The 72,089-nt window shown below is 36.2% G+C and overlaps 1 protein-coding gene and 1 long non-coding RNA gene across 3 annotated transcripts; one reads left to right on the top strand and one right to left on the bottom strand.

Annotated features, from left to right (window-relative positions):
* Positions 1–6,189: 6,189 nt before the first annotated feature.
* On the bottom strand, positions 6,190–7,246 carry LOC138339278 (uncharacterized). Its single transcript, XM_069290866.1, has 5 exons — positions 7,127–7,246; positions 6,897–7,019; positions 6,737–6,809; positions 6,609–6,687; positions 6,190–6,523 (listed from the first exon to the last, which is right to left on the bottom strand). Exons 1-5 carry the CDS (start codon positions 7,244–7,246, stop codon positions 6,190–6,192), a joined length of 729 nt encoding a protein of 242 aa, XP_069146967.1.
* Positions 7,247–67,893: 60,647 nt separating this feature from the next.
* LOC109118928 (uncharacterized) lies at positions 67,894–71,147 on the top strand. 2 transcript variants are annotated; one of them, XR_002026104.3, is made up of 5 exons: positions 67,894–68,125; positions 69,670–69,813; positions 69,894–70,087; positions 70,748–70,878; positions 70,992–71,147. It is a non-coding gene; the product is annotated as an uncharacterized lncRNA (long non-coding RNA). The 2 variants fall into 2 exon arrangements; XR_002026103.3 differs by lacking the exons at positions 70,748–70,878; positions 70,992–71,147 and having other exon boundaries at positions 67,899–68,125; positions 69,894–70,258.
* Positions 71,148–72,089: the final 942 nt, after the last annotated feature.

The raw sequence follows: 72,089 nt of genomic DNA, 5'->3' as shown, positions 1-72,089 counted from the left end.
TGGGTACTGAGAACAACTCTCTGAACTTCACAACGACATGGAAGGACGGACCGTTGTGGGTATGACGGACCGTCACAGACCCTTTAGTGAAATCTAGTCTCTGAACTTTATGACAGAAGTAGCAGGAGGAACCGTCGCAGGCACGACGGGCCGTCACAGTCTGTGTGACCCTGACTGGGTCGGATATCTGTTAAATGTTTTAAGGGGCGTTTTGGACTATTCCTGCTTATAATTATAATGTTAGTGTTGTAATGTTAATAATTCAATTGCTTGGGGGTTAAAGGAGATAACCTTGAATTAATTAGTGGGTTATTTTTGTCATCTTTTATACTTAATTATATGACAATTAGGGTAAAAGAAAAGGGGTTTGAATAAGAAAAATAGAAAGAACAGAGAGTGGGAGAAACGATCGATCAAGAAAAGGAACGAAGAGGAAAGCAAAGATTTTGAGGATTAGCTTGCTTGATTACAATTCTTCGGTGGAAGTAGGTTATGGTTTATGCTATTCCATAGTAAACTCTTAATAGCGAATGATAACTCTTAATAGCGAATGATATATATTGGGTAGTATTGTAAACCCTTCTATATGCTTAATTGTGTGCTTGCATGATGTGATTATATAATTGTGATAAAATAAGCATGATTGGGCTATTGAATCCTAAAACTTGAAACCTATCTGTTAATGATGATGCCTTGGTATAAAAGAGGGCTTGATGAACTAAAAGAATGAGGTTAGTGGATCGGGTGTCACGTTCTGGCACAAGGATAGCAATAGAGGATTGGGTGTCACGTTTCGGCACCAGGATAGTATTAATGGATAGGGTGTCACGTTCCGACACCAGGATAGTATGATGAGGATCGGAGTGTCATGTTCCGACACCAGGATAGTATGATGAGGATCGGAGTGTCACGTTCCGACACCAGGATAGTATGATGAGGATCCGAGTGTCACGTTCTTACACCCGGATAGTATTAATGGATCGGGTATCACGTTCCGACACCAGGATAGTATGATGAGGTTCAGAGTGACATGTTCCGACACCAGGATAGTATGATGAGGATCGGAGTGTCACGTTCCGACACCAGGATAGTAAAGAGAATGAATCTTGAAATATGTTAATATACTCAATTTAATGAAACTATTTTTCAAATGAGTATATATGGAGGCGTGAGTCCTCAGGGGTGTACTTGGTGTTATTTATCAATGATTCTTGTACTTGTTGTTGCTACCTGTTGAGTATTGCAGTTGATTTTATGATATTATCTGATATATACTGTTTTCTATTTTGAGTTGGCCGATGATATCTACTCAGTACTTGTGTTTGTACTGACCCCTACTTGTATGTTTCTTTCTTTGTTATTTGTGGAGTGTAGCAAATGTACCGTCGTCTTCAACTAAACTGCAACTCTAGCCAGTCTTCATCACACCAGATTTCAGGGTGAGCTAATGTTTCTAGCTTGGACTAGATCTTCTTCTTCATGTCTTGATGCCTTGAAGTTCCGGCATGGACTAGCTTTTTAATTATTTTAGCTTCTTAGATACTCTTAGATTTAGAATTTGAGGATAGATGTTCTTGTGGTGATGACTTCCAGATTTTGGGGATTGTAATTGATGAGTTTTTAGAAGTTATTAATCTATTTTGTTAATGAGTTTTAAGTCTTCCGCATTATATTCTGTTATTATTTGAAATTTGGGGTTTTAGATTGATTGGTTCGCTAACATAGTAGGATAAGTGTGGGTGCCACTCGCGGCTCGATATGGGTCATGACAAAGGACATTGCTAATGTAAAAGCTACTAAGCGTATGCTCACCTGTATGATTTGTATGAAAGATCTACCAGTTCGTAATGTGATATTTGCAATTAAAATTCTCAAAACTCGTAACGGTCTAGCATTGTCTCAAATTCATTATATTCAATACTGTCATGACCGGAGTCTACACCCTAGTATAAACCGGCATCATTCACCTCTCAAAATTGCGCACAAGCCTACATTCCTCATCGTTTCGTCATCTTGATAATTTTTAGAAGAAAATTTGAAATTTTTGTTTACTTAGACTTCATTGTGATAATTTTTGAACTCGCATACCACAATCTACATAAAGTCATGAGTGTTCACAACAACAATCTATTATCAAGATAATAAAATGAAAGACATAATCAATATTTGTATAAAATATAGAGTTTCCACAATGGCACAAATACAATATCTGAAAATAACTCCGAAAGAAACATTACCGGAACATACTCCACTAGCTAATGTCTACGTCTAATGCTAGAATAAAATAGTAAGCATCCTTTAAAGCATGAGGTCCTACAAAATATGCATGAAAGCTCCACGTTCAGATAACTTCAGCATCGATTCATAAGTTTTACCATGCAGCTGCACCTGCACCTAAAATTAAAGAGTTGTATGGGATTTGTAAACAATTGTTCTCAGTATGGGTATATGCAATCACACACCAAGGACATGCATGTATAAGAAGAGCTCTCTCCTAACGATATGAATTATGGAAAGTCAAGTCAATAGACTTGATAAAATCGGATTAGGAAAGTCATGCTATGAGAGTAACATGCATCATCATATATATCCTTTTACAAACAACATATAACATATTGCACATATCATATCACATAGTCCATATGGTTCCTTCATTGTCCATGACACGTTGGAATCATGGACTTGAAATTAGGACTTTCCAAAATGAGGGCTCATCATATGGGACCTCAACTAGGGAGCCTTCTTTAGCAATCATAGAGTCTGCTTCATTTATTCATACGTACTACATTTTCATTCGTTCGTAAGCTAGTGTAAACACTAGCCATACTTAGGATGTAGTTTAAGATTTTCATCAAGTTCGTTAAGCAATGACAAAAAATAACCTAGTGTTATTACTTAAGTCTAGCTCACCTCTTTATCATCCTATCCTAAAACCTTTGGTATCGTTCATTTCATTATGTGCATTATCTTAGATTTGCCTCATTCTTTCTTTGTGAACATTAACTTTAACTGATATAGATCATGTGATCATCATGAAATCTAGTGTTTAACCCCATACAGAAAAGAGGTAGAATCACCAGCCAAAGTGAACAAAAACATGCTAGCGTATATAGGAAGTCGAACCCTACTAGAACCCTATATTGGTAGTATAGGTTCAAAGACTAGGAGTTAGAAGGAGACCCATACCTATATGGACGGACAGTCTCATTTCATTAGAATTACACGAATCTCTGCCTTCGCCAAAGAAGGAATGGAAACTCATAGCTAGCCTATCGGTGATCAATATAAAATTCCATTAGATTCACCTCATACATCATAGGTCATTAGATGATTTATCATCTCATCATTAGTATTAAGTATGCATTAACTTTTAATACTTTCATTAAAGTGTTCATAGAGATTGATCTCTTCATTAACATTACACTGTCATAGGCGAGTACGTTTTTGTAACATTTACTTAGGCCCATTTGAGATGGGTCTCATGTTTCAAAATTTCCTCTTATCATGTTCTCACCACATCCATTAGTCTTAGCACATTATCCCTTTATAATTAATCACCCCTTTTGTTTTACGTGAGTTTTCATTTTATCATATGCCAATGTAATTGGCTTTTTAATGTTTTTCTCACTCGTGATTAACTCTTTTGGGGTCTAATCATTTAGGTTCACTTTATAAAGTATGCTGGACTTATGAGTCCACATACACAAACCATGAGAATATATTCAAAATTTATTTAAGTGATTCAAAATGCTCAAGATTATGTGTTACAAGACTTATGCATCTTGTTACAAGACTTATCCATCTTGTAAGTATGCCAAAGCCACAATTTGATTCTTATAGGCAACTTTCATCAAATATTTAATCATGTAAGACTCATATGATAATTCAGAATTTGGACAAGGGAACAAAGTTTCGAATCCCTTGAACTACATTTAGTCATTCCGAAATTTTAACTATTATGTAACTCCGCTCTGGGATCCTGGTTTGATCACCATTGCTCACATTAATAAGTTTTTATTCTTTTAACTTATCATTTCGGCAGTTGCTGAGGGGCGTGGGATCGATTCCCCATGACCCCATATTCTTCCCTTAATAAATTTTCCCCTCCTTAGTTTCTCCTTTTTCCTACTGTTACAAGGTTGTGGGATTGATCCCCCACAACCACTTTTTTTATACTTTCTCTTCTCCTTCGCCACCTACCTAGAGGACGTGGGTTTGAATCTCACTCCTCTCTTTAATTTAATTTCATTTTAAGTATAAGAGTCCGGCCAAGGGCACACAGATTCGAATCCCGTGCGCCTCTCTTCTTTTTAATTACATGCTTGGGGGATCCTCCATGTCGTGGGACTGAAACCCCACGCAACATAATTTTTTATCCTTTTTCTTCCGAGTGTCGTTGGAACCCCAGCCTAAGTTTGAGATCCACTTAACACACCCCTTTTAATTAATTTATTAAGGTATGTGTTAGTGAGGTCTTGAGTTCGATCCCTGGAGACCTCACCTTTTTTTTTTTTATGTTTAGATGCCAAAAATTTCCAACAATAATAAGTAACAGATTTCCAGATTCTAGAACTTTGTTACGCATTTTTTTGCAGTAGTTTAAAGTCATTTGAGCACCTCTTTTTATACGTTTGTCGGGATTCTTAGTACAAGTTAGAGGTATGATTTGGTCATTTGTTCTAACTAGAATTGGTTGCATTTCAACCACGTGAACATCACAATTTTAAGAACATCAAATTGCACATAAAAAACGAGTTATGTTTATGATATTAACATGCTCAAACAGAGACTCTAAGTCATGGTCACAATCTTGCACACATACATACATGTCTACATTCATATTTCCGAAAGACACAAAACATAAACACATTATCATGAACATATACTTGAAACGAAATCATGACCACAAAAACAGTATCCTTAGATTTTACAAGCAAGCATACCCAACCTAAGATCATAAGGGATCTAGAGACAGGGATATGCAACGGGGAACACCCCTATTTTTTGAGTAGAATATTCTGAGCCTTAACGTTATCGTGGGAAAGGTACAAAGAGGGAAGAAAATACATACCTAAAGTTTTTCAAAAGTGATTCAACGGGCTTCCTACCTAAGACAACGCCTCACAACCTAAACCACATGTAAAATCCGTTCAGAAATTGATTTTTACCTTTTGTTTTTAAGCTTGTTTGAGTGTTCATGTTCTGGATGAACTTTATGTTTTTTTTACTTTTTGGTTCGATTCGTTCTCTTGTTTACAGAGAGTTGAGCGTGAGCATGTGAGAGAGATGGTGAGAAACATGTGGGTGTGTTAGCTTAGGACTAAGAGATTAGGGAGAGACTTAGTCAAATTAGGATTACTTATTTTTTATTAATAAATACAAATCTGATTTTTCCTTTTTCTTAAATCAGAAATAAAATATTAATTAATTAAGTCAATTCACAAAATAAAATAATCATATTAAATCATTGCTCCCACCTAGGTTCGAACACGGGTGGAGCAAGATTTCACTAAAAGGGCCAATTTAGGGCTTTTATACCCAAATTGGCCCTCCAACATATTAATTAATTAATTAATTAAATATTTACGGTAATAAAATACTACCCTTAGCCTGGAAAAGTACCATTTTCCCCTAGCACCTCAAAACATAAGATTACCCCTTTTTATGTCCGATTAAGACTCATCCGGGTAGATCTTCATATTCGAGTGCCCTACATGGATTGGCCCAACCTTTTATAGCTCAACTAACTCACCAAATTTGTTGGCTTGGCTTGCAAAAGTTTAGAGGTCTCGTTCTACGCGCATCAATCTGTGTGAACCCGGTCTAATTGTAGACATTCTAGACACATTAAGCATTACTTAGCATAGCCATTTTTAGGGTTGTTAAATTATCCCCCCCCCCCTTAGGAACATTCGTCCCTGAATGACACTTCTTGTATTCTAGAAAGACACCACTCATATCATAACATTGGTATTATATAGAGTTAAGCAATAACAACCAGGAATGAAGGAGTTAACAAAACTTAGACTTAAGAGTAGAAATAACCTCAAGAGCTGAAGAGATGAATGTAGCGGGATCTCATTCGGCCTCGGTCTCCCACATATCACCCTCAACAAGATGGTTCCTCCATGATACCTTTATTGTGGCAATCTCCTTATTTCTTAGCTGCTTTACATGTTGGTCTATGATCTAAAAAAGAACCTCCTCATAGGACAAGTCTTCGTCAACTCCTAAACCTTTAACATGCTGAATCGATATCGGATCACCAAGGCACTTCTTTAACATAGAGACATGAAAGAATAGATGAACAGAAGATAGATCCACCGGCAACGCCATCTCATAGGCCACCTCACTTACACACTGTAGAATCTCATATGGCCCAAAATACCTTTGACTTAACTTCCCCTTCCTGCCAAACCTTATCACCCCATTCATAGGTGATATCTTCAAATAGACCTGGTCACAAATATTAAACTCTATGGGACGTTTTTTGTTGTCTGTATAAGAATTTGCCGGCTGTAAGCTGTAGACAACATGTACCTAATCACCATGACCTTCTCTAAGGCCTCATGAATGATCTCTAGACCCAAAATGAATTACTCTCCAACCTCAAACCACCCAAATGGAGACCTACACCTTCTACCATACAGTGCTTAAAACGGTGCCATTCTAATGCTGGAGTGATAACTGTTATTATATAAGAACTCTATCAAAGGTAGATGGTCATCCCAACTACCTCTGAAGTCAATCACACATGCTCTCAACATGTCCTCCAACGTTTGAATGGTGCACTTTGCCTGCCCATCTGCCTGAGGATGAAAGGCAGTACTAAGCTTTACATGCATGCCTAAGTTCTTATTGAAGCATCTTCAGAAATGTGAAGTGAACTGAGCTACTATATCTGAAATGATAGACAAAGGAATGCCATTCCATCTCACAATCAAATCAATGTAGAGTCTCGCATAGTCCTTGGATTTGTCAGTAGACTTCACAGGGATAAAGTCGAAAGATTTGTCATCCTATCCACAATAACCCATATGGATTCATTCTGTCTCCTAGTCTTCGGAAGACCAACCATGAAGTCAATAATAATGGCCTCACACTTCATAGTTAGAACATTGATCACCTGAGTAAAACCACCAGGCTTAAGATGTTTTGCCTTAACTTGTTGAAAATTAGGACACTTGGACACATATTCAACAATGTTCTTCTTCATGCTATCCCAGTCTGGCGAGTCGGTGTACATCTTTCACAAAGTCCTTCTTATCATCCTCAAAGTGGTCTATACTCCCCATCCTCATCCTTCCCAAAACACAGGCTACAACTTTAGCCTTACCTGAATTTTAGTGGACATTCATGTCATTGTCTTTCAACAACTCCAACCATCTCCTCCAACGTAGGTTCAACTCCCTCTGCGTGAACATGTATTGGAGACTTTTGTGGTCTATGAAGACATCCACATGCACTCCATACAAGTATTGCCTCTAATGTTTCAGTGCAATCACCACAGCTTCCAGCTCCAGGTCATGAGTGCGATAATTCTTATAATGAACCTTAAGTGTCTGGACGCATAAGCTATCACGTTGCCACCCTTCATAAGAACACAACACAAACCAACCCTAGATGTATCACAATAAATAGTGTAATTTTCACCACACTTAGGCAATGTAAGCACCAGAGCTGAAGTGTGTCTGTCTTGAGCTCGTGGAAACTCTTCTCGCAAGTCTCCTCCTTTCAAACTTGACTTTCTTCTTCGTCAAAGAAATGAGTTGCGCTGTAATGGAAGAAAAGGCCTCCACGAACCTGCATGAGTAACCAGCCAATCCCACGAGTGCACGGATATCGGTGGGACTAAGAGGTTTTGGCCAGTTCTTAACAATCTCAGTCTTCATGGGGTCTGTTTTCACACCTTTGTCATACACACCATGACCCAGGATGGTCACTAATCTAAGCAAAAATTCACACTTGCTGAAATAGTCATACAACTGATGTTGTCTAAGTACCTCCAAGGCTAGTCTCAAATGTTGTTCATGCTCTTCCTTGTCTTAGAGTAGATGAGAATGTCATAAATGAATACTGTGACAAAAGAGTCAAGGTATTGACAGAAGACCCAGTTAATGAGATCCATAAATATAGCTGGTGCATTAGTTAGACAAAATGACATGACCAGGAACTAATAATGGCCATAATGGGTACGAAAGGTTGTCTATCGGATATCTTCATCCTTAACCCTAAGCTGATGGTATCCTTAATGAAGATCAATCTTCGAGAAGAAACTAGACCCTTAAAGCTGATCGAACTAGTCATCTATTCTAGGAAGTGGATATTTATTCTTGCTAGTGACTTTGTTGAGCTACCGATAATCGATACACATTCTAAGGTTCCATCTTTCTTTTTCACAAACAACACAGGAGTTCCCCAAGAGGATACGCTCGACTGAATGAAACCCTTATCAGTGAGATCTTTTAACTGCAACTTCAACTCTTTTAGTTTAGTCGGAGCCATTATTTTGGGAGGAATCAAAATTTATTAAGTGTTGGGTTCTAAGTCGATACCAAACTCAATCTCTTAAGCGAGAGGAACTCCAGGCAAATAATCAGGAAACACATCGGGGAAGTTATTAACTTTAAGCACTAAGTATATGGAAGGAATGTCATGATCTAGATCGTTGACACTCACAAGATGACATTGTAAGCCCTTGGACATTATTTTATTGGCTTTAAGGTTTGTAATCAAGGGATTAAGATGACTCAAATTATACCCCTTCCAAACCTGCTCTACTTCATTAGGGAAAAAAATCTCACAGCCCTACTACGGCAATCCACACAATCATAGCAACTATGAAGCCAGTCCATGCAAAGAACAATGTCGAAAACGTTCATAGGTAACTCAACCAACACTGCACACATAGTCCTACCACATACACCTATTGGGAAATCCTTGTACACTCTCTCAGCTCTTACATTTTATCCTAAAAAAGCACTAACCACTATAGGATCATGTAAAACATTAGGTAATATCATAAAAGTGAGAACAATTAAAAGAGTTACAAAGGGAAGCGTAGACCCTAGATCAAGTAAGGCATAAATAGAAGTGGAGAATACTTGAAGCATACGTGTGACCGCATTAGAAGACTTCTACTTTTCCTCCCTTCACTTTAAGGCGTAGAATCTGTTCCTCTTAGGAAGCTCAGCTGCTGCTGCACCCTGTGGATTAGGCCTAGGTTGATCATTACCTCTACCGTGAACGATATTCTGTGGGCAGTCTTTGACCATGTGCTCGCTCTTTCCTCAATGAAGCATGCATTAGTGAATTGTCTGCACTCTCCACTGTGAGTACAACCACACTTGCCACACGCCCTTCTGAAATGCTGCACGTTACCTCCATTGACCTTCTTAGGCTTAGGTCTGCCACCACTAGGTGCTGAACTCATTTGAGAGTTAGAGTTCCCAGAACTCTGATGCCACTTTTTAAATCTAGGCTGCTCAAAGACGCCAAAGTTGTTCCTGCCACCACCATTACTAGGAACTACCTAATAAGAAAGTTTAGGCCTCCTAAAATCACGGACCCCCCTCTTCCTCTTGTTGTCCTATACCTGCTAGACATGTACCATCAACCTGGATAGTTCATGCTATAGTGGAGTATGGTTTCCTGAGACTCCTCCTCCAGATCTGTAACAACCCTAAAAATTGATATGCTAAGTATTTCCTAATGTGTATGAATGCCAAAAATTTGAAAGGGTTCACATGGACTGATGCATATAGAACCAAACCTATGAACCCTTACAACAGCCAAGCCAACTAACTTGGGGAGTTATTTGACATAGGAAATTTTGGGTCCAACCATGTAGGGCTTCCGAAAGATTTACCCGAATGAGTCTTTACCTGACATAAAAAGGGGAAATCTTATTTTTGGAGGGTCAAGGCGTAAAATAGTCTTTTACAAGATAAGGGTTGTACTGTAATTACCCGAAATATATAATTATTTATTTTATTAATAAGGTAGAGCGGTATTTAGGGGAGAGAGGGCCGAAAATCGGCTCTTAAAGTGAAGTCCAGCGCTACCTGGATTTGAACCTAGGTGTAAGCAATGAATTAAATTTATTCTATTTAATTTGGTAAATTAATGTAATTTATTAATATTTATTATTTATTATCTGATTTAAAATAAAAGGGAAATAAAAATCTTTATCATTTAATAAAAACCTTATTTGACTAAGTCCTAAACTAGACTCCTAAGCCTAATAAAACTTGCACTCTCTCACATCTATATCACTTGCACGTCCAATCTCTCTTCTCCAAGAAAATTTACCAAGATTCTTCACACTAGAAGAACTTACACAAAAATATAAGAAAAACAAACGTTAATCAATCACGTAGGCTAAGAGAAGGTTTTTCGTTGAGTGGGATGTTGAACTTTCGGTGTTGGACATGGGTTTGGAGAAGTTTTTTGTCAGCAAGTGAGGTTTGAACGTCAAATAGGTATGGGTTTTCTTCTCTCTTGGTACCTTTCCCAAGAGACTCCTCAGGCTCAGTATATTCAATCTAAAACAAGGGTTGTTCCCCATTGCATGACCCTGTCACTAGCTCCCAATGATTCGTAGGTTGGGAATGTTTGCTAGTATATATTAAGTGTGGGTTGAATTTATGTGATGAATATGTTCATGTATGTGTGTTTGCAATTGTATGAATGACAACCTATGTGTTCCGAAACTATGTGCATGTGTATGTGAAAATGTGACCGTGAATAGGTGTTCCCGGGTCAAGCGCAAAAATTGTAATGTTATGGGTGTGATCTTACGTGCATAAACTTATGTAAATCATGATGTTCATATGAAGTGTAATGTGTCTTAATTGAGTGAGAAACTCCTGGCTAACCGAATTCATGAAAATGCACCTAAAACTTTTTGTGAACTATGAAATTCCCTAATAACTAATGTGTAACTTGATAAAAAGATGCTGAAGAAAAACTACAAAATTTCCAGTTTCAAATGATGAGTTTTGGTCTAGTTAAGAGGGTTCAAAATGTTGTAAAAAATAAATTAAAACAAGTGAGGTAGTGGAGGATTGAACCTGTGACCTCATCATGTTAAAAACCATGAAAATAAAGAAGTAAAATGGAATGTGATGAAGGGGATTCAAACCATGGTTTTGGACTGGAAAATGATGTATGTAAAAAAGAAATGATAGGAGTGGGATTTGAACCCACTACCTCATGGTCAAGCTTAAGGAAAACTGAAAATAAAATAAAAGGTGAGACGTGTGGGAAATGAACCCATGAAATCTAGGCAGAACTAAGGAAAATTAACGAGAAAAAATTAAAATGGGGTTATGGGGGTTCAAACCCACACCCCCTCGGCAAAAGGAGAAAAATTAAAAGATTTAAAAACTAAAAGTAAATGAGGTTTTGGGGGTTCGATCCCACATCCTCTCAGTCCCATTGAGCGAAAAATGAAGAGAAAAATTAAAAGAAATTAAAATAAAATGAAGGCATTGGGGCTTGATCTTGGGTCACAAGCCGTGTGGACCAAAATAAAATATATGAAAAATGTAAGTGTTGTCTAAGGTATTAGAAATCGGGTTCCCTTGTCCAAATTCTATAATAATACATAAGTCATACGTGAATTAAATATTCAAGAATAATTCTACCTACTTAGATCGACATAGGGATCTTAGTATACATACATTATACATAAGTCTTGTAGACATGAATCACTTAAACGAACTATGAACAAAACCACATGGCTTGTATGCATAGACACATAAATGTAGCATACTTTTAAAAAATAAGTGAACCTAAGATGTATGTATTGAAATGATGTAAACCTAGAAGGGTTAAGTAAGAGTTATAAAACACACTAAATGGACAAGTTCATTGGCACGTGATGAAATGAACAACGAAATAATTAAATTAACAATGAAATGATGAAATGAATAATTATATGATGAAACCCTAGAAGGGTTAAGTAAGAGTGTGAAACACACTAAATGGCCAAGTGCATTGGCATATGATGAAATGAACATTCACGTAAAAAGGTGTGAGTAATTATGAAGAGAAAATGTACTAATGTTAATGAATGTGGTGACAACATGATATGAGGCTAATGTAAAAGATCAGAGAAATCTCAAATTACCCTAAGTAAATGTTACCAATACATATTCACCTATGAGAGTTTAAAGTTAATGAAGACTCCAGTCTCTATGAACACTTTAATGAATGTATTGAGATTAACACACTTCATACTAAATATGAGATGAGAAATTATCTATTGAGCTATGATGTCCTCATACTAGAACCGAGCTTCCATGATGTATGAGTGAATGTAATGGAACTTTATACTGATCATCGATAGACTAGCTATGAGCAGTCATGCCTTCTTTCGAGAAGGGCGGAGGTTCACGTAACTCTCATGAGATGAGAGTGTCCAGCATGATGATTATGGGTCTCCTTATATCTCGTAGTCTTTGAACCTACACTTCCAATATAGGGATCTGGCGGGGTTCAATTCCCATGTACGCTATCATGTTGGGTCACTTTGGCGGGTGATTCCTCCTCATTTTTGTGTGGCAGAGACACTGGATTTCATGATGCTCACATGATTTATGTCAGCTAAATATAAAGTTCCTGTTGGATGACTAAGGCAAGCCTCAAATGATGCACATAACAAAATGAATGTTACCAAAGGTTTTAGGATAGGATGATCAAGAGGTCAGCTAGACTCAAGTAATAACACTAGGTCATTCTTGATTATTGCACACCGAACCCGATAAAAGTCTTATGCTACATCCTCGGCATAGCTGGTGTTTACACTAGACTATGAAAGAAATGAAATGAAGTACGTATGAATTAATGAAGGAGACTCAGTTTTTGCTAAAGAAGGCTCCTTAGATGAGTTTCCATATGTTGAGCCTCGATTTTGGAAAGTCTTAATGTCAAGTCAATGATTCCAAGGTTTCATGGCATATTAATGAATGATATAAAAGATGTTATGTTTTATATGCAATATGTTATGTGCTATGTGTAAGATGTTATATTATGTGTGGAATATGATATGTATGATTATCCATGCTACTCTCATGGCATAACTTTTCTAATCCAAATTCGCAAAGCTCACTAACTTTCCTTATCCCATTTTGGCAAGTCTACTAACTTGACGTTCCATAATAATGTTGTTAGGAAAGACCTGTTCTTACTCATCCATGTCCTTGGTGTGTGTTTGCACATACCCATACTTAGTAAAAGTGTTTACTAATCTCATACAATTCTACAATATTAGGTTCAGGCACAGGTGGACGCTAGAGCTTACAGGTTGACGTTGTAGATATCTGGACGTGGAGATTTCATCTGGACTTGGTATGACATCATGCTTTCGAGGATATTTATCATTATTATCTAGCTTAAATGTAGGCTATAGCTAGTGGATCACGTTCCACTAGTGTTTCTTTCCACTTTTGTTCATACTTTGTATTTGCACCGTTTTGGCAAAATACACTCAACAAAATTATAAACTGATTCTTTAATTTGATTATCTCTATATTAGATTGTTTATTTGTGAATGCCTACGATTTAAAGTTTAAGATGTTTAGCATTACATAAGAAAACAAAAAGTTCAAATTTTCTTCTATATTAACTGATACGCTCAAACTTACTTCTCAAATAAGAAGTAAAGCAGTCGTGTCAAGTAAATAACCCAACTAGTGAGGTTGGGATCGTTCCCACGAGAAAAATAGTCTAGACTTAACTTCAACCTGTTATTACTATTGTTTGGTCAATGACTTCCTTGGAAATTAAAAAACAATAAAAGGGGGGTTTCTAATTCTAAATGAATGAAAATAACTAAAACAATTGAAAGAGACACTTAACATCTTTGAATGTTGGATTATATTCAATTAATCAAAGTACCTAGGGTTTACGTGTTCCCCACAGGTTCATCACTTTATAATTCTAACTATAAAAATTCATTCCTAGTATCTTGCATGCAAAGTAATAAATTATGTATTTCTAAACCTTGGTGCGGCATCTAGAAAATCTCACTCTGCACCTAGGTCCGGCTACGTGTGTTGCTTTCCTAAACCTTATCTTTACCTCATATTAAGCATCGTATTCTATATTTGACTAAGTTATTACCTCGTATCAATCAATACTAGCCTATTAGATAGTATACAATAAATGTATGTTAATAATTCTTTTCCTACTATCTACCTCCTTGGTCCGGCAAGTAGCATTAAGGCGAGTTCTAACGTTGGCCATCCGTTTAAAAGACTTCTAAGCAAAATAATTATTAATACATGCAAGACACTATTCTAGAATTGTTATTTTAGTTAGGTTTTATCTCATTATTTGTCTATGGTTCCCACAACCCTAGTTATGGAGCTTAGTTACCCATAGTCATAATCACAATATTCAAATATATTAAATAAGAATTGATGTACTTATTTCAATGAGAAAGAGTAAAATCCAAAAGTTTGCATGATTAATCACCACGAAGCACCAACAATCAATGATAATCAAAAGTCTAAAATTATCAAGAATCTAACACTAATACACAAAGTCTAATAGTATGATGTCTAACAGTCCAGAGTCTAACCGTCCAAGAGTCTAACCTCAAAAACGAGGTTTTTCGAACTATTTATAAAAAATAAAAACCTAAGTAAAAAAGGACTCTATTTGCTAAAAATCTGGCAAAATGCGGCTGGGTCGACGGACCTCGCGACGGATCGTCATGGTCATGACGGACAGTCATTGACTCCGTCGTCCCATACTTGTGCAATTTCTTCAGCTGCTCTTCTTCATTACCCTCGACGACAAGTATGACGGACCTTCATAGGCACAACGGTCTGTCGAGGGCCTTCGTTACAAAACACTTCAACTCTTGAAATATGGGTACAGGGATCACTTCTCTAAACTTTATCACGAACCTACAGGACGGACCGTCATAGACATGATGGACCGTCACAAGCTACATAACCCCACACTTGGTCAGACTTCCCCTTCTTCCTTCAGCAGCTACACTAGGGTAACACCTACCGTCACAAGGACGACGGACCGTCATAAGCTCCGTTGGTGATCTCTTCTGCATTTTTTCGCTCAAAATCTCCGCATTCAGCTTTGGACAGATTTCCTGCAAAATAAAAAGAAACTTATATAAAAATTAGCACAAAAAGACTTTTGGACACACTAAACATAAGGAAAAAGTATTAATAATACCGTGAAACCACGGTATATCAACACCCTTAACTTAAATTCGTTGTTTGTCCTCAAGCGACGCACTATGACTCAATACAACATCTTTGTACAATAGTATCCATGTTTCATCCTTTGCAATCATTTGGCTATCAATCCCTATTAATATCAACAAATGTATGCATGCTATCACTATTAGGCTTGAACTATGTGGGATCAGAATATGACACAGACTCACCATGCACTAACACCTATCCTCTTCAATTTCTCACGGAGGTTCTAACAATTCCGGTATTGCAACTAGTGTCCTCACTTCAAACAAAATCCTCATTTTCACACAATGATTTCTATTTGAGTATAACGATTACTTTTGAACACTCGCTCTCAGAACAAAGTCACACTCATTCATACCTATTGCCATAAGCTTTCCCTTATTTTCACTACCTTAAGTTCGCTATACAACCCTTAGGATCACGATAGGACTTTCTTGGCTTTTAACATAGGCTCAGGGTCAGGTAGGGTTTATTTAGGTATACATTAGTGAATTTTTTCCCTCCTTGACATATCGGCTAAACCTTCCACTTTCTATCATTTTATCTTTTTGCCCTGTTTGTCATGTTCTTTCACCTTGCTATTTTCTCTTCTTTCTTCATTTGTGTAAGTGACTCTCTTCTTTTCTTGCTTGTATTTCTGATATATTTTTCTTTTTCTTTACATTTCTTTCAACTAATTATTGAGTCACTTTACTTTTGTTCTTTCTCTCTCTTTGTTCATTCAACCCCACTTTCCAGAGCATTTCTCATAATAGCCACCCTCAACTCATGGCTTTGCCATGAGTCAAGGTACACAACACCCAAAGTTGGGTCAGGGCCATACGAAGGTTGTTTACTGCATTAGCCACCCTCAACTTATGCTTTTGGCATAAGCTGAGGTGCACATGTCCAAGGAGGGACTAGGGCCAACACATTGTTCCCAGAAAAGATCAGTTGGGGTGAAAAAGAAAGGTCTATTTTTAAGCTCAGATCATTTGGATCAAAGAAGGATAAATTTCATTTGGTTTTCTTCTATTTAGTCTAAAGATGGGCTATGTTGATTAAGGTCTTATGATCCTTAACTAATTGTCTATTACAACTTACTTTTAGCAGGACTAACCAGGCAAGTTCTATCTCAGTACCAATAGTGGACTTATTAGAATTTTCCTCACACTCACTTGACATCTCATCACTATACCAGATTATCAGACACGTAGTTCGAATTTGAGACTTAGGGTAATGCAATGGTGTAACTCTATGTCATGATTAGAGCCACACAATTATCAGTTACTATGCCTAGTCATGCATCATTTTCCAGTTTATCAGGATATCATTTTAGCCATGGTGCTCAAGAATTAAACTATGTACAAAAGATATAGACATGAAGGTTCAATAGAAAAAGTAAACAGTCTTTTGGGGTAAAAGAAAACACAGGCAAGAAAATCCCAAAAGAGGATAGTGAATTGGGCTACTTAGACTTCACCCTAACATTCACTTTCCATTTACCCCACCCCCAACAAAAAAGCATGCAATTGTCCCCAATGCATAAAAATTAAATACTGGAGTGGTAGGTGAAGTAAACCTGTGGCGCAAAGCGTCGTCGATCAGCAAGCTTGGAGGTCCGGTTCCCCGGAACCCACGTCCTCTACAATCTGGACACCCTTAGTAGTGTCCTCAGCAACAACCGCACTATCAGTATTGCCTCGTGCTATCTCCACAGTACGGGAGCTAGATGCCCAACTGCTAACTCTGATGCTCGCATCTGGTGTGCCTCCTCCTTAGCACGTGAGGCTCTACTCGCAGCCTGTATCTCTCGGCGCTCCTTCTTCCATGCTCGCGCCTCGTCCTTTGCTCGACCCCTACGCCTCTTGTCATTCTCTCGAGGGGGAGGTGGTGGAATCTCTAAGGTGGCGAATAGGGAACATAATACTGTGCCCTCAGCAGGCTCGACAGAAGGGGCCTCAGACTCCGGCACCCTAGCCTCTAAGATCGTGTCGATTTCTGCACGAAGACTATCAACTGCAGCCTGAAGAGTCGACACATCCACCGGAGGGGCAGGTCGGGCTAGCACCCTCAACATGAAGGCGTCCAAACGCTGGTTAGCCTCAGCGATCTTCCGCTCTGTATACTGTACCATTTTCCTCTCTAGGCGCTCTTCGGCTCAGTAATCGACTTCTGCTTCAACGGCTGGATATGATGCAGAAGTGTAGCATTTGTGCCTCCAATTTTTGGACCCTAGAAAGCGGGACAAGTTCCGGTAGAGGGCATGTGCGAGAGGAGCTCGGGGTAGTGCTACTACTAGAGATAGACTCGACCGGGGTAGTGTCAGTTGACGCCGCCTGGGTAGCCCTACGGGCCTGGGCTACCATATCAGTAAGATCATCAGCAAGTGAGGAAAGCTCTGGATGGGGCCCTCTGCGTGGAGCCAACTCATTGGCCTTGTCTCTGATGAGGCCGACGTCAACAATGCCCTGCGGGGTCTTGAGCTGATGTACGTGCCATATAAGCACACCTGCGGACCTGCAGAGAGCCAAGATCATGCACGAGAAAGGGTAAGTAGTAGTAACCTTGAATGCCCTCTCGTGCATGACTGCCTGTAGAAGCCACGCGAAGTCCACCTCGAACCCGGCTATCATCGCCGCCATCAACACTGCTCAATCCCATGTAACGATATTATCAGCAGCTGTGGGGAAAGGCAGTGATGGACAAGCAGCCACAAGAACTCCGCCGTGAAAGTGAGGTTTGACTTCTTGATGGATTCCTTTGGCTCAATTACCCAGTCGGCACCCTCTCCATCTACTGACAGGTGCAAGGCCATATGGCTCGCACAGGAACTAGACATCTTTAACTATCTGCCAGTGCTAGTAAAACTCTTCAGTGAGGGGGTCCGACTAGCATCAACACCCTCGCCGTATAGAATCTGGCGGATGGCGAGTAGTGAAATGTCAACCTATAAGCCATGTACTCGGACCTACTCTAGTAGGGCCTGTTTAGCGGGGGCGGTCCACCTATCTATCTGCGATCGAAGAGTCGCTACGTAGGCTGCGTAGAACTCTCAGACCATTTCTTCACTGTAACGTCCCAACGGACGTGCTGTCCACTCCAAGAGATGCTTGGTGAAGAGATTGTGGATCTCACACATCGTCGGGAGGCTCCCTGTAAGGACCTGCCGTCCAAGGTGAGTGTTCGAGTGATCACTCCTTTATCAGTGAGGAATTTGGCGTCGGAGTAGACTTGAAATTGCCCGTCGACACACCACCGGTTGGGCTGGTCAGTGGCTGCGGTGGGGACCTGAGCTGGTGAGCATGATGTAGATTATGAGCTATCAGCCTCATCAGACAAGGCCGATGCTGCAGTAGTGGCGGGTGCGGGAACCTTAGCAGAGCCGGAGTCTTCCTCGGACCATGATACTCCTAAGGAGCCAGACGCTCCTTCTTCATTCGTGGCTGACCCAGAGGGTGTTCCGGTCAGTGTGCGCTCCATATCAGACAAGAAGGCAGTGACTACGCCGGACGCCACCTTTTTGGGTGCGGCTCTGGGAGCACATGTGGCACGGGAAGGGGTAGAAGTGGCTGGGGGCACATACTCAGGGTCACACTCATCATCAGAGCAGATGACCATGCGGGCAGACGGGGCGACAGACTTAGATCACCCGCGCGCGTAAATTCGGTCTTGCTTGGGTGCCATAGTAGATAGTACCTGTAAAGGTTCAATATTAGTACGAGTAGTGGCAAAAAAGACACGCAAAACCATACCAAACAAATTATTGAAAATAATATGTCGTTTCTATAGAAACAGTGGCACACGACGGGCCTGGTGACGTCTCATCGTAGCTATGACGGACCGTCATCGTGTCCGCCATGTATTACTTAGACTATGTATCTATGGAGAACCCTGAAGGAGAGTATCTGACTATTATGACGGTATGTGCAGGATGGACCGTCACAGGTATGACGGTCTGTCGTAGGACACTTGGAAAAAAATATGGAGACCCATAGGAGAGGGGTCTCTGACCGTCATGACGGTCATGCAGGACAGACCGTCGTGGGTATGACGGTTCGTCACATGTGTCCGTTGAAGGGCAGTTAGAAAAATGTGAGAGACCCTTAGAAACAGGGTCTGTGAAAACCCGAACGGTTGTGCAGAACGGACCGTCGTGAAGACGACGGTCCGTCACATGTGTCTATTGGGGGACACATGGAAAAAATGGACAGTGGGGAGTTAGGGCTTTTGGAATGGACCCTATGACGGTCCGTCGTGGGTACGAATATCCGTCATCGGGGTCTCGTTCTGTAGATCATTGACAAAACTAGGGGTACCCCATGCATCCCCGATGAACCCACATCAAACATGTGGTGTTTTGGACCTACATTTGTCTAACCCAACTACCTAGAATACAAGAAATTCAAAAGCACCTATGTCTAGGGTTGTAAACATGGCAATTTCGAACATTTTTAATCAAGGTTAGACAGAATCATATAAAAGAAACAACATATGACTAAGAACTAAGCTAATACTAACTAATAAACAAAAATGCAAGATAAATGAGTAGAAATTAGAGACACATACCTTAGAATGTGAAAAAAACAAATGCACAAGTACTCAGTTCTCAGGCAGACACCCACAGCAGCAACTCCGACTAGTAGATGAACACTTTTAAGGCTTTGGAGAATGGTGGGGGGGACAATAATCGGTTGATAGAGGGAGAGATTGTGAAAGTTTAAAAGAGAGGGTAATGGGGAGAATAACGATGGAATGGGTGTGAAATGAGGGGTTGGGGAGTTTAAATGGTGAAAGTTTATAATAAACTCCAACCGGGTTGGGTCGGGTATGTCTCATTAATCACGTGACGGTTCCTCGATGAGGTTCGTCGCAGCTGTGACGACCCATTGTTGGTTCCATCGTGTGTGCCCTAAATTGCCTGATAATTTAAAAACCCATTAGTAGAAAAATGATACCATTACTAAAAAGACTAGAAGTATTGGGTTGCCTCCCAACAAGCGCCTGATTTAATGTCGCGGCACGACTGGGGACACTTGATTAATCGGCCTTCATCAAGATGGTTTTCCTCTATTGCTTTATTCCCCGATTCTTTATGCAAAAAATAGAGTTTTATTCCTTCTCTATTCATCTTAAACCGCACTCCCTCCTTGGCATTTAACTCAACTGCTCCATGAGGGAATACTTGGGTAATCAAGTAAGGGCCAGTCCATTTGGACTTGAGCTTGCCCGTAAGACAAGGCACCCCAAAGTTGACTAAAAGCACCAAATCCCTAACCATAAACTCTTGTTTTGCAATTTTTTGTTCATTCTCCCTCTTCATCTTTTCTTTGTGGGATATCGCAGATATCGATTAGATCTCACCACTCTGCCTCATGGTCCTACAAATGTTGAAGGCCGCTTCTTCATTATTCAACCGAAATATCATTTGTCCCTTCTCCATATCAACTAAGGCTCTACCTGTAGCAAGGAATGTCCTCCCAAGAATAATAGGAACTTCAAAATCGACCTCACAATCAAGAATAACAAAATCAGCCGAAAAGATTAATAACTCAACTTTCACTAGCACATCATGAAGTATCCCTATATGCCGTTTCACTATCTGATCAGCAATCAATAGCCGCATCGCAGTGGGTTTTGGATCCCCCAAACCCAACTTCTTGTAAATCTAGAGGGGCATGAGATTTATGCTTGCCCCCAGATCACATAATGCTTTCGCAAAATGTAATGACCCAATTGTACAAGAAATAGTGAACGCACCAGGATCTTCTTTCTTTTGTACGAGGGATCTTGTAGAAATAACACTGCAATGCTGCAGTCTATCATCATCCTGGAAAGTGACCGACCTTTTCTTGGTGACCAGATCTTTAATAAATTTGGCATAACCGGGCATTTCTTCTAGAGCTTCTACCAAAGGGACATTGATAGAAAGCTGCTTCAACATTGTTATGAAACACCGATATTTACCATCCTCGGTCTTTTTCACTAATCTTTGAGGGAAGGGTGGGTGTGCTCTAGGCATGGGAATTACCTTGATAGGTACTTCTGCATCTTTTCCATTACTTTCTTCTACTTCACCACTACCCTTTACCACATTGTCATCATCCTTTCTCACATTTTCCTCAGTAGACGACATAGGTGGGTCAATGGTTTGTTTACCACCCCGAGTAGTGATTGCCATACAGTGTGCATCATTCTTTGGATTTTGGACAGTGTTGCTAGGAAGAGTGTCCGGTTGTCATGTGTTCACTATTGCAGATAATTGGGCCATTTGCAACTCGATGTACTTAATCGAAATTTTATATGTATCAACTTTTTTCCAATACTAGCTAAATCACACCTCAACTCTTTAATGTGCTCATCAGTAGCATCGAACATCCTCATCATTTTGTGCAACATATCCTCAACTTGCGCCATACTATCTCCACTATCCCTAGGAGTAACTTCACAATTTTGAGGAGGGACATAGGGCCCATTCTTATCGTTTCTATTAGCATAGTTAACCCTGTTAAAGTTGGTGTCGCGGTTATAGTTTCCATATCGGACATAATGACTCTCACGGTTGTAGTTACCGTAGTTCTGACCTTAGATCCCTTGACCTTGGCGCCAGTTATCCTGATTTAAGCCTTTGGCGCTTGGTCGAAAACCCCCCATCTGCTCATTAACTGCATAACTGTCCTCCGCATAATAGCATTCATCATTAGGAGGTGGTTGTTTAGCCATGTAGTTGACTGCATTTATCTTTACTGCACCCCCAGTGACATGTTTGAGTACAAACCCAAGCTCAGTTCTCATCTGAGCCATTTCTTCACGAATCTCATCTATGGCTGGATTGTGAGTGGACTGCACTACAAAGGTATTTCTCCCTGTATCAGACTTCCTAGGACTCCAAGCTTTGTTATTCCGGGAGATTTTCTCTAATTTTTCAGCGATCTCAGCATAAGTACACTCCCCCATAAAATCCACCTTCTATGGTGTCCAACACCGCTTTATTGGTATCATCCTTTCCTTGATAGAAGTATTCCTTCAGTGATTCATCATCTATAGGGTTATTTGGAACACTTATCAATAATGAGTTTAATCTATCACAAGAACTACTAAATGACTCTCCTGGTAGTGCCACAAAGTTATTCACTCGGTCTTTGTGGTTTAGTTTCTTGGAGATAGGATAGTAGCATGCTAAGAAGACATCCCTTAGTTGGTTCCAAGTGAAGATTGAGTTGTATGGGAGCTCAGTGAACAACATAGCAGCATCTCCTGTTAGTGAGAGAGGAAACACTCTGATACCTATTACATTTAAATTCAAATCAGGTCTCACTACACAACTTTTACACACTACCCTTACCTTAGCTATATGGGCATATGGATCCTCATAAGGTAGCCTTGAAAACAAACCTATGGCAGTGAGCATTTGCTTCAGGCTACTAGTGACCACAAAAGTGTGGCCTGTGGGTAGAGGAGGCAAAACCAGTGGCCGATCGGAGTCTGCTATGTTATCATAGCCTCTTTAGTATGCTTGGGGCCGTGGTATGGGATTTTGTCCCCTCTGCTGTTCACCCGGAGCATCGGGTGACATCTAACCATGAACATCAACCGGAGCTGGGACGTTCTGGTTCGGATCATCATCTTTTAATCTCAAGTTTCAATTCATATTGCGCAGTGTTTGCTCTAACTCGTGATCGTAGGAAAACAAGGGTTCTCTTCCTCTTCGTGTATTTGGCATAAAAGGAGGATAGTTCTAAAAAAATCAAAAACAATAAAACAAAGTAAAATCAAGAAAATATCAACTAAGCAATAGTAATAAGTTCAAGTTAATCTAAAAGCTACAATCCCCGGCAGCGGCGCCAAAATTTGACAAGCTCAAACTTACTTCTCAAATAAGAAGTAAAACGGTCGTGTCAAGTAAATAACCCAACTAGAGAGTAGGGATCGTTCCCACGAGAAAAATAGTCTAGACTTAACTTCAACCTGTTGTTACTATTGTTTGGTCAATGACTTCCTTGGAAAGTAAAAAACAATAAAAAAGGGAGTTTCCAATTCTAAATGAATGAAAATAACTAACACAATTCAAACAGACACTTAACAGCTTTGAATGTTGGATTTTAATCAATTAATCAAAGTAACTAGGGTTTACGTGTTCCCCACAAGTTCATAACTTGATAATTCTAACAATAACAATTCTTTCCTAGTATCTTGCATGCAAAGTGATAAGTTATGTATTTCTAAATCCTTGGTCCGGCATCTAGAAAATCTCACTCCGCACCTTGGTCCGGCTACGTGTGTTGCTTTCCTAACCCTTATCTTTACCTCATATTAAGCATCATATTCGATATTTGACTAAGTTATTACCTCGTACCAATCAATACTAGCCTTTTAGATAGTATACACTAAATCTATGTTAATAATTCTCTTCCTATTATCTACCTCCTTTGTCCAGCAAGTAGCATTAAGGCGAGTTCTAAAGTTGGTCATCCGTTAAAAAGACTTCTAAGCGAAAGAATTATTAATTCATGCAAGACACTATTCTAGAATTGTTATTTTTGTTAGGTTTTATCTCATTATTTGCCTATGGTTCCCACAACCCTAGTTATTGAGTTTAGTTACCCATAGTCATAATCACAATATTCAAATATATTAAATAAGAATTCATGTACTTACTTCAATGAGAATGAGTAAAATCCAAAAGTGTGCTTGATTAATCACCACGAATCACCAACAATCAATGATAATCAAAAGTCTAACATTATCAAGAATCTCACACTAATACAGAAAGTCTAATAGTATGATCTCTAACAATATAGAGTCTAACCGTCTAAGAGTCTAACCTCAAAAATGAGGTTTTTCGAACTATTTATAAAAAATAAAAACCTAAGTAAAAAGGGCTCTATTCGCTAGAAATCTGCCAAAACGCGGCTGGGTCGTTGGACCTCGCGACGGATCGTCATAGTCACAACGCACCGTCATGGACTCCTTCGTCCCACACTTGTGCAATTTCTTCAGCTGCACTTCTTCATTACCCTCGACGTCAAGTATGACGGACCGTCAAAGGCACAATGGTCCATCTAGGGCCTTCGTTTCAAAACACTTCAACTCTTGAAATATGGGTACTGAGATCACTTCTCTGAACTTAATGACGAACCTGCAGGACGGACCGTCACAAGCTACGTAACCCCACACTTGGTTAGACTTCCCTAACTTCCTTCAGCAGCTACACTACGCTGCCACCTACGGACCGTCACAAGCACGACGGACCGTCACAAGCTCTGTAGGTGGTCTCTTCTGCATATTTTCGCTCAAAATCTCCGCATTCAGCTTTGGACAGATTTCTTGAAAAATAAAAAGAAACTTGTATAAAAATTAGCACAAAAAGGCTTTTGGACACACTAAACTTAAGGAAAAACTATTAATAATACCGTGAAACCACTGTATATCATTAACTTACATGAACTAAGAATGACGTATGTACGCTTGTCTGCGACCTCTAAGATGTCTACGACACCGGTCTCATCTGGGGTCTAGATTATGGTCATGAAAAAGTTAGTATTATAATGTTAGGTTAAAATTCAGAGGATAATAATTTTACATAAAAAACATTAAGTAGTTTCCAAGTCATGGTAGTGAACTGCTCCACTATCCTGATTTAGAGACTACATGATGCGTACGAAAATTCCCTTTTTCTGATCTTATTGTGCCTTCACTAATGTCTAATTTATTTGTGTTAAGAGCGTATCTAACATCAACTCTTGAGATTCAGAAAGATGAATATGAGGAGAAACGCAGGCGGAGAGATTGGAGGAGCAGCTGCTGGAGTATATCAAGCTACTCCCCAGGCTCCAGCTGCTGGAATGTAGATGCTTGTTAACCCAGCTGGGTTGACAGATGGAGAAGTAAGGATAGACCTGGTACATATGGCCCAAGCCATCACCTTACAAGCTTAGACAATCACAGCCCAAGCAGAGCGACAATGTGTTCCATGAATAAACCCACCTTCCAGCACCGTGGCTAGTAGGTTAAGGGACTTCACGAGAATGAATCATCTTGTTTGCACTGGATCTAATATTCCTTAGAATATCGAGGAAGAGTGTAGGGTAGATATTATTCACTCCATCATGGACTTCCCGGGTTTACGGTACATGTCAAACAAATGGGAAAAAAGCACGAAGAGGAATCACACTAGGGAAGGGAACAAGACAAGGAAAGCTGAGGAGAATTTTTCAAGAAAGAGTAGAAATAAACAGAGACAAGACAAGGTTTATAAAGGTACTCTACAACCTAGGGGAGTCAAGTTCATTCAAGGGTCACTATGATATGGATTCTGAGCCCATAGTTAAGAGAAACAGTGAATTAGATACACCTCATGAGAGGCCACCTTGTAGGAAGTGTGGCAAACTTCATGGAGAAGAGTGTATGAGGGGATCTAACGCTTGTTACATTTGTAGCAAACTGAGTGACATGATAAAGAATTGTCCGTACATAGAGGTCGAGAAAAAGGAAAGGAGAAAGTTCAGCCGAATGGTCCAAATGAAGAAGCTCCAACGAGGCAATGATTCATCGCACTCAAGTCTAGCTTTGTAGGGGAGGACACCACTTGTGAAGTCTCGGGTGCGTATCCTAAATTAGTTTTCATGTGTATGGTTTTATGCACTAGTATGAAGTTAATATGTTGGAGTCATCATGTTGGTTGCTGAATTATGTGACTTATGTGTTTATTTATGTTGTATGCTTTGTTGAGACTAGTTTAGGAAGAAGTTCCTTAGTCTATTAATGGGAAGGTGCTAGTAGGTTTCAAGGATGTGCACCAACCTACTAATATGTAAATCAGATATTCGCGAATAAAAAGCATTGAATAGCTTAGGTATAAATTTTGTCCATAAGTGTAATGCTACCATAGACTATTAAACAAGGGTAGTGAGGTTTCAGTTGCCAAATGAGATAGGGTATAAATGGGCAGGGCGTGGACTAAACCAACAAAGGCATATAAAATTGAACCTTAAAGCTAATAAAATTATGTCCAAGGGGTTATTGTGTAATCTTTTGAGTGTTAATGATTTAAATCATGGCGTTCCTTCCATAGACTCAGTTCCTGTACTGAATGAGTTTCAAGATGTATTTCTTGATTATTTGTTTGGAGTTCCTCCCCCTTGAGAGATTGACTTTTGTGTCGACTTAGAACTCGATACTAAACCAAATTCAATTCCTCCTTACATTATGACTCTAGCTGAACTCAAAAAGTTGAAGCTGCAGTTAAAATATCTCTTTGATAAGGGTTTCATTGAGCCAATCATATCCCCTTGGGGAGCTCCAGTGTTGTTTGTGAAAAAGAAAGATAAAACCCTTAGAATATACGTCAATTATCGTCAGCTCAACAAAGTCACTATCAAGAATAATTATTCACTTCCAGGAATAGATGACTTGTTCGACAAACTCTAAGGGTCTAGTTTCTTCTCGAAGAATAATCTTCGTTCAGGGTACAATCAGCTCAAGGTTAGTGATAGAGATATCCCAAAGACAGCCTTTCGTACCCGTTATGTTATGGTCATTAGGGAGTCCTAGCTATGTCATTTGGTATAACGAATGCACCTGCTACATTTATGGATCTTATGAACAGGGTCTTCCGTGAATACCTTGTCTCATTCGTCATAGTATTCATTGATTACATTCTCATCTACTCTAAGACCAACGAAGAGCATAAGCACCATTTGAGACTAACCTTGAAGGTACTTAGACAACATTAGTTGTATGACAAATTAAGCAAGTGTGAGTTCTGGCTTAGATTTGTGACCTTCGTGGGTCATGTTATCTCCGACAACGGTGTGGAGGTAGATCTAGGAAGAGTGAAGTTTTTATGAACTAGACAAAACCTCTTACTCCCAGATATATTCGTAGATTCTTGAGATTGGCTTGTAACTATTGCAGGTTCGTTGAGGGTTTTTCTTCGATTGATGCCTCACTGACATGTTTGACTAACAAGAAGGCCAAGTTTGAATGGATAGAGGCTTGTGAGAAGAGTTTCCAAGAGCTCAAGGATAGACTCACTTCAGCCCCGGTGCTTACTTTGCCTTAGTGAAGTGAGAATTACACTTTGTATTGTGATGCATCTAGCGTATGTTTGAGTTGTGTTCTTATGCAAGGTGGTAAGGTGATAGCTTATGCATCCAGAAAGATCAAGGTTCATGTAAAAAATTATCACACTAATGACCTGGAGTTCGCAACTGTGGTATTTGCACTGAAATTGTGGAGGCAATACTTGTATTGGACCCATAATATAACGCCACGTAGGCATAAAAGCGGTAGAAAATTATTAACAAAATAAGTTCAGGGGGGTAGTAGGACCTTAATAAAGTATAGTGTTTATATGAGATTTCGGGCATAAGATAAGGGGTACTTGTGTGTTATCCCTTTAATATATCATATAGTTTAAAAATAAAAAAGAAAGTCTAAAAATTATACTGCATTGAATTTCTTGACAAAAGAGAGATCGTAAATAACTTTCTTTGTAAGAGGATGATACACTTTTTATTAGCTATATAGTCATAATATATAACATATTTAGTCAAAATAACAACACTTTATGATATTTGTTTAAAACATCTTTACAATGTTTTCATAAATAATTTGTTTTCACATTATTATTTTTAAGATATCCTTTTATTAATCAAAAGAGCCCATAATTTGACCAAAGTATAACCAATAACAAATTAAAAAAAATACAATATTCTCCCCACATCTTGCACTTTTCTCCCCTTTTCATATTATTCTCTAAAAATATTCTCACCTTTCAAGTTTTCAAATTTTCCTCATTTAAAGATTCTAAATTATCTTCATTCTTCAAATAAGAGTTACTAAAAATTTGATTCTTCAAAAAAATCCATGCATTAATACAAGGATTTTCTTGGTCAATAAACAATTAATTTATCAAATTTTGAATTTGGTTAAGGTAATTTTGATGAGATTTGAAGATTCTTTATTTGATATCAGTATCACCGTTTATATTTTGAATTGTTCATATTACGGATTTTCCATCATTATTCTCGACTTTGTGCATGTTTGATTACATTTTTAAGTAAACTTTTTTTGTAGATTCTTATTCAAAAAATGTAGGCTCTGCGGTTTAAATGGCTCAAAAGAGGAGATCTAACTTCATAATTTTATCCGCAGACAAGTTCAAGATAACAATGTCAGGTAAAGACACTATTAACAAATAATTACAAAAAATTGGGTGTAGAAGATTTTGAAAAGCATGATGAAAACCAAGGTGAAGAACATTTTCCTATTAGTTTGTTTTGTATTTTTTATTTCTTTTAAAATTTTGTATTATTTGTAAATTTGTACTTAAATAATTATGTATGCCTTTAGGGGTCGTTTGGTAGGCCTCATTGAAACAAATGGTACATATATTATGAAGGATATTATTTAGTACTATTTTTGGTTGGAAATTATATATATGTATAAATAATTCTTGGATTAGTTATACCTTCTTCATGGTATTATAGGATGTATTACTAGAGGTGTTAGTAATAAATGGATATAATACCATGGGATAAGTCTATTAAATAAAAAATATCCCTTATAATAAGATTAGCTTACAAATTACATATATCTCTCTCTTTCTCTCTCTCTCTGTCTCTCTCTATTTATATATATATATATATATATATATATATATATATATATATACACACACACACACATCTATGTATGTAAGTATTTATTAGGTACGTATGAAGGTCAATCTATAGGTAGCCACTTAAATTTGACATCAATTTTCACTTGAACACGTCCAGTAGACCTTATTCATTTTGAACACCTTAAGTAGTGGGCCATTTTATTATATTGACACTTTTTTGACAACCAGCCAAATATATAAGATGTGTATATTACACTCGTTGATGACGTTTCAAAGTAGCGATTTGAATAATGACACGTGGCATATATATCAAATAATTACTAATAAAATCTATTATGAATGAAAAACTATTTTAGAATTATGTAATTATTTATTACTTCAAAAATTACCTTTCAATGAAAAGAAAAAGGGAAAAAATATCTACAGTACATTTCATTTCTCCTGCACCATTTCCATATCTCATCCTCCTCTAACCACTTTGGATCATGATCCAACTACAATAATATTACCATCTCTTCAGTCCTTTAAATTCATCTTTTTTTCTTTTCCAATTACCTTCACCATTGGAATTGCTCGTTTTGAATGTTTGAAAGTACCCAATAAAATTATCCATGATAAAATCCTTTCTATTTATGAATTAACTTGAAATGGGGTCATCAAAATAGAATAAGTTAAAATCTTTGAGAAGTAAAAATAAGTTTTTCAAAAATTGAATTAGAAAAAAAAAATTAAATAGAGAGAGGTGAACATAGACCAACGAACATTTATATGATTCGGCAAACTTTCCGACAATGGAACTATCGAAAACATTAGGTGGAGAAATTTGGTATAATGAAGAACATGTGTGCACTATACATTTTTTGGTCCTCCTTAAATTATTTTTGTTTATTTATATCATTAATTTAATTCTACACATAAAAAAATGACAAAGAGAGGAGAAAGTTGATTGTAAAATGGTGGAAAGGTGGTGGTATATGGTGGATGAACTGTGGGAAGGAGAGAGAGGAAGTAGAAGAAGAAATTAAAAAAAATTGAAACATAATAAAAACTACGCCTTTCACACGCTCATAGTAAGTGTAGCACACATAATATGCCAACTCAGTAAAAAGTGTCAAAATGACATATTAGGATCCTACTTAAAAATATGTAAAATAAACATCATCCAGTTGTGGTGTCTATGTGAAACTTGGTGCGAACTTTATTTGTCTACAGATGGGTTTGGGTATATATATATATATATATATATATATATATATATATATATATTGATATAGATATAGATATGCATGTATGTATGTAAATGTATCTAGGGCACACACATAAGTAGATTAGTAAACTTATTGGGTTTATCCCCATGTACCTCAACTTTGCCATTTTCCTATTGAATCCTTGAACCACCACTAATTTGTTCCTTTTAATTTTTTTTGGCAAATGTTGAGCCAAACGTGATTACACGTATTTTTATCGTGCGCAGATGCTTTAAAGATGCTGATGTGAATCTTGAACCACCAACCTACGGTCATCTTCCCCTTTTAACCCTAATTTCTCCCATTCGTCTCTTGTTTCTCCGATGTTGTTTTTCTTCATCATTATTTCTCCTCTTTAGGTCATTAACGTATATCTTTCCCATTGATCTATTCTTAATCATCAAGTTCCAACGTCAATGTTTTCTTCTTTATCATTTTTTTCTTGTTAAACTACAAATGTGATATGTTAATGTGGGGACGTTGTGGAAGCGAAGACCTCATGGGTTGCAATAAAACCTTGGAGGTAGGTTCCTTTGTTGCAAAACTTCAAAGGTAATTCATATTAATTTTTATCGTCCCATCATTCAATAATCACCTTATTTGTAATTCATTTTTTCTTTAATTTTACGCACGAGGTGGATGTTGATATTTCCGATGGTATGATGATGAACTACCCGCTCAATCTAGTAGGGTGATATGGGGTTTTTTGAAATGAGTCAAAACATATGAACAGGACAGCAATCATTGAATAAAAGTATGGATGATATGCATTGTCGTAAGGGTGTCATTGGCTACTTGGATTTATGTAACAAAATTATCTTAGTTGGTTGATTTGTGTTCTACTAGATTCATTCATAAAAGTATGTATGGTAGATTGTACTGTTCTATATGAGGGAAAATTTGATTGGATTTTCTATTGTAAACGCCTTGTGTATTTCTGTTAATGATTTTATTGAAGGAATGATGACAATGTGTGTGTTGAAAGCAGTAAAAAATGATCATTCATGCCATTAATTTGCTTTAGTGAGCTCCAATCAACCATACCAATCCCTGACAAATAATTAAAAGGGGTGTCACAAAAAAATATAATGTACTTAAAATATACCAAAAGATATTTCAAAGCACTCAATACAAGTTTTTGTTGTTGATTAACAACTAAAAAATGACTTTTATCTAGAAATTAGGCATTCCTTGGTGCTCTAGATGTTCCTCGTTTGTTTTTCCTTGGCTGAATGACTTGTTTCAATTGTGAACCTGTGACACAATATACACCATTTTACTTGAGTCCTCAAGGCTTATACCCAATATTAACATTTTTTGGGGTTGCATCTTTATAAACACGCGGAGTGATAACTTCTTATCCTTAAGTACCAGGCTGATAGAAATGTCTTAAAATGAGAATTTGTATAGTAGAGAAATAAATGAAAAAAAATTATGTATACATTTATATTAAAGGTTATACTACCACGTGCATTTATATAGACGTCAAATCCTACAGTCTTGGTCCTCTTTTATCTTCCTGTTTATATTGGATCTTCCACAACCCTTGGTTGATCAGGTTGCAAACTTGATACACCTCCAATGCCTCAACCAGTGCCTTTTCTAGTTCCTCTACCAATGCCTCTCCCGGTACCTCTGCTTTTAGCAGGTTGTTGTTCTCTTCTAGGAGTTGAAGAATCAAAACACATAGAAGTGCCTTGATGATTGAATACTGGTGGCTGACTTGAACTTGATGGTCTACAAAAAATTGGTGAATGGCTTGAGCTTGATTGTTTAATAAACACTGGAGGTTGGCTTGAGTTTGATGCTTGAGTAAACACTTATGGTTGGCTTGATCTTTGTTTCCTCCTTGGGTAGCCTCAAGGTTGTCCCATCCCAGCCTATCAATACAATAAAAATAATTGATTATTGTATATAATTGAAGCTTATTGTAGATGTATCAGAAGAGATTAATAACTGGCCATTGTTGGACAAGCTTTTTTGTTGTTGCCTACTTGATGAGACAAGGAGCAGATCATTTTTACTCCTCTTTAGGACAACTTCCATACTTTTTCCTAAACTCCTTCCTTGCCTTTCTTCTGAACTTTGGTGGCCTACCAGGTATGACTTTTGGTTCACGAGGTAAATCAGAACACTACTAGTGTGAGGCCACATATTCATGCTTGGTATTTGCGGTAGAAAGTGGTTATAAGACTTCAAGAAATTCTCTTTCCTTTACCAATATAGCACTGAATATTCAGGTTCTATGCCTTTGTGATGATATGCAACCACATCATGACATTGTATTCCCCTCAATTGTCATGTTCTTCATGTATATGTCTTCTTCCTTTTATCAACAATATGCCTTATTGACCATCTTAGATTTCATACCCTATATAACCATTGATTCTAAATTCACAAAATCTAGCAAGATCTTTGTTATCTTCAAGTACTAGTCTAGCCATATAAGAGATATCTGATATCCAAGTTTCAGGAAATTGCCTCATTGCAATATCTCTTCCCATTATCTTGTACCTAATCTTCTCTAACATAGCTATCAGAGACTTATGTCTAGCAGCTAGTATCCATGAATTAGAAGTTTGGCTCATATTGTTTTCAACAATGTCACTTAGAATTTTCTTAAAAACACTCTTTGCGCCAAGTAGTTTTTCATAATATGACAAGTCCTCACATTTGAGTTTATCCATTTCATCTTCAAATTTCACTTCAAAACTTGTAACATTCTAGCAAATGTAATTGTCTAGTGCAGAGTCTATTAGGTTTTAAGAATATGCATTGGGGTACATAGGCATGACATTGCCTAATATTGAGTAATATTGGCATGTTAGAGAATATTGGCGTAAGGGTGTTAGCCACTTTCTATATATTAACAAGTAACTTAAAATACACTTTGATGTTCGAAATTCTCCAATCCAATGTTGTTCACGAAGTAAACCTTCAATGAAGACTCTAAGCTAAAAAATATTGAATTCTTAGCACATTAGGTACGAGGCATCCAATGGTCAAGACTAGGTACCATAACACATGATCAATTAAAATGATCATGTAGATTAAGTAGAGCCCAAAGATATAGTGAGGATACTTGGGGAAAGAAGTGAACATTCCAAGTGCAACTACAGAGTGCACAACTAGGAATGTGCACGGAAACACATGTGCTACAAACCAAGCGACCAAGCTCAACCGAATACGGTTAGGGCGGTTATGGGGAAGGTGTGCGTTGGGTCAAGACACGTGGGTCCCATCTTCCTAACAAACCCTAATATCTAACTAAGTTATCTAACTAGCTAACTAACGTAGGAATAACAAAAACAAATTAACTAGTGTGCAAGAAATTGTACGACCTAACCGGGTGACACTAGCCGAGTAACTAACTAAAGAATTATCCTAGTACCTAACCTAGAATGGTCCAAAGGGGTTGGTTATGGTCCAACTGACTTAGGATAATTTAGTAATTACCCCAGGTAACTTAATTAATTGAATTAATAACTTAATTAATTAATTTATATTCTTGGTCAAACCCGAACCCTTTGCTAATTTTCAGAATTTTTCTAAGTAAAATGCTCTCCTATTTTAGTCAATTTAGTAACGGAGTTTTTCTAATTAGCTAATTTATTTATTTAATTAATTAGATAACTGATTTTTTAATTATGTTACCTAGCCGAAGTTTTATTACTCAATATTCAGTTCCTAAGACTTAGACTCATGTTTCAAATAGAAACCCTAAAGATTGAAAATTAGTGAACAGACGTAAGAAAAAGATATCGGTTCTCCTTAGGTGATTTCAACGTAAATTCTTCAATATTTTAGTGTAAAGTACATGGTGATCTTCGTAGATTAAATTCTACAGTAAATTATGGGTTTTCTCTCTTGGATTACTTTCCCCATAAGGCTTTTAAAACGTTTTGAATTCAAGAAAACCGAAACTAGGTTTGATCCCAATGAAATTGCCGAAAGGTCATCTCCCTTGTTCTCCCTATTTCCGATTCTACCAGTATGTATAATGCAAATCTCGAGCATGTTTTTTGTATTTAGTGCTTACGGATTATTATGTGTAGGTTTCTGTAATTTGTTAATATCGAATGAGACCAATAGGTTAGATACGTATTATAAAAGTATCATTTACATGAGATATTAATTGTTGTAATGCGCAATTATGTTTAAGAAGATAAAATTGTTATAAGTCATTTATGAAATTCAATTTACTGTACTTTTGAAAGGAATGAAGGTTTCGATTACTATGTGTGCTAACAGTAGATATGTTTGTAAGTGTTTGGAACTCACCGTTTCCAAGAAGAAATAACAATGAGATTCAAAGCTAGTTAATGAATCTTCAATGCCAAATCAACTTTGTATGTTGGCCAAACTAAAAACTGAATTGTTCTTATAAGCTGATAAAATATTAAATGCTGGCTTGCTTAAAATGATGAGATTACTATAGTATATACATTAAATTAATTGACTTGGCTAGTGATAATATCATGACAAGTGTTTAGTGAAAGTTTTGTTTTTGACAATAAATTGGCCAACAATATTATTTCCAAAATATGTAATTGAATTGGCCAATGACTAAGTCATACCAATCTTATATCGCCAATGTAAATGTTGATGTTTCTTGTAAGGACAATACATGTTAAATATTGACTTGACAAGATGTAACTCAATTAACTCATAACCTAGAGTATGTAAATGATTGGGACAAGTCCCAACATACCCCTCTCTAAATGAACTTGTGAACATAGTAGCACATTGAATAAGTCATTATAACTTTCATAAAGAAAATGGTACAAGACTACCAAATAACGTTGAACAAGATAAGGTGAGTAATGAAATAACTAGAAGCTTATGAATTGTGAGATTGACCTAGAATGGGGTGTTACAGGACGTGCACCTAAACGATTATGTTAAAGATATTCACATAAAGGGTGTTAGAAATCGTAAGACAAGTGTCAATCACACCATAATGATGATGTAAGATTTAAGTTCACATTCATCAATTATTGAAAGAGATATCAAGTTATCCATTGATCTAAGCATACCTCACACTAGAAGCAAGCCATAGTGTATGAGTCAACTCTAAAAGTTGTAAAGTATGATAAATTCATCTAAGCACCTATAGACTAGTAATGAGCTGGTGCAAGCACATGTAAGCCTCATGAGATGACACTTCCACCAAGGTGGATAAGGTTCTCTAAATTTTTCTTGTCTTTGAACTATGTCACAAGCATAAGTTACTAGCTAGTAGATCCACCTAAGAAAGCTAGGAAGTATTTTCTTTAACTTTGGTCGGTGAACCGCCAGCTTAAAGTGTGGAAAAGATACTGAATTTCATGTTAGCTCAAATGATCTATTTCAGTTATAAGCTAAAGTTTTCTTTAAGAAAGTAACAAAGTAAATAAGAAAGAAATAACTAATAAGATGAGGGGTGCTCAGATAGGATGACCAAAGGGTGAGGTTAGATTAAGTTATTATGTCAGTCATTCTTAGTCATTGATTAAGTAATTATGTCAGTCATTCTTAGTCATTGCACGTAAAGAACCCAATGGAAGTCTTAAAGAATATCCTAAGTCAACCTAGAATATTCAGAGTGAACATGAGATCAAAGAATAAGAAGTGTAAGTACAATGTGAACTAAGTAAGCAAAAGCGTAAGAATATTAAATCATCAGTGCTTGATAAGAATGAGTTTTAACAGTTATTTGCTTATGCCAATAAAGGGAGTAAAACCTAATGACTCATCAATTAGAGAATGAATATATGCCCCAACATCTTTGTATTATGCAAATTATCAAATACTGGGCATAGCCATGAAGATTTTCTTATAAAGACTTCATGCCCAATTTCACAAGAATGGAAAAAATAACTTGTGAGTAGGGTAGTCAAATCATTACTTAGTCTTTTGAGTACTCACTTGATTCATTATTGTAAAGGGACTAGAATGAATTATTGAACTCGTAGGTAAAATATAGGATCAAAAGAGATCATTAAACTACACAACAAATAGAAGAAAATATTGAAAAATAAATTAAGTCTGGGGGAGAGAGCTCTCGGCCTAAGGGGAGCAAAAATATTAATATTTGCTTGAGTTTTTCTAAAATTATGTTCATGATTTAAAGTTCTTATGTTCATATAAAAATGAGTTGTGCGCTTTAATTGCATGAAAATATGTTATGTTATGAGAATGATTCATAAACAACAAATTAGGAAAGTGAAGTGACTTCACGTTCCAAAAAAGGCATGTTGCTATCGGAAGAGCTTTCCTTTATCATGCATAGTCCTTATATTTTTATGTGCATACACACATACTCAGTACAAGTGTGTACTAACTAATATACAACTTCAATTTTAATCGGTACATGTCCTTGAAGATGATTGAAGATCAGTTGAAGACGTTCGAACTAGTAACTCCAGACTTTGGTAGTCCTCTTGAGTTCGAGGATACCTACGCTTTATTCTCTAGCTTTAATAGATTCGACATATCTTGTGGATGTTTTCCCTAGAGTTTCCTTTCAAACATTTGTTCAAGATTTTGTATTAAGGCTGGTTTGGAAACCATTAATCATATTTTGAATTCTTCATTTGAATTGTTCAATCTGTTAATAGATGGTTGTTCATTTTGAGCTGTTAGTATATCATTCTTATTCAAGAATTATATGAAGTCTAATTACAGTCAAGTAAATTTAAAATGTTTTAAATTTTTCCGCAAAATTTAACTGTATAATTGTGATGAAAGCTAAGAAAAGGCTTGTCTGCAACCTCTGAAAGGTTAACGACGCCGGTCTCCTCTAGGGTCTAGGACCAGGTTGTGATTAAAACTTTACTTAGCACATCAGCAAAACTGGTTCCTTATTTAATCACCACTCCAATTGGACAAGATATGTCTAGAAAACCTTCTCTATCCACTATCTAGTAGCAACTTATATAAAGATGGTACAAGCCCCTATGTTAAACAGTTGTAGCGCAAACATTAAAAATACTAGCAAAACAAGAAATTAAAAAAGTAAAAGATCAAGCCACAATACAAAAAGCATCTAACATTTTGCCTACTGACATAAAAGTCAGTCCATGTACTGTGTGTAAGTTCAGATGTGCTATCAAGTCATTGAGGAAAAAAATCCAACTGTATTTTTTCTCTGCTTCAACAACAACCCATGCAATTGGACACATCTTTTCCATTTCTACCAATTACAACCAACTATTCACCCTTGCAAGAACACTTTAGAATGAACCCATCAAAAAAAAAGTTTTTCATCCTTCGAACCAACCCTTCTTCAATGCATCAAAGAAAACATGGAAGTAAAAAAAACAAAGTTTTTCCTTGCTGAGAATCTCTATCTGTCCTCACCCAACACGAAGTACCAGGATTAATTTGTTAAATCATGTCTGCATAACCACACAATCTTCAAAATTCCATTTTCCAATCACCTAAGAAGTCCTTGATAATCCCCTATTTTGTCATATGACAAAAAATTCTTCCAACATACAACCCAATTTTCTTTTCACCAATTACTGAATTTCCCAGAAACTTATATATAGATGACATGTAATTTAATCCTTGAAATATTCTGCAACAAATATAGTACACAACTTATTCTTGGTTGATTGAGGACATACATGCACATGATAATAATTTTTGACAATAAAATCACAAGAATTCTTATGTATTCTAGCAAAACAACAACCATTTACATTTCTTGTCCTCACACTTAACTCTAACCCTTTTTGTTCATTACGCTTTTAGTTTAACCTAGTTTTATATTCACAAGAATAGTTTGCAACAACTTTTGTAATTGTTCAGCACTTTTAAATACCATACGAAGCTCAAAAATAGATACAAAACAATCGGGATCAAGTTATACCTTTTTACTTTTTATTCTTATTGGTAAATCAACACTCTTCATTAATTTAGGATCCAATTCATCTCTATTGACATCACTGTCAAATTCAGAGGTGTCTATATATTGCTCATCAACCCTTAGTCTACCAGTGTATAAATAAGCCTTATACCTTCCTATGACTTCAAATTCTCAATTAATACGAGCTGTTCCAAGCTTTATTTCCTCAGTTTGAGTAGGTTTTATCTTTTTCACTTTGTTTCTCCTTTCATTTCCAAGAGATCTCAATTCTTTATCAACCTATGAATCATCCTTATCAAGAACAACATCCTCTTAAGAGTCATCACTGCTTCTTGATTTGATTCAGTCCATTCCTCTTCTAGAGTCATCACTGCTTCTTGATTTGATTCAGTGACCATTTCTACATCACCCACGACATGCTTCATCACATAAAGGTATAAAAAGTCACCAATTTTAGGTCTTTCAAAAAATTTAATAAAGTGAAATCAATGTCAACCTTAATAAAGACATTTATTGTGGGGTCTTCATCACAAAACTCCCAACAGTGATATACCAAAACTATTTAGTGTAAGAAAGTAATTTGATGTGGATATTAACATATTCCAACTCAATTTTCCCTTTATAAATAATTCCATTTTTTGTCATGAATAAATTTACCACCATGATAAAAATGAGTTATAATAGTGGTGTCGATAAAATTCCCTAAAACAAGGCGAAAGACCTAATATTTTGTGAAACCTTATGGACAATAAAGACAAAAAACCTAGCTTTTTCTAAATATTAACAACACACCATTAGATTGATACTAAAGCACAATATTATCACCCTACAATAATAAAAATTACATAGAAATTAGGGAATGAACTTACCTCACACAACTCAACTCAAAAATCGTGATTGAACTCCAAAATCAGTTGTAATCTTCAATTATTCCTTCAAAAAAAATACTCGAAATCACTTTAAAAGATTAGAATTTCAGTTGTAAATGTCATTGAAAAAAGAACGATTGTTAGGGTATTCTAATCTCGCATTCGGTTAAGAAATCTGCAGGTGCAATCGATGATCACTCTCGACGGACCGTATTCTTATCTATACGCTGCACATCCATTGTTTGTGACTGAAACTCTCCCATGACGGAACCCAGAAAATTTGATTAAATGTCGAACGACGGAAGGACCTACGGTCCATAGTCTGTGTCTGTCGATGAAGACCTATTACCCACTCTCTAACAAGAACCATGATAGAGCAGCACAGACCATCGTTCAATCTACGATTCCTAGGTCTTGCCATAGGTGGAAGTTAGCAGTCGGTGAGGGGAAAATGTTGTTGGATCAACTTCAAATGGTCATAAATCATAGCACAAACTGAATTAGGTGTCACATGTCATACAAAAAGATAGATAATTGAATTATTTTTCAAGAGACACCAACCTTGCTAACATCAGTCTCCAAGTAAAAAGTTATGTCCATTTTAATAAAGGTTTTGTCGAATAAACCCAACCTACGGACCCAAACAATGGACTGTTCGTCATTCTAGGTCGATTTTTGGTCTAACAACCATTAACTCATGTGTCTTTTGGTTTTTTCCTACTTCGTTTAAACCCTAATATATGTTGTTTTGACACAAAATCAAAAGATTTAAGTCAGTTTAAGACTAGAAACATAACAAGAACTTATCTAAATCAAAATTATAAATCAAAATGTAGAAAATTAGAAGCAAGAAAGGAGAAAAAGGTCAACAATCCTTTTTCAAGAACGTAGCAAGGCTCCATCAGTTCATGCCCTGAAATCTAAATATTTCGCCATGGATTTCATGACCAGGTATGCGGGATTTAGCTAGTGGGTTCCTTTCACCCATAGGGTCCCTAGTTTTCTGTCAGTTTCTTCATTCCTTGATCATTATTAGAATTATGGTTTCTAAAACATCAACAGAATATAATGAGATTAGTTATATGTTCCAAATAAGATTACCGTGTTATTATTCAGATAATTGCTTGAATTTCAGGACCCTACCAATGTATTCTATAGTTCTTGAATTACTCATGCTAGGTCAAATACTTCAGTTATTTAGTTATGCATGCTCAATTAATAATACATAATTATTAGAATAATTGTTGAATTCTAAGTTTGCATGTTCAGTCTTCAGTTATCCAGTTTTTTATAGAAATTTAGTCATAATGTCTTAATCACTTAATTCATTAGGAGTAGCATAGTATCGAGTTGGACTATGTTTTAGCGTACCCAAATAGTCCCAGAACTACTTGCCAAGTTGGTTGTAAGTTCCCTCTGTGGGCATAATTTTAGTGATCATGCCAGTATGTCTTTATAACACTAGCAGGGTATATTAGGTCTCTCTATGAGGCAAATACATCTATAATTAGCTCGTCTGATTTTATTCTTGTTTATTAGTAGCTCCCACAGTTCAGTCATATTCTATTGCATTGACCATTTATTAATATATTGAGTAATAAGTTCAGCATGTTATATATTGGTCATTGCATTCAGCTACCTCAGCATTCAGTATTTCATGTTTAGATTATTATAATTACTTGTCTGCTAGTTCAATTATGTTATATTTCATATTTACTCTATCCTACATACTCAGTACCTTCATGTACTGACACATACATGCACTACATCTACTAGTTATGTAGGTTCAGGTTCTCAGCATCCAGATCGCGCTAAGATATATTTCCAATCTTCAATTCAGCAGATTCAGTGGTGAGTCCTCATTCTCCGAGGACAATTGTCATGAGTTTCTTTTAAGTCTTTTGTATTTAATTTTTACTTTTAGCTAGACATAGATAGCTGTTTTCCGAGCATTATTAGTCAGATTAGAGTCTATTTTCAAACATAGTTAGTTTTAACTTAGTATTTAGTTAATTACTTTCTTGTATAAAACTCGTCAATATTTCAAATATCTCAGTTTAGAAGATGGGTATTCTGCATCTTTTCATTTTAAATTGTGATTTATCTTCTTCATAAGTTATTTTCTTTCGTATGCTAATTATCATGCCAACATGGTCAGCTTGGGGTCCTACGTATGGTGTCCATGTCTCGGGGGTAGCTTGGGCGAGACAAACTTTGTATCAAAGCAATAGGTTTAAGTGTCCTGGGATGTTTTAAAAGCTGCACTAAGTAGAGTCCTTTTCATGAGTGTGAAGTGTACCACATGTAATGAGAGGTAGGCTATGAATTATTATATGAAAACATCTCTTTGTTATTACTCTTATCTTGTGAATGGTATGATCTAAATCCATTATAACTTGACATTTGACATTTCAGATCAGCCGTCCCAGTAATGCTAATGCTAGGAATTCAAATGCTAGAAATGGAAATGCATGTTCTCAATTGCCAGATAAAGAAGTCTCCAATGTTGAATTCAGAAGTATGATTCAGATGTTGTCTCAGAGTTTCACCAACCAGAACAATCAGCGGGTTCAAGATATGTCAATGGAAATTGTAGATCGATGGAAGCAAGGGTCCGTGACTTTGTTAGATTAATTAATCTGTGTTCTTAGGATTACAAACTAATAAGGATCCCCAAAATTTCTTAGATAAGATTATGAAAATCTTCGAGGTGATGCAGGTTAATGGAAATGATCATCTTGAGTTGGCATCATACATGTTAAAAGATATGGCTCATATCTGGTACGCTCAGTGGAAGGTAAATAGTGTTGAAAATACAACTCCTATTACTTGGGAATTATTTAATGAGCCCTTTCTGATAGGTTTTTCCTAATAGAATTGAGAGAATCAAAAGCCCAGGAATTCATGAACTTAAGGTAGGATAACATGACAGTCCAAGTGTATGGACATAAGTTTAACCAACTCTCCAGGTATGCTCTTCGCATTGTTGCTGACTCTAGGGCTCAGATGAATAAGTTCTTGTATGCAGTGCCAGATTTGGTAAAAACTCAGTAAAGAAATGCTATGTTACTGGTATATATGAATATCTCTAGGCTTATGACTCATACTCAGCAGGTTGAGGGTGATAACCTTTGGGAACAGGACAAGGCGAATAAGAAGGCTATGACTGGGAACAATGCTATTCTCAGTAGAAATCAGATGGTGGAAATCACTCATAGAGTCAGCAGAGGTTTTCATCCCCAACCCCTTCATCAGATAGTGTTCCATCCTCCAAGAACAGGTTTTACTAGAAGGTAAGAGATCAAGGATCTAAGTCACAATAATGTGTTTCAAGAACCAAGACTACCCTACTTGCCCTAAGTGTATTAAGAACCATCCAAGCGAGTGCCTTGCAGGAAAAGGAAAGGTGCTTTGGGTGAGGTAAATTTGTTCACAGGTTGAGGGATTGTCCTTCTAGACCGAGTCAAGTAGGTAGTAATTTTAGAGCTCAGTATACAACTTAAGAAGCACTAGTAAGTTGCTCGACTCAACGGGATAACTCATCTTGTACAGGTGGCGGTGAGTGCCACAACTAGTTGTATTCTCTTCAGGTTCACCAAGATCTCTTGATGTTGTCAAAGGTAAGTTACGAGTCTTTGACCTTGATATTTATGCATTGTTAGATCCAGGGGATACTCTTTCTTTTAACTCCCTACATAGCAGTCCAATTCAGTACCAGTCCAGAAACTCTCTCAGAAGCTTTCTCTATCTCTACTCCAGTCGGTTACCTAGTTATAGCGGTGACCTAGTTATAGCTAGACGAGTATATAGAAATTGCCCTGTCACAGTTTCAATAAAGTCACCTCACAAGATCTTGTTGAGTTAGAAATGGTAGAATAAGATTTTACTCTAGGGATGTATTAGTTACATTATTTTATGCCTCAGTCGATAGTAGAACTAGGACTGTTCATTTTATGTTTCCAGACGAACCAATCTTAGAATGGAAAGTTAATAGATTAGTGTGTATTGGTCGATTCATTTCTTACGTTAAGGCTTAAAAGATGATCGCAACGAGTTGTCTCTATAATTTAGTTTGGGTTAAGTATTTTTACACTAAAGCCGCAACTCTTGAGTCAGTTCCAGTAGTGAGAGAGTTTCCAGAAGTATTTCCAAAAGATCTTCCCAGAGTTTCTCTTGAAAGGGAAATCGACTTTGGAATTAATCTTCTTCCAGATACCATGCCTATTTCTATTGCTCCATACAGAATGTCTCCAGCAGAGCTTAAGGGATTAAAAGGTCTGTTGAAAGGCCTTTAAGATAAAGGTTAATTATACCTAGTATTTCTCCAAAGGGTTCATAAGTGTTATTCGTATAGAAGAAAAATAGTTCTATCAGAATGTGCATTTACTATAGATAGTTAAACACATTCAAAATCAAGAATAGGTACCCCATCCGTAGGATTTATAACTTGTTGACAAACTTAACGGTGCTAGACATTTCATAAATATAGACCTCTAATCAGGTTATCATGAACTCAGAGTAAGACATAGTGACACTCCGAAGATAACCTTTACAACTTGGTATGGTAATTATGAATTTGTAGTTATGTCAATTTGCCTTACCAATGCTCTTTCAGCTTTCATGGATTTGATGAACAAAGTGTTCAAACAGTACATGGACTTGTTCGTTATCGTCTTTATTGATGATATATCAATTACTCTAGGAACAAGGAATAGCACGTAAATCATTTGAGAGTTGTTCTGCAGACTCTCAAAGATCTCCAGTTAATAGCTAAGTTTAGTAAATCTAAGTTCTGGTTGAAATCCGTTCTTTGTCACATTGTATCTAGCGAGGGGATCCAAATGGATAGGTAGAAGATCTAAGTAGTGAAACAATGGTCCAGGCCACCTCTTCTACAGATATCAGAAGTTTCATAGGTCTAGCCGGTAGATATAGAATTTTTGTGGAAGGATTTTCATCCATAGCTTCATCATTGACTAGGTTGACTCGGAAGATGGTCAAGTTTAAATGGTCAGATAACTGTGAGAAAACCTTCAAAATTAAAATCTAACTTAACTACAACTCTTGTCTTGATTGTACTAGAGGGTTCAGATGGTTATATGATCTATTGTGACGCATCAAGAGTTGGCCTAATTTTTTGTTGATGAAGTGAGATAATGTTATATCTTATGCTTTTAGACAGCTTAAGGTGCATGAGAAGAATTATCAAACTCATGACCTCGAGCTTGCAATAGTGGTGTTTGCAGTCAAGGTATGGAGACACTACTGGTATGGTGTTCATGTAGATGTGTTCACTGACCATAAGAGCCTTCAGTATGTGGTCACCCATAAGGAGTTGAATCTTTTCCAGAGGGGATGGCTTGAGTTCCTTAAGGATTATGATATGACTGTGCATTACCATCTTTATAAGTTGAATGTAGTAGCAGATTATCTTAGAAGACTATCTATGGGTAGTGTAGCCCATGTTGAGGAAGAAAGAAAGGAGCTAGTGAAGGATGTTCACAAGCTTGCTTGCTTAGGAGTTTGCCTTATGAGCATATTAGACAGTGGTGTAACAGTTCAGAATGGGGCAACATCCTCTATGATAGTAGAGATTAGGGAAAAGCAAGACAGTGATTCAATCTTTCTTGAACATAAGGGTGCAGTCCATAAAGAGAGAGTGGAGATTTTCTCCCAATGGGGAGATTGTGTACTTTTCTACCAGGGTATATTATGTGTTCCTGATGTGGGTGAGTTGAGGCATCTTATTCTTGCAGTAGCCAATAACTCTAGATATTCTATTCCCCTAGGTGCCATTTATATGTATTGTGATTTGGGGGGAAGTCTATTGGTGGAATGGAATATATCATATTTTGTGAGTAAGTTCCATAATTCTCAGCAAGTAAAGGTAGAACATCAGAAACCAGGGTTATGACGAAAGAGATCGACATTCCTACTTGGAAGTGGAAAGGGATCAATATGGATTTCATCACATGGTTACTCCGTACTCGCAGACAGCATGAATCCATTTGTGTGATAGTCGATAGGATGACTAAGTCTTTTTTCGCTTTTTGGCGGTCAAGATTACAGATTTTGCAGAGGATTATGCCAAGCTTTACATTAATGAAATTATGAGGTTACATGGGTTTCCTTTGTCTATCATCTCCGATAGAGGTCGTATTTTTACCTCTCATTTTTGGAAGTCATTTAAGAAGGGTCTTGATAATCAAGTTAAATTGAGCACAACATTTTATCCATAGACGGATCGACAGGCAGAGCGTACCATTCATACCCTAGAGGATATGTTGAGAGATTGTGTGATCGATTTCAAGGGTAGTTGGTGTAACGACCTGTTTAGTCGATTCGCGCAGCAGAGTTTAGTTTTGAAAATAACTGGTTGTGTCGACGGACCACACGACGGACCGTCGTGGTCACGATGGATCGTCGAGGGTCTCCGTCCCAAAACACTTAAACTCTGAAAAATTTGGGTCTTGAGATCGACTCTCTGAACTTCGCGACGGAATGATAGGACAAACTGTCGTTGGCATGCCGGACCGTCACAAATCATTCCATAGAATTAACTCTCTGAACTTTGTGACGGACCTGTAGGACGGACCGTTACAGTCAAGACGGACCGTCACAGGCTCCGTAAGTCCATTCGGGTCGGAATTCTGCTAAAGTTGTTAAAGGGGTGTTTTGGACTATTCATGATTATAATTATAAAGTTAGTAGGTTAATTCTAATAAATTATTTACTTGGGGGTTAAAGGAGACAACTTAAACCTAAATAATTGACTACTTTCATCATAATGAGTTATAGGATAATTAGGGTAAAAGAGAAAGAAATTGGAGAGGAAAAATAAAAGGAACAGAGGGACAAACGAGCGAGAGTTAGAGAGAACGTAGGGGAAAGCAAAGGTTTTGGGGGATAGCTTGCTTGATTACGATTCTTTGGTGGAGGTTGGTTATGGTTTATGCAATTCCGTAGTAAACTCTTAATAGTGATTGATATGTATTGGGTGATTTCGTAAAATCTTCTATATGCTTGATAGTGTGTTTGCATGATGTGATTATGTAATTGTGATGGATTAGAATGTGGAGGTTATTGAATCTTTAAGCCTAAAATCTCTCTAGTAAGATGACGACTGGGCATAAAGAAGGATTGATGAACTAATAGAATTAGATTAGTGGATCGGAGTGTCACGTTCCGACACCATGATAGTACTAGGGGATCGGAGTGTCACGTTCCGACACAGAATGTAGGGGATCGAAGTGTCACGTTCCGACACAGAATGTAGGGGATCAAAGTGTCACGTTCCGACACAGGGATAGTAGGGGATCGGAGTGTCACGTTCCGACACCAGGATAGTATTAGGGGATCGGAGTGTCACGTTTCGACACATAGTAGTAGGGGATCGGAGTGTCGCGTTCCGACACAATAAGAACAAAGAGAATAAATCTTGTTATCACCTGTTAAGTATTAAGTTGGTTTTATGCTACTATTTGATATATATTGTTTTCTATTTTGAGTTGGCCGATGATACCTACTCAGTACTTGTGCCTCTACTTGTATGTTTCTCTTTGTTATTTGTGTAGTGGAGCAAACGTACCATCGACTTCGACTCGTCCACAACTCTAGCCAGTCTTCAGTATATCAGAATTCAGGGTGAGCTACTGTTTCTAGCTCGAACTGGACTCTTTCCTTCACGTCTTGATGTCTTGAAGTTCGGACATGGACCATCTCTTTTACTTGTTTTAGTTTCTTGAATACTCTTAGACTTAGAAATTTCAGGATAGATGTTCTTGGTATGATGACTTCCAGATTTTAGGGATAATAATAAGTATTGAGTTTTAAAAGTTATTTAATCGATGCTCATTAATGAGTTTTAAGTCTTCCGCATTATATTCTGTTTATTATGGTTGAAATATTGGGGTTTAGATTTGTTGGTTCTCTCACATAGCAAGATAAGTGTGGGTGCCACTCGCGGCTCGTTTTGGGTCGTGACAAACTTGGTATCAGAGCATTAGGTTTGTTGGTCTCATCACACAAGAACGAGTCTAGTAGAGTCTTGAGGAACGGTAGGGGGACGCCTTTACTTTTCTTTGAGAGGCTATAGGACTTTAGGAAAATTCCATTCTTTCTTTCTTTCGTGCTATTACTTGGATCCAATTGGTATCTAGGTGATACAAATTTGTATCTGACCATCTTCACTCTATTTCGCAGATGGTCAGAACTAGAGCAACAACTCTGCCAACACCAACACCGGCAAGACAAGATGCGTCTGAGCCAGCCACTGGGGCTGTAGCTCGAAGAGGAGCAGTGGCAAGAGGCCGTGGTAGAGGTCATGGGAGGACGTCCTCTAGAGGAAGAGGACAAGCACCTGGCCCATCTAGTCTAGGGTGGTGACTCCTCCACCGACTGAGGAAGAATTAAGAGAGGGTGAGGGATAGGATGAGAGATGAGTTCCTGAGCCTAGAGCAAGGCAGGATTTCGGTTACTGCGTATGAGGCTAAGTTTCGTGCATTATCCAGGTATTCCACCGTGCTTTGCTTCACTCCACAAGAGCAGATTCGCCGTTTTGTAAAGGGATTGAGGTCAGATTTGCAGATTCCTGCCTTACTGGTAGCTACTGCAGCAAAATCCTTTCAGGAAGTGGTAGACTTTGTGATAGAGGTGGAGGGAGTGAAGTCAGATGACTTCACCATGGCATCAACAACAAAGAAGTTTTGTAAGGGAGGTGAGTTTAGTGGTTCTTAGTCCATAGGGCAGAGTTCAGGAAGTTATCCAGCCCGACCTTTTCAGTCTTCATTGCAGACTGTAGTTGGGGGTCCACCGCAGATCGGTCAACATTTCTCTGAGTTTGGAGGTTACCCCCAGACTTCGTCATTCTCACATACACCTATGCTTGAATCCACAGAATGTTATGGATGTGGGGAGACTGGACATATTATGAGGTATTGTCCAAAACAGAGTTACAGACCCCCAATAGTCAGATGTAGAGGTGGTCATGGAAGAGGCCGTCATTCTGGAGGACGTGGTGGCTGAGGTAATGGTGGTCACCAAAACGGACGGGGTGACAGGCAAACTGGAACTACTGCAGCGCAACATGGTAGGGGCAACAGACACACAGGTGATAGGGCCCATTGTTATGCTTTCCCTGGGAGGTCTGAAGCGGAGACATCTGATGTTGTTATCACAGGTAATGTTTTGGTTTGTGATTGCATGGCTTCTGTATTATTTGATCCTGCCTCCACATTTCAATATGTATCTTCCTCATTTGCTACTAGTCTTAATTTACATTGTGAATTGCTTGACATGCCTATTCGTGTTTCTACTCCGGTGGGTGAGTCTGTGATAGTTGAAAAGGTGTATAGGTCTTGTCTTGAATTTTATGGGGAGCAATACTCATGTAGACTTGGTTATCTTAGAAATGGTTGTTTTCTATGTAATTCTGGGTATGACTTGGCTTTCTCCAAACTTTGCAATCTTAGATTGTAATGCCAAAACTGTGACATTGGCCAAGCCTGGGACAAATCTGCTAGTGTGGGAGGGTGACTATACTTCCACCCCAGTTCATATCATCTCCATTCTTCGTGCTAAGAGAATGGTTAGTAAGGGTTGTTTAGCTTTCTTGGCACATCTCAGGGATGATACTACCCAAGTACCTTCAATTGAGTTGGTTACTATAGTCCGTGAGTTTCTGGATGTGTTTCCTGCAGACCTTCCTGGTACGCCACCGGATAGGAATATTGACTTTTGCATTGATATGGAGCCGGGTACTCGCCCCATTTCCATACCCCCTTATAGAATGGCTCCCGCTGAGTTAAGGGAGTTAACGGCCCAACTTCAAGAGTTGTTAGGTAAAGGCTTCATTAGACCAAGCGCTTCCCCTTGGGGTGCTCCGGTTTTATTTGTTAAGAAAAAGGATGGGAGTTTTTGGATGTGCATAGACTACAGGCAACTAAATAAAGTAACTGTTAAGAACAAGTATCCTCTTCCTCGTATTGAAGATTTGTTCAACCAGTTACAAGGTGCTTGTACCTTCTCAAAAATCGACTTGAGATCTGGTTATCATCAATTGAAAATACTGGCAGCAGATGTGCCAAAGACTGCTTTTTGAACCAGTTATGGGCCTTATGAATTTTTAGCAATGTCTTTTGGACTTACGAATGCCCCTGCTGCTTTCATGAGTCTGATGAACGGGATTTTTAAGCCATATCTGGATCTCTTTGTCCTTGTATTCATTGATGATATACATGTATACTCAAAGAGCAGGGAAGAACATGAGGAGCACTTGAGAATTGTATTGGAAATGTTGAGGGAGAAAAAGCTTTCTGCCAAATTCTCCAAGTATGAGTTTTGGCTAGATTCAGTGTCATTCTTGGGGCATGTGGTTTCTAAGGATGGAGAGATGGATGGAACTACTGAAGGACTACGATATCACTATTTTGTATCACCCAGGAAAAGCTTACGTTGTGGCAGATGCGTTAAGTAGAAAAGCAGGAAGCATGGGAAGCCTAGCTCACTTGCATGTTTCTAAACGCCCATTGGCTAGAGAGGTTCAGACTCTGGCTAACGACTTTATGAGGCTAGAATTAAACGAGAAGGGAGGATTTTTGGCTTGTGTTGAGGCAAGATCTTCCTTTCTTGACAAGATTAAGGGAAAGCAGTTTACTGATTAGAAACTGATTAGGATTCGAGAGAAGGTATTGCGAGGGGAGGCTAAAGAAGCAAAAATCGATGAGGAAGGTCTTTTGAGAATTAAGGGAAGGGTATGTGTACCCCGCTCCGTCGATGATTTCATTTACACTATTCTTACAGAGGCTCATAGCTTAAGGTATTCTATACATCCTGGTGCAACCAAGATGTATCGTGACCTAAAGATACATTTTTGGTGGAGTAGGATGAAGCGTGACATTGTTGAGTTTGTTGCTCAATGCCCGAATTGTCAGCATGTAAAGTATGAGCACTAGAGGCCTGGAGGGATACTTCAGAGAATGCCCATTCCTAAATGGAAGTGGGAGAGAATTGCAATAAACTTCGTGGTTGGTCTTCCAAAGACAATGGGTAAGTATGACTCTATTTGGGTGATTGTTGACAAATTAACTAAGTCTGCTCACTTCATTCCGGTTAAGGTGACTTACAATGCAGAGAAGTTAGCTAGGCTCTATATCTCAGAAGTCGTTCGGTTGCATGGAGTTCCACTTTCCATCATATCAGATAGAGGTACACAATTTACTTCTAAGTTTTGGAGAACATTGCATGCCTTAGGTACTAGGTTGGATCTTAGTACTGCATTTCACCCTCAGACCGATGGTCAGTCTGAGCGAACGATTCAGGTTTTGAAGGATATGCTTCGTGCATGTGTAATAGAGTTTGATGGTCATTGGGATAACTTCTTACCCTTAGCAGAGTTCTCATACAACAATAGCTATCACTCAAGTATTGATATGACCCCATTTGAGGCACTGTATGGGAGAAGATGTAGGCCTCCCATTGGGTGGTTTGATGCATTTAAGGTTAGACCTTGGGGTACTGACCTTCTGAGGGAATCGTTAGATAAAGTGAAATGCATTCAGGAAAAGCTTCTAGCGGCTCAAAGTAGGCAGAAAAAATATGCAGATCGAAAGGTTAGAGACTTGGAGTTTATGGAGGGTGAGCAAGTCCTTCTGAAGGTTTCGCCCATGAAAGGGGTGATGCGGTTTGGTAAGCGAGGTAAACTTTGTTCGAGGTATATTGGTCCATTGAAAGTTCTGAAGAGCGTGGGGGAGGTAGCTTATGAATTAGCCTTGCCCCCAGGACTGTCAGGAGTGCACCCGGTATTTTATGTGTCTATGTTGAAAAGATACCATGGGGATGGAAACTACATCATTCGTTGGGATTGAGTTCTTCTTGATGAGAATTTGTCTTATGAGGAGGAGCCTGTCGCTATTTTAGATAGAGAAGTTCGCAAGTTGAGGTCAAGGGAGATTGCATCCATCAAGGTTCAGTGGAAGAATCGGCCAGTTGAAGAGTCCACCTGAGAGAAGGAGGCTGATATGCAAGAAAAATATTCACATCTCTTTACAGACTCAGGTACTCTTTCTCGCCATTGTTTTTCTTCCTGTGATCGTTCGAGGACGAACGATGGGTAAATTGGTATCTATTGTAACAACCTATTTAGTCGATTCGAGTAGAAGAGTTTAGTTTTTAAAATAAGTGGCTATGTCGACGAACCACACGACGGACCGTCGTGGTCACGACAGATCATCGAGGGTCTCCTTCCCAAAACACTTAAACTCTAAAAAATTTGGGTACTGAGATTGACTCTCTGAACTTTGAGACGGAATGGCAGTATGGACCGTCGTTGGCACGACAGACCGTCACAAATCTTTCCATAGAATTAACTCTCTAAACTTTATGACAGACCTGCAGGACGGACCATCGCAGGCTCCGAAAGTCCACTCGGGTCGGAATTTTGCTAAAGTTGTTAAAGTGGTGTTTTCGACTATTCATGATTATAATTATAAATTTAGTGGGTTAATGTTAATAAATTATTTATTTGGGGGTTAAAGGAGACAACTTAAACCTAAATAATGGACTACTTTCATCATAATGAGTTATAGGATAATTAGTGTAAAAGAGAAAGAAATTGGAGAAGAAAAATAAAAAGAACAGGGGGACAAACGAGCGAGAGTTAGAGAGAACGCAGAGGAAAGCAATGGTTTTGGGGGATAGCTTGCTTGATCACGATTCTTCGGTGGAGGTAGGTTATGGTTTATGTTATTCCGTAGTAAACTCTATATAGTGATTGATATGTATTGGGTGATTTTGTAAAATCTTCTATATGGTTGATAGTTTATTTGCATGATGTGATTATGTAATTGTGATAGATTAGAATGTGGAGGTTATTGAATCTTTAAGCCTAAAATCTCTCTAGTAAGATGACGACTGGGCATAAAGAAGGATTTATGAACTAATAGAATGAGATTAGTGGATCGGAGTGTCACGTTCCGACACAGAATGTAGGGGATCAGAGTGTCACGTTCCGACACAGAATGTAGGGGATCGGAGTGTAACGTTCCGACACCAGGATAGTAGGGGATCAGAGTGTCACGTTCCGACACCAGGATAGTATTAGAGGATCAGAGTGTCACGTTTCGACACACAGTAGTAGGGGATCGGAGTGTCACGTTCCGACACAAGAAGAACAAAGAGAATGAATCTAAAATTATGCTAATATACTCAGATTTGAAGAACCTAATTCCTAAGTTAGTACGGTGTGGAGGCTTTAGTTCTCATAGGTGTGTTTGGTATTGTTGCTAATGATTCTTATACTTGTTGTTATCACCTGTTAAGTATTTAGTTGGTTTTATGTTATTATTCGATATATATTATTTTCTATTTTGAGTTGGCCGATGATACCTACTCAGTACTTGTGCCTTGTACTGACCCCTACTTGTATGTTTGTGTTTGTTATTTGTGGATTGCAGCAGACGTACCATCGACTTCGACTCGTCCGCAACTCTAGCCAGTCTTCAGTATATCTGAATTCAGGGTGATCTACTGTTTCTAGCTCGGACTGGACTCTCTCCTTCACGTCCTGATGTCTTGAAGTTCGGACATGGATGTCGCGCCCCATTTCGCAGAAAACGGGTTTTGTGCACGACCTAACAACTCTTTTGGGATTTTTAAGTTTGGAGTCGCCACCTAACGAATTAAGGCGCGTTAGGGCACCTATCTAACCTAACTAAGTCTAAATAAGGTCAACGAGCCAGAGAATTAGGGTAAGGGTTCAAATTACCTCGAGGGGAAGGTGTTAGGCATCCCTCGAGGTCCACAAGTGTGGGTCCTGGCCGTATATCATGCAATCTATGTGGGGGTTACAAGTAGCAATCAAGGTCACTTCATTATTATTCATTAATATGCTTGCTAAGAGATAACAAGTATAAAACAATTAAGGCTATTTTATTAATTTAAACATGCGAGGCTAGAAGACAGCAATAATAGACAATCAAGTTTATTTATTTTTTAACATACGAGGCTATGTTATAGACAAAATTGGCAAATATTAAGCAATTAATATGTGCAAAAGTAAAGTTTGAAAATTGAGCAAGTTTGAATATGTAATTTTTATTTTTAAAAAAATGTTTGTTTCTTTATAGGGGTGATGCCACGATATTGTTGATCGCGCTCCTCAACCATAGAAATAATTTTGATCTGAGGTCGGTCTAAAAATAGTTTATGTTTTGAAAAATGATTTAAAAGATTTAGTTTACACGTAGGCACATAAACATTTTCATATAAATGCACATAATTTCTTTTGAAATTCATGGGTAGGTGGTACTTCCGAGGATGCGTCGGGTTTAAAAATTGAAACTAGACCTCGTAGTTCCTTTGACTTTCCCACTAACGATAGGTTAGGAGATAGTACTTTATAATTTATTTCAAAAATAAGCAGAGTCATAATCAATCCAAAATTTAAAGAAAGATTGAATTATGTTGCAAGGTTTTGATATGAAATATTTTTTAAAGCCAAGTAATTTGCCAAATGCATGAAATGATTCTAAAAAAAATTGCGTCATGAATGCGGAAGACAAATAAGATTACTAATAATATTAACCAATTTTGGGGGAAGGGCACAAATATGCACAAACAAATTTTATTTTTACGGATATGTTAAAAGTTATTTTCAAGCCTATAGACATGAATTTCTAGGTGTTTAAAAGAAGAAGTAACACATATGCATGCTTTTGTGAATCTAAATGATATGAACAAATTAAACCTTAGGCATGGTTTCTACATGACAAGATGATGCTAAAATTATAACATTATTAAAACACCTAATCGGCCTATTAAATTACTATGATTTGCTTTTAACATTAACGGAATCTAGTTTATTATTTTTAGACTTTATTAACAAAAGTGTCAAGCAGATTGAAAATTGATTAGATTATAACACTTATAAACATTAAATGTAGGTGGTTGAAGACAAACCTATAGGCATGATTTCTAAAAACTATAACGAACAAATAAGCATATAAATCCCCCTCCCCTAGACGACCCCCAAATAAATTTATTATATGATCTTTAGGGTTACAATTGTTACATCATTCGAATAAATAAAATAGCGAAAAAAATAAAAATATATAGATATATATATATATTCAAATAAACAAATAAATCCTTCTTCAGTTAATCTTCAACTTGAACTTCAAATATGAAACCTGTCAAAGTAATTAAATAACTACACAAGTAATCACACTTGTTAGTTAAGATGACACAATATGCAATCGTTTAATGACGAATTCTACATACAAAACAATAGCTTACCCAAATTGTGAATGTAAAGATAGTGTAAATGTTAAGAATACTAACCCGTTAAGCAAAATGAATTGATTCAACCTTTACTCGAACAAAGTAATAAGATAGCAAAGAAGAACCCTTGAATAATTACCGAAATATTAATGTTTTGTTAAGTAGCAAGAGAGCAATGAGAGAAGGGAGAGTGATGTGAGAATTTTCTGGTTGAAAGTGAATGAGCGTATGAGTTGTTGAGTTGATGAGTTTTTTTTTTTTGAATAAAAGGGGTCTTATTTATATATCAAAGAGGAGTGCACTTAATAAGGGAAATAAATAAATTAAGGAATCAATTATTAAACCATTTTCCTTAATTTAGAGGGGAGCTAAAATAAGAAAATTATAAGAATATTTCATTACCAAAAATAAAATAAGTACAAATAAACTTTTACCTTGAATAAGGAAGAGACAAAATCAAATTTTATATAAAAAATCTGTTACCAAATATAAACATATAAGAGTAAAATATTTCCCTTAAATAAAGAAGAGTAAAAAAAAAATTTATTATTTTACCATATACAGATGAGTTTAAATTCTTATTACCCAAGCAAATCAAGTAAGAATATTCACTATATTTGTAATACACACAAGTTCACATAATTTAAGGAAAGGAATAATTAAGGAATAAATTAAATATCTTCCTTACTTTTAAGGAGCCAAAAATCAGATTTTTTTTTAAAAAAAAACTATTATTACTCTACCAAATATAAGTCACCAAATAAGATAACGAAGATAAATAAGGTTGTCATAAACAGACAAGTAAGAATTGATCAAACAAAATATTTATGAAAGGGAGGGACTGATAAATATTATTTTTCTAAATAGAGAGCATGAAATTAGTAAATAACTATTTTCAAATGAGTAAATATATTTTTTTTAAAAACAAACAAGTCAGAAATTTGTTAATTTATCAAATCAGTGATGATTTATCATATAATTTTGACAGATTAATTATAACACGTATGAGAAATCAATCAAGAAAAATCTTAATAGAATAGCATACTTACAATTAGTAACATTCATGAACATTAAATATATCCTAATAAACAAATATTGATCCTTCATCGAAAAATCTACATAATAATTAAGCAAGCTTGATTTACAAATTAACAATTTAGGGAGAACAAATGCATATCATTCTAGCATTCTAGCATTGGAAAAAGAACAAAATATAATTGAGGTATCTGAATCACTTGAACTATGAATAGACAAAATAATAATGGATAATAATAAAAAAAATAGTGAAGACGGATCTTAACAGATCCATCACATGATCCAAAGCACGAACAATGCCGGAGCTTGCTTCGTTGAAGTCGCTGCCAGAGTTCGCTGATGGTACCTGCAGGGAGAAGAGCGAAAAGATAAAGAAAAAGGGACGGTAAAAACATTACCGACGTCCTTCCTCGCAAGCGCTGTCCGCCTTCACTGGTACAGCTGCCTGCGATGGTTGCTCGACTGGTGGAGCTCGGAGCCGTCCGCTACTCTTGCCTGTGAAGGGGAAGGGAAGGAGAAGGGGAGAAAGAAGAGAGGAGGGGGAGACGAAGGAGAGGGGATAGGAAAGAGGGGCGGCTTCCACCACTTGGAGGTGGCAATTCCCGCCGGAAAAAATGGAGAAAGAGAGGGGAAGAAGATGAGGGAGGTGGAGAGTAGGAGAAGGAGAAGATGAGCGATGGGATAAGGGGAGAGGGAGACGGCTGGCGCTGGAGCTTCTGTCCGTCTTCGTTCGCTGGTGCCTGGCAGCTCGCCTGAGTGCTGGTTGTTATCGTCTGCTGGCTGGCCGCTGTTGTCTTTGCAGCTGTTGCTGGTTGGTCGGAGGATGGGAAGAAGGGGAAGGGGCGAACAGAGGAGAAGAGAGGGAGAGAGAGGGGCGACGGCTATGGAGAAGGGAGCTCGCCGGAGAGAATGGGTAGAGAGAGAGGCGGCTGGAGAGAGGGAGGGGAGGAAGAGAGAGTGAAAAAGTTTTGGTTTTAGTCATTTAGGGTATTAGAATTTAGGAAGAATAGGATATTAAATCTTGACCGTAGAATTTGATAAGAGATAAAGGGCTAAGATTCGATTTTGAATTTATTTTAAGATGGACGGATGAGATTAAAAGATGATGTTTTGAAATTAGATTGACAAAGATATAGGCTAAAATTGCAATTAAAGTGGCTAGAATTGAAATGAAAGAGATGGCTATGATTGTAATAAAATTTTAATTGGAGTTGCTAGAATTGAAAGGAACTATAATAAAATAGGCTAGAACTTGAATAATTTCTAAAATATTTTGTATAATTGAAAAAATCATTTAAATTTTAAAACATTTGAAATTCATTAATAATTTTAAAAATATAATAATATTTACAATAATTTTATAAAGTAAATGATACTAAAATATATAATTTTGAGGAAAGATCGACTAAAACTTTAAAACTTTAAGTAAATTTTAAAAATACGTATTTAGTCGAATATAATTCTAAAATGGTTAAAGGTCGGTAAAAATTGGGTGTCAACAATGGACCATCTCTTTTACTTGTTTTAGTTTCTTGAATACTCTTAGACTTAGAAATTTGAGGATAGATGTTCTTGGTGTGATGACTTCCAAATTTTGGGGATAATAATAAGTATTGAGTTTTAGAAGTTATTTAATCGATGTTAATTAATAAGTTTTAAGTCTTCCGCATTATATTCTATTTATTATGGTTGAAATGTTGGGGTTTAGATTTGTTGGTTCGCTCACATAGTAGGATAAGTGTGGGTGCCACTCACGGCTCGTTTTGGGTCGTGATAGTTAGGATGATCACCTTCCTCTGATTGATTTCGCATATTACAAGAGCTACCATTCCAATATTCATATATCCCTGTATGAGGCTTTGTGTGGGAGTAGATGTAGATCTCTCGTTGGTTCGTTTTAAGTAGGTGAAGCAGGTTTGATAGGGCCAGATTCAGTCCTTTATGCTATGGAGAAAGTGAAACTCATTAGATATAAACTTAAGACAACCCAAAGTCGTCAGAAATCTTATGTAGATGTATGGATAAGGGAACTAAAGTTCCTTGTTGATGATTAGGTTTTCCGTAAAGTGTCATCTTTGAAAGGGGTAATAAGACTTGGCGAGAAAGGGAGGCTTAGTCCTAGATATGTAGGCCCTTACAATATATTTAAAAGGATTGGAAAGGTGGCTATGAATTACAGTTTCAAGAAGACTTAGCATAAGTGCATCCGGTCTACCGATCTTGCTCTTGAAGAAGTGTGGGTGATCTAACCTCGATAGTGCCATTAGAGAGTGTGGCGGTGAAAGATAGAATTTGTTATGAGGATGTACTATATGAGATTCTTTAGTGTCAGGTTAGAAAGTTGAGAAATAAAGAAGTCGCTTCAGTTAATGTTTTGTGGAGGAGTCAGTCCCAAGTGGGAGCTGCTTGGGAAACAGAAGCAGCAGTAAACTAAGTATCCTCACCTCTTTCCTTCCGATTCTACTCCATTTTGAGGTAATCATTTATTTTCAGTTTTAAAGTCATTCATGCGTGAATTCATCCTTAGAATCATGTTCACTCAGTTTGTACTTGTATTTTTAGCGTTTTTGCATGTTCTTGAACTTAATCAAGCCAGAAACTGAGTCCTTAGAGTTTAGTTGTAAAGATTGCAACTCTCTCCCTCTATTTAAGCTAGTTTAGTCTTCATTCGAGGAATAACATTCCCTATGGAGATATAATGTAACACCCCGTACCCAAAACAGACCAAAAATCAGCTTTTCATAATTATGCAGGTGCAATTGACAATCACTATCGACGGATCGTAGTCTGATCTACGGCCCGTACAACACATCCGTCGTTTGTGACTGAAACACTCCAATTACGCAACCCATAAAATTTAACTAAGTGTCGAACGACTTAAGGACCCTGCGGTACGCAGTCTGTGTCCATCAAACAAGACCCCATTTACCCACTCTCTAAAAAGAACCACAATTGCCCAGCACAGACCGTCATTCGATCTACGGTCCGTAGGTCTGACCATAGGTGGAAGTTAGCAGTCAATTAGGGGGAAAATGTTGTTGGGTCAACATCAAATGGTCATGTCTAATAGTACAAAATGAATCAGGTGTCCCATGACATAGAAAAATATAGATAATTGAATTAGCTTTCCATAGCGACTGACGTTGCTAAAATCAAACCTCCGAGTAAAAAGTTATGCCCATTTTAGTAAAGGCTTGTCGAACAGTCCCAACCTATGGAAATAAACGACAGACCATCGATTGTACGAACGACTGTGGAGTGTACGACGGTCTGTCATCGTTTGATCTGACATCAATTAACTCAGGGGTCTTTTGATCTTTTCCTAATTAGTTTAAACCTTAAGATACATCGTTTTGACCCTAATACTTAGATTTTAGTCATTTTAAGCCTTGAAACATGATAAGAACTTATCTAAATTAAAATTATAAATCAAAACATAGAAAATTTAAAGCAAGAAAGAAGAAAAAGGTCAATAACCCTTATTCAAAAACGTATCAAGGTTCTATAAATTTTAGACCGGAAATTCTCAGTGGATTTCATCACTAGGTATGTGGGATTTCACTAATGGGTTCCTTTAACCCCTTGTGTCCCTAGTTTTCAGTTAGTTTCTTGATTCCCTGATCATGATTAGACTTAGGGTTTTTAGAACTTCAACAGAATATAATGAATTACTTAGTTATATATTCCAAATAAGTTATCATGTTATTACTCATATTATTGCATGAATTTGAGGACCCTAGCTATGTATTTCTTTAGTTCTTGAATTACCCATGCTAGGTCAGATACTTCAATTATTCATTTATACATGCTCGATTATTGATGCATAATTATCAGATTAATTATTGCATTCTCAGCTTGCATGTTTAGTTTTGAGTTATCCAGTATTTACAGAAATTCAGTCATAATGTCTTAATCACTTAATTAATTAGGAGTAGTATAATACCAACTTTGACTAGGGTTTAGCGTACCCAAATAGTCCCAAAACTAGTAGCAAAGTAGGTTGTAAGTCCCATCTATGGACATCAGTTTAGTGATCACGCTAGTATGCCTTTATACCTGTGGCAGGGTGTATTGGGTCTTCTTGATGGAGCGTATATATAAAACTCCATAATTATCTCATGTGGTTTTATTATCTGTTATTAGTAGCTCCCACAGTACATTTAGACTCTATTGCATAGCCCATTTATTAATATATTTAGTATTCAGTTCAATCATGTTATAAATTTGTCATTGCATTTAGTTACCTCAACATTTAGTATATAATTTTTAGATTATTATACTTGTTTTTGTGCTTGTTCAATTATGTTTTATTTCATCTTTACTCTTCCTACATGATTATTACCTTCAATTGCTGACGCATACGTGCGCTACATCTTCTCGTGATGTAGATTTAGGTTCTCAGTTTCCAGATCGCGCTTAGATCAATTTTCGATGTCCAGTTCAGTAGATTTAGTGATGAGTCCTCATTCTCTGAGGACAATAGTCATGACTTTTTTTTTCCAGTATTTTGTCTTTTAGTTGCAGTTTTTTGTAGACTTACTTAGGGCTTGTCCCAACATTTCTATTCATTTTAGTGGATATTTTAAGACATATTTATACATAAATAGATATACATACATACATACATACATACATATATATATATATATATATATATATATATCTATCTATTTATATATGTATATATATTTATATCTAGTTATGTATGTATAGATATATGTATGTATGTATATCTATTTATATATGTATATATATTTATATCTAGTTATGTATGTATAGATATGTATAGGTATATGTATATGTATATGTATATGTGTACATATATATCTATATACATATGTATATGCATAGGTTTGTGTGGTTTTCTAATAATTTATTTTGAAAATTTATAAATTGAATACATATTAAAATTTCAACGTGCAATTTTTATGTGTAAATGTAGATGGCTTAGTAAAATTTACTATTGTTTACCATCTTTTAAATTTTAAAAGTTGGAAGTTTATCTTTTTTTAAAAAAAATTTGAACATTGATATTTTCTAAGTGATCAATTTACTAAAATGATAATTATGTGTCCTCGATTAATTTAAGTGGGAAAAGAAAGGAAAAAATTACAACAAAATTGTTCTTTTCATAGGTTGTTAGAAGACCATAAAAAAATAATATTGTTCGAAAATTATTTATCTTAACCCAATTGCATAATAATTAAAGGATCTAATTGAAAATAAGTTTTCCATAAAGTCTTAATAAAAACACAAGAAAGGGTGAGAACAAATGGACCAAACACTTGGTAAAAATAATTTGTTCATTACTAATCCATGAGTTACTATCCCTACATTACTAATCTCAGCATTAGTAATCTCTGGATTATTAATCTTTGTACCAAACGATTCCATAATGTTTGTATTCATTCAAAATATCATGTATCTTAGTCCATGAATCTTGCATTTGTTATTAATTTGTATTCACAGTAAATGTATGCTAACTAGTTGTATGGTTTATTTATAGGAAGAATAACTTTCGATTAGTTTGTTTCGTTGTTATTCTTTTTCTTCAAAATTTTGTATTAGTTCTCACTTTGTATTCAAACAAATATATATACTATTAATATTTGTATCATTCAAAATTTCTCTTTGTATAATTCATGATTCTTGTATTTATTTCTAATTTCTATTCATTCTAAATGTATACCAACTAGTTGTATATTTTATTTATTATGAATGAGTACAAAAAATATTCATTTATTTTTTTCAGTTTTATTTTAATTTTTTCGTCATATTATTATTGTATTTCTTATATCATTATACAACATACAATATAAAAACTAATATTAATAAAAATACACATATTAGAATGAATACGGCTTATAAAAGAAAACAAAATTTTAAAGAGAAAAATAAATTCACAATGAAAAAATACATGGATACAAATATATTTCTTAAATAACTACGTATTCATTTGACATACTTATTTTAATGAATCCAAACTAATAATAATATACAAGTTTCATTATACAAAATACACCATAAACTTGAATGACTACAAATAGCAATGACATACATATTGAAATGAATACGATTCAAGAGAGGATACATAATTTTTATAAATAATAAATACATTGTGATAAAAGTATGTCACATAACATATAGAAATATAGGTGTTCAAATTTGTAAATTTAAAAAATAAAATTCAATTGATAAAACTCAATGGTATTATCATAAATTTTCATAACAATAAGTTGTTCAAAAAGATAAGAACAAATAATGTATGAATATTTTCAACTTGAAATAAATATTGAAAGTATTGCTAATTTATCCTACTAAATGTTAAAATATTACGGTTTTGAAAACATTCACATACAAAAATAGATAATAAAACAGTGATTGACCATAAATTAATTATAAATGAAATTGAAGATTCTATAAACAATACATTAATTTCATTTCATCTATCATGTTTTAATATTTATAAAGTTTAACGTATTATACCGAAATACATCATCTGTAAAATTCTAGATACTTTCATTAGAAAATAACTATATGATATGTATGCCTCAAGAAAAAGGAGAAGATTACAATTCGACGAAGATAATATACAAACTTGAAGAAATTAATTATTTTTTACCAAAGGTGATGTTTTTCATATATTAAAATTAAGTTGTGCTACAAAAATAATATATACATATATATATATATATGTGTATATATATATATATATCTCTGTGTGTGTGTGTGTGTGTGTATAAAGTAGGTACAATTGTCATATACCTTGTAGATGATTCTTTAACCGACAACCACCACTATGAGCCTAAGTAACGATACAACGACTTGCCGACGCTGCTAGAACTATCGTATACTTTGTCGTCGCATAGAGCTCCTTAACTTAGTCGATCCACTAGCTTAAATTACGTGATCATCATACATGTTTGACCCGTTAATACCCATGATGGATACCTGGTTTTCATGGAGACTTTAGTTAATATGAGCTATCATCCCCACATGGATGCTCAATACTACTTCAAAAATATACTTAACTCATCCTTTTAAAAACAACTTCCTTTCTTTTGGTTGAAATAATTGTTGAACGCTTAGCTTTAAAAGCTTTCCTGGAAACATTGTTCCATTCTCTTGTGTAAATCTCTTTTGGAAATCTTTGTTTCCTTTTAACCTAAATGTGAAAATATTTATAATCTTTCAGGTATACTCAATTCTCTTATAACTTTTGAGAAATGAACTCAACTATGTACTCTTTGCTTAACTTGAAAACTTGAGTCTTAATCAACTCTTAGGGAATATTTAGTTTCCTGATATTTCATTAAAGGAAAGACTTCAACTTTTTATTCTTTACTTTAACTTAAAATTTGAGCCTTAAAACAAAGTTAATATGTTTAGTAAAGACTCTTGAAAACATTTAACAACTTTTCTTTGACTTATTTCTTAACTTTACAAGTGAATCTAACTTCTTTAACTTTGATCTTAACTTTCCTTTTATTGGATTATGGATTTAAGGTTATGATGTGTGCTATTTGATGATTTCTAGGTGTTTAGAAATCATTTTTAAGGTAATTAGAATTAGTGGAAGGTGTTAATGTACCTTCAAAGGACTTAAAAATACCAAACTATGAAAACTTGGTAAAAAACACCGACTCTGGAGCGTTCGAGGCATGTCGCGCTAGATCATTTGGTTTGAGGCCTCATCCTAGCGCACTGTAGGCACGCCTCCCCTGGTCCCCACGTGTAGATAGGGCGTGTAAGATCCCGAAAATGACTTCGGTGATCTAGAGCCTAACATGGTTTTCATGGTGGTCTAATGTCCAAAATTGGTCTATAATGTTGTATTGAGGCATTGTCTAAGATTTTAGGTGCATTGGAACTCAAACGTCAAGGGAGGATTAAGACTTTCGATGACTAAGTAACCTATGTGACTCATCTATGTTTTTATGTATGATTAATGAGGTTATATGGTCCTTAAATGAGTTATTATGATGTATTTAGGTAGTGTGTCAACTTTCATAAAGTTTGGAGGTCAAACGTCCAAGAACGTCATAATCTTTGAAAGATGTGTCTTGAAATGACCTTGTCTATATAAGCATGTTTCTTCGTGTTTTAGGTGAAAATCATGTGAGAGGTCCTAAACTCATATACGAGCATGTTTTGGTTGGAAATGTCCAGGAAAATATAACCAAGGACCATCCAAGGGTCTTTGACCCTTCGTGGTGGCCAAAACTGTCCAAGATAGCCCAACCAATGGTTGACAATCGACGCCTAGCGGGACACTCGATGCCCCTTTGGTGGTGTATCGACGTTTTGGACATAATCATGGATAAGGAGAGGCAAACAACCAGCCTCAGTCCCATACCATGGACTACACTGTCCATTGGTCAAAGGACGGGCCGTCATTTACCAACCCTCTGTGAGCATGTGTCCCTGCGCAGGTTCACTGTTAATTGAGGGGTGAAAGTGTAAAATCACCCCACATCCAAATTGAAAGTTTGGAGGTTACTTAAGGGTTTATTGGGTATTTTAGACATGTATATAATTCTTTAACACTTAAAAGAATTCATTCTTCCAAATCAAAATCCTAAAATCCCTTAGAGATTCCTTCAGACTCAATTAAAGATAAAACTCAAGAAAGAGCTTGGATTGGAGATTAGAGTGGTGATTATTTATCAAATTGTAGGATTAACATAATTGAGGTATGGGTTTTGATCCTTGAAACTCTATTCATCAAGGAGCAAAAATTCAATGAATTTTTCTAAATTTTTCATAGACGAATTGTCCAACTTCATGATCTATCTATGGATTCTTGCATTAAAGAATTTTAATAATTTAATAGTTATTGAACTGTTGTTAATTATATGATTTTAAATGAAATAACCTATGAACCCATGTAATTGATTAACCCTAGTTTTTTACTACTTTATGGGTTACATCATATTGACTTAATTTTTATGAATTGTGCTGTAGTTTTCTATGGCTATCTGATGATATAAGAATTGTCTTCAATTGATGTCTTATTGGTTCTTATATTAATAAATATATATTGAATTGACTTAAATTTATTGAGTAATATGATTTTTGCATTGAATTGATGTTCATGGCCATGGGTAAGGGCCTTATGATATTGAATTGGATGATTCAGCGTTGGATTGAAGTGTTGAGGATGGAGTGGTGGTACGCTTCCCTATTGACATTTATTTTATTTTAATTAGATTTCAATTATATTTTGATTGTTACGGTCCACTTATGGTGGCGCTGTTAATAGATGTGGCCTTGTCGGCGTTACTTTATGTAATATGATCATTATGTCCTTTTCGATAACTACTTGAAGTTATATGATGATTTGTGTAGTTGATTATGTGAAGTATGATCATATTTACCTATATGTGAAGTAATGTGAAAGTATGTGGTTTCTTCTATTGATGATATTTAGGTAATCATGTTAGAATATGACTATGTGTTAGAGTTGATGCGTGATTGTTCTTACTTGGCTATATGAGTCTATGATGGTTATATTAAAAATGATATAGTAGTGATAGGATGACTTAGAGATGATAATGTTTTTTTCCTATGTATTTCAAGAATGATATGCTATATGTGATAAAGAAAAGTATGTTGTGTCTTGGTTTGATAGACTTGTGTCCCTTACTTGATGCATGTATTAAAGTAAATATGTGATGTCCTGAAATAGGATGCTACAGCTCTTATTCTTGAAAGTATAAATGATATATGAGACCTTATTGAATGATTAAAAGGGGGTCCTTTATCTGAAACCGTGAACCTAGTGATAAGGTTATGAATATTCAAGTAGAAAGACGTAATGGTATTCTTCTTATAATGAATGATACACCTAAGGTTGATTGGCTGGAATGGGATCATATGAATCCTTAGGAAAGTCATGATGAGTTTCTTGTCGCCGTTGTAAGGAAGCCCTAGGGGACCTGTTTGGTAGGGTAAATGTAATTAGGTTATGAACTTGATATGGAGCCCTTTGTATGAACCTTAATGTAAATTACTCTCTGAAAACAAAGGTTAGCACCGAGTGAGTGTGGCAACGAAAGTAGTTCTAGTTAAGGGTAAGGCTAGAATACAAAGGCATTCCTTCATATTCCTTAACCATGGGACTACATGAGATGTGTCCAAGTTCTACCATTGGCAAGAAGAACACTCTCATTGGAGTAGGTTAGAACTCGGGATTCAATATTTTCCTACCATGGTCTATGTCGGTTATTGCCTATTCAATCATGTGGATACCTATTAGCATTTGATAAGTTCAATGAAAATAAGGTGGTGGTATAGGATGTTATTTTGACATCGCATAACTGGATTTGAAGATGTTACTGAGAATCCCTAGGTCTTTTCCAAGACCATTACTTAAATGTCCTATATGTGGTTGATGTCTCTTAAAGAACCAATAAATTAACGACTTATGTTAGAAAGCATGTAAATGAATGAATACCTAATCTAGGGAGACTGAAGGATTTCTTAGTTAAAGTGTGAAGAGGGCATAAGGGATTATATCTTCATTTTTTATCAAGGGATGTCTTGAGAATGACTCTAGTTAGGGAAGTTGGTTGATTCTTTAGGCATGATCTAATCATTGGTAGTCACAAGGATTATTTAGGTAACCTTAAAGAGAGGGTATGGGTGTTCTCTTCTAGGAGTACTTTAGTAAGTCTTTATATAGCCTTGTTAAAGAGAATGTCATCTAATGCATGTTATGTGTTTTGTGTATTTTAAGTGTGTATGTGTCTCATTATAAGTAGGCTTAAGGATCGTTTATGCATGCTTAGAGAGGGTGTATGTGTGGTCTCTCTTTGTATGACTTAAGTGAGTCTTAGGATAGCTTTTAGTGGGATGATTACATGCTATAAAGTGCCTAAGGAAGAAGTAGGCAACTTTACTGTAACAGGGAAGGAATTCACTCTACAGCGAGTTGAGGTTACTTTAATATGTCTCTTAAAAATGTGATAATTGTTCAAAGTGATTTCTTATGTGTTTCTATGTTTTTAAATTTTGTTCTTATGATTATATTATTATATTTAAATGAAAACATGCATATTTCCAATAAATGTCTGTTTTCATTATGTTTATGCATTATGTCTACATAGTACATGTTGCTGTACAAATTCCATGTTTATGTCTATCTCTATAGTGGTTGGTAGGTGAGGCACATTTGGGAAGTAAGACTTGGATCTTAGCATCATTCATGTGAAGTTGAAGTATGTCCTCATTTCCATCGAGGGCATAGATGTCTTTTACTTATCTAATTGAGGTATTGTAATAGACTTAAGTATTTCTATATTCGTATTTTATGGGCCATGTCCCAAGTATTCTTGTGTATAAGTTTGATGAGATTGAGACTTAGTATTTTCTAGGAGTTTTATATGAAAGAGTTCTTAAAGACTATGAAACATTTTGTGAAAAGTTTTAATTCCACGCTACTTTTCACTATATATATGTGATGAATGATATGAACGGGATCGCATAAGACCTTTGAGAGGTCGAGTACGCCGGTTGCACTCAAACATAGCCCTAACTTCTAGGGTGTGCTCTCTGGATGTGACAGAGCGCAATGCTCCTTAGGTGTGGCTGACAAACTTCTCTCTTCGTCTTTCATCGCTAAATCCCTTAAACCTCCCTAATTCGTTTCCCAAACTCTTTGGATCATCAATACCATTAACACCCAACAGATCAAAATCAAAAATAACATTGGAAACTACAAACCAACATCAATGGGCATTTAAAAAACTCAGTCAAATAGAGATTGGACAAGATTCATTAAGAATTCACTTTTAATCATCTAAATAGTTCTAAAACCACTAAATTGAAACAAAATTGGTGTTCATTAGAATTAACATAATAAGAAAGATATCACATACCTTTATATCGATCACCCTGACGAATTGCACTCGAAATTTGTTGGCATTCTCGGTGAAACCTTGGTCGTTCTCTCTTTTTCTTCTTCTCTTTTATCTTCTCCAAGACATAAATGCAAAGTTAGTTTTATAATCTGAACTAGAACTTGTTTTTACCCCAAATAAATCCCTAAAAGTAAATTGGAAATTAATTGGTGAAAAGACTAGTATGTTCTTTCTTAAATTGGAGTTGAGAGATTTTTTTCATTCCAACAACCCAAATTATGATAGGCATATCTCCTTTTCAAACTTGGCGGAGTTTAAAAGATCTCTCCAAGGGCTTTCCAACCATAAAAAGAACTCCATCTAACTCATCATGAGCTAGAAGTTATGGTGGTTAGAAAACTTCCAAAACTCACTTTAGTGATTATTTTTAGTTTTTTAGCATATTCTTAGCTATTCGAGTTACGAGATGTTGCATTATGATAATACAACATTGTGGGAATAATAAAAATAAAGAGCACTGATTTTTATATTAGAGAATTTAAAAGGATTCTCTTACTTCTTATATTGCATATTTAGTACAGTTAAATGTGTAAATTGAGTGATATTATTAGTATTTTTTAATATATCATATTAACTAAAAAATAGAAGAAGTCTAAAAAACATATTGCATTGTATTTCTTGGCCAAAGAGCGGTTTTAAATAATTTTTTATGTCACGGGATGATACACTTTTTGTTAGGTATATAGTTATAATATATAAGATATTTAGTCAAAATAACAACACTTTAAGCTATTTGTTTAAAACATCATGACAATATTTTCGAAAATAATTCGTGTTCACATTTTATAATTTTTGAGATTTCCTTTTATAAAAGAGTCCATAATTCGACAAAACTCTAACGAATAACAAAGTTAAAATAAAAAACAAATACACTATCCTCCCTACATCTTGCACGTTTCTGCCCTTTACACATTATTCTCTAAAAAAATCCCACCTTTCAAGTTCCCATATTTTCTTCATTCTTCAAATAAAAGTTGTTCAAAATTTGATTCTTCAAAAAAATTTATGCATTATGTCCAGAATTTTGTTGGTCGATTAGCTATGAGGTATACATTATTTCATCAAATTCTGAATTCGATTAAGGTAATTTCAGTTATATTTTATATTTCTTGTGATTTGTTTTCAGTGTTGCTTTTTATATTTCTCATTATTCATATTACAGATGTTCCGTCATTATTCTCAATTTTTATTTAAGTTTGAATACATTTCAAAGCAACTTTTTTGTACATTTTTATTCCAAAAATGTAGGCTCTGCGGTTAAAATGGCTCAAAAGAGGAGATCTAACTTTCTTGATGATTCTATCCACATATATGTTCAGGACAGCAATGTCATGCAAAAACACTATCAATAAATAATTAAAAAATTGGGTGTAGAAGATTTCGAAAAGTATGATGAAAACCAAGGTTAAGAACAATTTCCTATTAGTTTATTTTATATTTATAATTTCTTTTTAAATTTTGTATTTTTCTAAATTTGTGTTTAAACCATTATGTCTGCCTTTAGGGGTCATTTGGTAGGCCGCATTGAAACAAATTGTGCATATATTATATATGCTATTATTTAGTACTATGTTGGTACGAAATTTGTATATGTATAATGATCTTAGATCAATTATACCTCCTACATGGTATTATATGATTTAGATCAAATCTATCTATGTTATAACTTGAAATGGGATCATGAAAATAGAAAAAGTTAAAAGCTTTGAGAAGTAGAAAATAAGTATTTCAAAAATTGAATATGCAAAAAAAACCTTAAATAGAGAGGTGAAAATAAACCAATGAACCTTTGAAGGATTAGGCTAACTTCTGACAAGGGAACTATGGAAAAAAATTAGATGGAGAAATTTGATATCATGAAGAAGATGTATGCTGTAGGCATAATTTGGTCCTATCATAAATTATTTTTCTTTAATTATATTATTAATTTAATTCTTCATATCAAGAAATGACAAAGAGAGGAGAAAGTGGAATAAAAATGGTGTCAAGGTGGTTGTATATGGTGGAGAAAGCGTGGGATGGAGAGAGAATGAAGAAGAAGAAGAAGAAGAAGAAATTCAAAAAATTCAAAAAATCATAAAAATTATGCCATTCACACAATCAAAGTAAGTGTAGCACACATAGTATTTCAACTAAGCAAAAATTGTAAGAATACATAATAGGACCCTACTTAAAGTATCTAAAATAAACATCGTCCAGTTGAGGTGTCTATCTAAAACATGGTACCAACTTTAGGTGTTTACCGATGGGTTTGGCCGTATATATATATGTATTTATTTATGTATTTAAATGTTCCAAATACTTAAGCAGATTGCTAAACTTCATGAGTTTTTTCTCAAGTACCTCAACTAAGCCATTTTCATATTGAATATTTGAAACATCAATAATTTATTCCTTTTAAATATTCTTGACTTATGTGGAGCGAAACATGATCGCATGTCCCGTGAGTGTGTTCATACGCTTTAAAGGCGCTGATGTGGATCTCTAACTACCCACCAACGGTCTTCTTCCCCTTTTTAACCCAAATTTCTCTCATTCTTCTCTTATTTCTCCTTTGTTGTTTCTCTTCATATTTATATCTCCTCTTTATTATATTTTTTTTCATTGATTTCTTCTTAATCATCAAGTTTCAATGTCGAAGTTATCGTCTTCATCGCTATTTCTTCTTCAACTCAAATGTGATATGTCAATGTGGGGACGTTGTGGAAATTAAGAACTCATGGACGCAATCAAACCTTGGACATAGGTCCCTTTGTTGCAAAACTTCGAAGGTTATTCAAATTCATTTGTATTGTCCAATTCAATAAAGAATCACCTTATATATAATTCAATATTTTCTTTAACTTTGTAGGCACGATGTGGATCTAGATATTTTCGATGGTATGATGATGAAATGCTAGCTCAAACTAGGAGGGTGATATGGGGCTTATTGAAAAGAGTCAAAACATATGAATTTGATAGCTATCGATCAATAAAAGTATGGATGATATGCATTGTCGTAGGGGTGATATTGACTACTTGGATTTGTGCAACAAAATGATCTTAGTAAGTTCATTTGTCTTCTACAAGATTCTATCATAAAAGTATATATGGTAGATTTTACTATTCTTTATGAAGGAAATTTTTATCGGATTTTCTGTTGTAAATGCCTTGTGTATTGATTGTAATGATTTTATTTATGGAATGAATACAATCTGTGTGTTAAAAGCAGTAAAAGTTGATAATTCATCCCATTAATTTGCTCTAGTGAGCTCAAACCAAACATACCAATCCATGACAACTTATTAAAAGTAGTACCATAAATAAGTTAATGTACTTAAAAGACACAAAAAGACATTTCAAAGCACTCAATACAAGTTTTTGCTGCTAATTAAAGAATCAAAAAGTGACTTTTCCAGAGAAATTAGGCATTCCTTGGTGCACTAGATGTTCCACGTTTATTTTTCCTTGGTCGACTTATTTGTAACAACTGTGAACTTATGACACCATCTCCAGTATTAAAATTGAGTTCTCGGGGCTTATAAAAAATATCAATATTTGTTGGAGTTGCATCCTTATAAACTCCCCGAGTAATAACTATTTATCCTGAAGTACCAGGCTGCATAGAAATGTATTAAAATGAGACTTTGTATAGTAGAGCAATAAATGAACAAAATTATCTATACCTTTTTATTAAAAATTTGACAATAACTTGCGTTTGTATAGATGTCAAATCCTACAGTCTTGGTCCTCTTTTAACGAACTGCTGATATCGGATCTTCTACAACCCTTGGTTGATCTGGTTGCTGACTTGATACACCTCCAATGCCTCTACCAGTGGCTCTTCCACTTCCTCTGTCAGTGCCTCTTCCATTGCCTCTCCCTGTACCTCTGCTTTTAGCAGGTCGTTGCTCTCTTCTAAGAGATGAAAAATTATAACACATAGAATTTTCTTGATAATGAAATACAGGTGGTTGACTTGATCTTGATGGTCTACTAAAAAGTGGTGGCTAGCTTGAGCTTGATGTTTGTCTAAACAATGGTGGCTGGCGTGAGCTTGATACTTACCTAAACATTGGTGGGTGGCTTTATCTTGGTTACCTCCAGGTTGTACCATCCCAGCCTATTAATACAATAATAATAATAATTGATTATTTTAAATAATTGAAGCTTATTTTAGATGTATTAGAAGAGAATAATAACCCACCATGGTTGGACAAGATTTTTTGTTGTGGCCTACTAGATGAGACAAGGAGCAAGTCATTTTTACTCGTCTTTTGAACAACTTTCCTTAATTTTTCCTAAACTCATTCTTTGCCTTTCTTCTGCACTTTGGTGGCTGACCAGGCATGACTTTTCGTTCAGGAGGTTCAATCACTATACCACTAGAGGCCACATTTTCATGCTTGGTATTGGCTATTGAAACTTGTTATAAGCCTTCAAGAAAGTCTCTTTCCTATACAAATGTAGCAATTAATATTCAGGTTCTATGCCTTTGTGATGATATGCAACAACATCATGACATTGTATTCTCCTCAATTTCCATTTTTTACATGTACATTTCTTATTCATTATATTAACAATATGCCGAAATGACCATCTAAGATTTCATGCCCAATATAACCATTGAATTTAACTTCACAAAATCTAGCAAGATCTTTGTTCTCTTCAAGTACTAATCGACCCATAGGAAAGATATTTGAGATCCAAGTTTTAGAAAATTACCTTATTCCAATATTTCTGTCCATTATCTTGTGCTAAATGTCCTCTAATATAGTTATGATAGCCTTATGTCTTGAAGCTAATATCCAAGAATTAAATGTTTCGCACATATTTTTTTAAACAATGTCACACTTAGAATGGTCTTTAAAATACTCTTTGCACCAAGTAGTTTTTCATAATACATCAAGTCTTCACACATTTTACTACATAATTTGTTGAAGTTTATCCATCTCATCTTCAATTTTCACTTCAAAACATGACTTAGCACATCAGCAGAACTGGTTCATTCTTTCATCAACACTCCATATTTGATGCCAGTTGGACGAGATATGTCTAGCACACCTTC

This window comes from Solanum lycopersicum, chromosome 11 (genome assembly GCF_036512215.1).
Source record: "Solanum lycopersicum chromosome 11, SLM_r2.1".
Lineage (NCBI taxonomy): Eukaryota > Viridiplantae > Streptophyta > Magnoliopsida > Solanales > Solanaceae > Solanum > Solanum lycopersicum.
This window is presented reverse-complemented; position numbering and strand designations above follow the sequence as displayed.

What these genes read in the sequence shown, in the direction of transcription:
- LOC138339278 (XM_069290866.1), bottom strand. Translation starts at nt 7,246, where the DNA reads ATGTACACCGACTCGCCAGACTGGGATAGCATGAAGAAGAACATTGTT. An exon ending in AGCCTGGTGGTTTTACTCAG is followed by an intron (nt 7,020 to 7,126) that starts GTGATCAATGTT and finishes TATTGTGGATAG; the next exon opens with GATGACAAATCTTTCGACTT. An exon ending in CTCCATTTGGGTGGTTTGAG is followed by an intron (nt 6,524 to 6,608) that starts GTTGGAGAGTAA and finishes TGTTGTCTACAG; the next exon opens with CTTACAGCCGGCAAATTCTT.